The following is a 71571-nucleotide window of genomic DNA, read 5'->3' as shown; positions in this document are numbered from 1 at the left end:
ATATACCCCATCGCCACAGCAGAGCACTCCACAGTGCTCTGTTTTTTCTGGCCGGCGAGGGGAGGGCATTTGGGTGCTCTAGCTCACCTCCTATGCACATGAGGTGTTCGATGAAATGTCTGAGCCACACTAGTTAATCTTTCTCCTCTCGAAACTCGACCTCCGAGCTCCATTTTCCCCGAGATTTGTCTAGGTTTAGCGGTCCGTCACGTCCCGTCCCCGTCTTCACCGCCGTCGATCGCCCGCGCCGATCTCGTCGCCAGCACCACCGTAGTGAGCCTCTTGTTCTTATCTTCTTTCTGAAAGAAAAAAAAATTCTTACTTTAGATAGATACTTGTCTAATTTTGTTACTTTTATTATTCCTTCTTATTACATAGTGCGATGGTTTTGGTATCCGCCCCCGTCGGCCTTCGTCCTGTCTATGATTCGGATGTGGTATATATTATCTTTTTATAACTATTTGGTTCATTTATTGTTTATGACAAATATGCCGACCAACGTGACATAGATTTTATTTATCTAGGAGGTGGTTGAACCGGAAATTCCAACCGACCCTATTGTCGAGAGGTTAAATTTAGTTGAAGAAGAAAACAATTACTTCAAGGAAAAAATAAAAAAATTGAGGAGGAGAAGATGATATTGGAGTTGCATGTTGCGGATGTCGTCGATGATCACAAGATCAAGATGGATGCAATGCGCTTGAAGATTAGAAAGATTAGAAAATATGCCATTCATACCGAGACTTGGTATCATTATGCCGTTGGATCAATTGTTACCTTGGTTGCGATTATGATCGCATTTGTTTTCGCATTGAAATATTTTACATAGTTTCAATATATGGTTTAATTAATTAGATGCTCTGGAGAGCTATATGTTGTTAGATGAGAACTATGTATGTACTTTGGTTTTAATGTGATGATGAACTTCTATTAATTTGGTCACTTAATTATCTATTCATGATGTTCTGTAATGGTTTTTGACACACTTAATTATATATAATGCACGCAGATGAACCGGCAATGGATGTACGGTGACAGACACACCTCCGAGTACACTAAGGGCGTGCATGATTTTCTCGAAGTGGCTGAGGCAAACAAGCAGAATGGTTTTATGTGTTGTCCATGCCCTACATGTGGGAATACGAAGTCTTACTCTGACCGGAAAATCCTTCACACCCACCTCCTTTACAAGGGTTTCATGCCACACTATAATGTTTGGACGAGGCACGGAGAAATAGGGGTTATGATGGAAGACGGCGAAGAAGAAGAGGACGATGACAACTATGTGCCCCCTGAATACGGTGATGCTGCAACGGGGGAAGCTGCTGAAGATCAAGAGGAACCAGACGATGTGCCCAATGATGCTGCAAGGGGGAAGCTGCTGAAGATCAAGAGGAACCAGTGCCCGATGATGATGATCTCCGCCGGGCCATTGTCGATGCAAGGACGCAATGCGAAAGTCAAAAGGAGAAGCTGAAGTTCGATCGCATGTTAGAGGATCACAAAAAAGGGTTGTACCCCAATTGCGAAGATGGCAACACAAAGCTCGGTACCGTACTGGAATTGCTGCAGTGGAAGGCAGAGAATGCTGTGCCTGACAAAGGATTTGAGAAGCTATTGAAAATATTGAAGAAGAAGCTTCCAAAGGATAACGAATTGCCCGACAGTACATACGCAGCAAAGAAGGTCGTATGCCCTCTAGAATTGGAGGTGCAGAAGATACATGCATGCCCTAATGACTGCATCCTCTACCGTGGTGCGTACAAGGATCTGAACGCATGCCCGGTATGCGGCGCATTGCGGTATAAGATCAGACAAGATGACCCTGGTGATGTTGACGGCGAGCCCCCCAGGAAGAGGGTTCCTGCGAAGGTGATGTGGTATGCTCCTATAATACCACGGTTGAAACGTCTGTTCAGAAACGAAGAGCATGCCAAGTTGATGCGATGGCACAGTGAGGACCGTAAGAAAGACGGGAAGTCACTAGTGCAGAACCGGGCTTTAGCGCCAGTTCGTAAGGGCCTTTAGTGCCGGTTCTGCAACCGGCACTAAAGAGTGGAGACTAAAGGCCCCCCCCCCCCTTTAGTACCGGTTCGGCACGAACCGGCACTAACGTGCCACCACGTGGCACGAGCCAGGCCCGGGTGCGTGTAGGACATTATTACCGGTTGGTAACACCAACCGGTACTAAATGTTTGGGTGTGTTTTGGTTTTAATTTTTATTTTTCCTTTAGTTTTGTGTTTTCAATTTAATTTAGTGATTGTTTTACATTATAATGAGTTGCTAAATCTTTAGGTGAAAGTACCACAGATTAGTTTCGACTAGATGCATGTGGATCCTAGCTAGTGATCTAAGTAAGATGGATATGGCATATACTTGATCACTTAGCTAGGATCCATCCAGTTGAAACTAATACGCGGTTTCTTTCATAAATGATATAATAACTCATCATCATCATCATATTAATATAAAAACTCTTGCATCATATCATCACCAACAACAGTATATACTAGCTAGCAAAGATATCATCGAGTTCAACATGGTCATGATATTATAAGCGTCCATAACACCACAAAAGCAAATCACTCTTTGAGATTAAGTTCAGGACGAAGAACACGGACAAGCATGAGAGGACAACAAGTACTAAGAGCATGATAACTAGCTAAATCACTCCTGCTGCTCTCTCTCAGGTAAAATAGCATAGAACATGTATAGCTCTCCTGATTCATCATATTGGAGCATGCAGATGAACCTGTCTCCTAATCGTGGGCTACGCTTCTCATTGCTGCCCCCTAGTACTTCTCTGCGATCGTTAACAATTTTGCTCCAATCTTTCACTATTAAGCATTCATCGCTTTCAGAAATCCTGAATGCACTCATGTGCACTGTAGGATATCTTGGTCGTAAGCTAACAATTGCCATGCGACCTTTAGTCTCGATCCACTGAGGCACAACTGTCATCGGGAGTCCCTGTTGAAGAACATCGTATAGTAATTAATATACTTAGCAATGAAAGTTTAGCTTGAAAAATAATGTATGCAAAAGATGCACTGAGGACTAATAGTAAAAATCTTACCATCTTTCCTAAATACATGTGACCGTAGTTCAATACGATCACTATTGGTCGCATGTTTTGAGTACTAAGATTTTCAAATTCAGGAAAATGATTTCTCTTAACAGCATCAAGATCCTCAAGCCATGAAACATAATGACTTATCTCCTCGCAGTTTAGTTCAGCTCCGGGACAGTAGTAGGTCCTGTCTACCAAGCGCCGGACATGTTTGCTTGAATGGAAATAAGCTGTCAATAGAAATTAGTTCTCAACTATTTTTGAATAAACAATATCAAAGACATAAATATGGTTGAGAAACTCACACAATGGTAGAACTGGAGGCGTCTGCACATCGACCCAGATGTCTCTATTACCTTCAATATCATCTTCCGGACGAATATCAAAGGTGATAACCATATCAGGCTCAAATGCATAAGCCTTGCATAGTGCTTGCCAAGTTTTGCATTCAAAATAGGTGTACGTGTCTGGATTGTATAATTTGACGTTGAAAGTATAACCATGCTCCGTCTTCAGGTAAACTCTCTTTACCTCCATAGTTTCCATAGCACTGAAACCTATCTTATCCAAGACATAAATTCTTGCATGGCAGGGGATGCGCTAGTAGAATAGTGAAAATTTAAAATTATAAGTTGAAGCAAATGAAGCATATATAAGTCATGCTTAATTACGAAAAAAGACTTGTCGTTGTGACTTACTGTATCCACTTCGAAGGTCTCATCCAGCTTGATGCTGAAGCGCCAATCATCAACAAGGAAATTTCTGTCGCACAGGCCACGCTGGTCTTCACAGAATTCGCACTTAATGAAATCTTTTTCGTCGTCGGACGACATTTCCTATGTTCATATAGGTGAAACATTAAACACTTACTAGTTCTATTAATTCAAGTAATTCTATTAGTTCAACTAGTTCTATTAATTCAACTAATTCAACTAAGCATTTAATAAAAATAAACCTGTTCTATTAATTTTCGTACTAAAATAAAGTAGCTAGTTCTATATAGTAATATTTTAATTAGATCATCAAATCTCAGATATCTAAATTTTCTTACTAAAAATAAACTAGTTCTATTAATTCAACTAAGAATTTACTAAAAATAAACTAGTTCTATTAATTTTCTTACTAAAATATATATATAAAGTAGCTATATATAGTAATATTTTAATTAGATCATCAAATCTCATATACCTAAATTTTCTTACTAAAAATAAACTAGTTCTATTAATTCAACAAATTCAACTAAGAATTTACTAAAAATGAACTAGTTATATTATTTTTCTTACTAAAATATATAAAGTAGCTATATATAGTAATATTTTAATTAGATCATCAAATCTCATATACCTAAATTTTCTTACAAAAAATAAACTAGTTCTATTAATTCAACTAGTTCAACTAAGCATTTACTAAAAATAAAATAGTTATATTGATTCAACAGAAAATTTGACATGCATTAATGTAAACAACAGAAAACAGAAAATAAGTAAAAAATGTGTGTGTGTGTGTGTGTCTCTGTGTGTGTATGTGTGTGTGTGTGTGTGTGTGTGTACGAGCGGAGCGGCGGCGTACGGGCGGCGGGGATGGCGCGACGGGCGGCGGGCCGGGGGCGACGGCGCGAGACGGCGACACGTACGGGGCGGCGGGCCGGGGGCGACGGGGACGGCGAAGACAGGCAGCGGGCCGGGGGCGACGGCGCGAGACGGCGACGACGGCGCGGCGGGTCACGCGATGACGGGGCCCGGCTGGGGCGGCGATGACGACGACTGCGACAGGGACGGGCTGGGGCGCGACAGGGGCGGCGACGGGGGCGAAGAACAAACTGAAACGAACTGAATATATTCGTAAGTGGTGCTTATATAGCGGTGGCCATTAGTACCGGTTTGATCCACCAATCGGTACTAAAGGCCTATTTTGGCCAGGCCAAGAGGCGGGAAGAGCAGGCCTTTAGTACCGGTTGGTGGCTCCAACCGGTACTAAAGGGGGTGCGCTGCCACCCGCGGTGTAGAAAGTTTAGTCCCACCTCGTCGGGTGAAGGGCAGCCGCACTGGTTTATAAACCCAGCCGCGGCTGCTACTTTGAACTCCCTTGTAAAGCAGGCTTCTGGGCCTAACTATGGCACGCTGCCCTGTGAGCCTGCTGGCCCTTGTGGGCCTGAATTTCCACGCCCGTGGTCTAGCAGGCCCACTGGGCAGCGCCCCAATAATTTTTTATATAGTTTTTTTCTTTTCTTCTTTATTTATTTTCTTCTATTTATTTCTGAGTTGTTTTTTATATATTTTTTCTTTTCTGCTTTTTTTATTTTCTTCTATTTATTTCTGATTAGTTTTTTATATAGTTTTTTCTTTTCCCAAATCGGTAAATGACTGAAAAATAGCAAATGCTGTCAGAAAGTGTTGAAAATTTTTTATATAGTTTTTTATTTTATTCTTTATTTATTTTATTATATTTATTTTTTAGTAGTTTTTTATATAGTTTTTTCTTTTCTGCTTTTTTTATTTTTTTCTATTTATTTCTGATTAGTTTTTATATAGTTTTTTTTCCCCAAATCGGTAAATGACTGAAAAATAGCAAATGCTGTCAGAAAGTGTTGAAAATTGATGACGTCGCTTTGAATGGTGCGTACGGAACGCAAAAAAGTCTGGAGTTGTAATAAGTTTAAAAAAATGAAGTGCGAGTGTAACAAATGAGTTCTGGTCCGAAACCCTGATACTCCGAAAGAGATTGTCCAGTTTGTACACGAAGTGCATCCAGTTTTTGCCATAACCCTCTCTACTGTTTAGCACATGCTATGTGGGTGAAACGATGATACCATGCCAAGTTTCGACATTTTCTGAGTTCATGTTGTAGTGATTTTCAATTTCACGGTCATTTAGCTCTAAAAACAAATCGGTAAATGACTGAAAAATAGCAAATGCTGTCAGAAAGTGTTGAAAATTGATGACGTCGCTTTGAATGGTGCGTACGGAACGCAAAAAAGTCTTGAGTTGTAATAAGTTTAAAAAATGAAGTGCCAGTGTAACAGATGAGTTCTCGTCCGAAACCCTCATACTCCGAAAGAGATTGTCCAGTTTGTACACGAAGTGCATCCAGTTTTTGCCGTAACCCTCTCTACTCTTTTGCACATGCTATGTGGGTGAAATGATGATACCATGCGAAGTTTCGACATTTTCAGAGTTCATTTTGTAGTGATTTTCAATTTCACGGTCATTTAGCTCTCTAAACAAATCGGTAAATGACTAAAAAATAGCAAATGATGTCAGAAAGTTTTGAAAATTGATGACGTCGCTTTGAATGGTGTGTACGGAACACAAAAAAGTCCGGAGTTGTAATAAGTTTAAAAAATGAAGTGCCCATGTAACAGATGAGTTCTCGTCAGAAACCCTGATACTTCGAAAGAGATTGTCCAGTTTGTACACGAAGTGCGTCCAGTTTTTGCCGTAACCCTCTCTACTCTTTTGCGCATGCTATGTGGGTGAAATGATGATAGCATGCCAAGTTTCGACATTTTCAGAGTTCATTTTATAGTGATTTTCAATTTCACGGTCATTTAGCTCTCTAAACAAATCGGTAAATGACTAAAAAATAGCAAATGATGTCAGAAAGTTTTGAAAATTGATGACGTCGCTTTGAATGGTGCGTACGGAACCCAAAAAAGTTCTGGAGTTGTAATAAGTTAAAAAAATGAAGTGCCAGTGTAACAGATGAGTTCTCGTCCGAAACCCTGATACTCCGAAAGAGATTGTCCAGTTTGTACACGAAGTGCGTCCAGTTTTTGCCGTAACCCTCTCTACTCTTTTGCACATGCTATGTGGCTGAAATGATGATACCATGCCAAGTTTCGGCATTTTCAAAGTTTATTTTGTAGTGATTTGCAATTTCACGGTCATTTAGCTCTCTAAACAAATTGGTAAATGACTGAAAAATAGCAAATTATGTTAGAAAGTTTTGAAAATTGATGACGTCGCTTTGAATGGTGTGTACGGAACGCAAAAAAGTCTAGAGTTGTAATAAGTTTGAAAAAATGAAGTGCCTATGTAACAGATGAGTTCTCGTCAGAAACCCTGATACTTCGAAAGAGATTGTCCAGTTTGTACACGAAGTGCGTCCAGTTTTTGCCGTAACACAAGAGGTCCGGAGTTGTAATAAGTTATTAAAGATAAAAAAGAGGCACAATGCTCGTTAATTAGCTTCAAGCCTTTCGGAATAGTGCAAACTGCACTGCACATAGCTCCGTGCAGTCTACACTATTCCTCAAAGCTTAAAGCTAAGCAACGTGCAGATGAGCATTGCGCCTCTCCTTCATCGTCTCTGCACTCAGGGCTTATAAACCGCTCCTAGTGCCTCTCTCTTCGCGAGGTGGGACTAAAAACAGCTTACTAAGAAACTATAGTACCGGTTCATGGCACGAACCGGTACTAAAGGTGCCCGTGGGGCCCCACCCTGACCACAGCCTGACGCAGCCTCATTAGTACCGGTTCGTGACACAAACCGGTACTAAAGGTTGCTCACGAACCGGTACTAATGATCTCCGCCCGCCTAGCCGTTGGAACCGGCACTAATGGACACATTAGTGCCGGCTCAAAATCAAACCGGCACTAATGTGCTTCACATTTGACCCTTTTTCTACTACTGAGTTGAGAGCACCCGCTGACGGGTCGCAGTGGAGAAAAATCGAGAGAAAGTACTGGGCTGAGTTTGCAGATGACCCAACGTATGGTTTGGTTTAAGCGCGGATGGCATTAATCCTTTCGGGGAGCAGAGCAGCAATCACAGCACCTGGCCCGTGACTCTATGTATGTATAACCTTCCTCCTTGGATGTGCATGAAGCGGAAGTTCATTATGATGCCAGTTCTCATCCAAGGCCCTAAGCAACCCGGCAACGACATTGATGTGTACCTAAGGCCATTAGTTGAAGAACTTTTACAGCTGTGGAATGGAAACGGTGTACGTACGTGGGATGAGCACAAACAGGAGGAATTTAACCTGCACGCGTTGCTGTTTGTAACAATCAACGATTGGCCCACTCTCAGTAACCTTTCAGGACAGACAAACAAGGGATACCACGCATGCACGCACTGTTTAGATGACACTGAAAGTATATACCTGGACAAATGCAGGAAGAATGTGTACCTGGGCCATCGTCGATTTCTTCCGACCAACCATCAATGTCGAAAGAAAGGCAAGCATTTGAAAGGCGAGGCAGATCACCGGAAGAAGCCCGCCATGTGTACCGGTGATCATGTACTTGCTATGGTCAATGATTTACACGTAATCTTTGGCAAGGGTCCCGGCGGACTAGCTGTTCCGAATGACGCTGAGGTACACGCACCCATGTGGAAGAAGAAATTTATATTTTGGGACCTACCCTACTGGAAAGACCTAGAGGTCCGCTCTTCAATCGACGTGATGCACGTGATGAAGAACCTTTGCGTGAACCTGCTAGGCTTCTTGGGCGTGTATGGGAAGACAAAAGATACACCTGAGGCATGGGAGGACCTACAACGTTTGCACGAAAAAGACGGCATGCCTCCGAAGCAGTATCAAGGTCCTGCCAGCTACGCTCTTACGAAAGAAGAGAAAGAAATCTTCTTTGAATGCCTGCTCAGTATGAAGGTCCCGACTGGCTTCTCGTCGAATATAAAGGGAATAATAAATATGCCAGAGAAAAAGTTCCAGAACCTAAAGTCTCATGACTGCCACGTGATTATGACGCAACTGCTTCCGGTTGCATTGAGGGGGCTTCTACCGGAAAACATCCGATTAGCCATTGTGAAGCTATGTGCATTCCTCAATGCAATCTCTCAGAAGGTGATCGATCCAGAAATCATACCAAGGCTAAGGAGTGATGTGGCGCAATGTCTTGTCAGTTTCGAGCTGGTGTTCCCACCATCCTTCTTCAATATCATGACGCACGTCCTAGTTCATCTAGTCGACGAGATTGTCATTCTGGGGTCCGTATTTCTACACAATATGTTCCCCTTTGAGAGGTTCATGGGAGTCCTAAAGAAATATGTCCGTAACCGCGCTAGGCCAGAAGGAAGCATCTCCATGGGCCATCAAACAGAGGATGTCATTGGGTTTTGTGTTGACTTCATTCCTGGCCTTAAGAAGATAGGTCAACCTAAATCGCGGTATGAGGGGAGACCGACTGGAAAAGGCACGCTAGGAGCGGACTCTATAATATGCAGGGACGGGCATTCTTGGTCTCAAGCACACTACACAGTTCTACAGAACTCTACCTTGGTGACCCTGTATGTCGATGAACACAAGAACAGTCTGCGCTCCAAACACCCGGAGCAGTGTGACGACTGGATTACATGTGAACACATCAGGACTTTCAGCAGTTGGTTGGAAACACGTCTCAGAGGTGACACCACTGTTTGTGATGAGTTGTACTCGTTGTCCAGGGGACCATCTTCGACTGTATTGACTTACAAAGGATACGAGATAAATGGGAATACATTTTACACGATCGCCCAAGATCAAAAGAGCACCAACCAAAACAGCGGTGTCCGCTTTGATGCAGCAACCGAGAGGGGAAAGGACACGTATTATGGTTACATAATGGACATATGGGAACTTGACTACGGACATGATTTTAAGGTCCCTTTGTTTAAGTGCAAATGGGTCAATCTGTCAGGAGGCGGGGTACAGGTAGACCCACAGTACGAAATGGCAACAGTGGATCTGAACACTCTTGGGTACACTGACGAACCGTTCGTCCTAGCCAATGATGTGGCACAGGTTATCTATGTGAAGGACATGTCTACCAGACCAAGAAAAAGAAAAGATAAGGAAGCGAATACATCATACGATGAGCCAAAGCGCCACATAGTTCTTACAGGAAAAAGGGACATTGTGGGAGTGGAGGGCAAGACAGACATGTCTGAAGATTATGAAAAGTTTCATGAAATTCCTCCCTTCAAAGTCAAGGCTGACCCAAGCATCCTGATAAACGATGAAGATTATCCATGGTTACAGCGCAATAAGCAAATGACACAAGCGAAGAAAAAGTGAAGACTTTCTCCCGCAACTATTATGATGACAGCATGCCAACTTTGTAACAGACGAGTATGATACCATTGTCCGTTTTGTACACGAAGTGCATCTAGTTTTTGCCGTAACCCTCTCAACTTTCTTGCACATGCTATGTGGATGAAATGATGATACCATGCCAACTTTCAACCTTTTCAGAGTTCATTTGTAATGCTTTTCAATTTTAGGGTCTTATAGCTCAAAATAATTAGTAAATGCATGAAAAAAGTGCATGAAAAATAACAAATAAAATAAATAAGTAATTAGAAACAAAATAATATAAACATTAAAATATATAAGTAGAAACAAAATAAAATAAACTTTAATAAAATTTATAAAACTAAAATTAACAAAGTATTTTCTGTTCAAAACTAAAATCATATAAAATTGATGCAACTAAAATTATCGAAGTATTTTCTGTTCAAAATCATTAAAAGCAAAAAGAATTTTCATAAAAAACTTTTCTGATAGAAACTTTAATAGCAAAAAGAATTATCATAAAGTAAAATAAATAAGTAATTAGAAACAAAATAAAATAAAATAAATAAGTATTTTGTTGTAAGTAGAAACAAAATAAAATAAATAAAGCAAAAAAGAAAACAAAAAAACTGGGAAAAAAATATAAAAAATGCCACCTACTGGGCCACCACGGCCTGAATACGACTAGAAACCCATCAATGGGCCAGGATTAAGGCCCGCATAAGGCCCAGCAGGCCCACAGGCATAGCAGTGCAAGATTAGGACCGTAAGCCTGCAATGAAGAGGAGCTCGAGAGGGTTGGCGCAGCAGCGCTTATAAACCACTCTCGAGCTCTTTCAACTAGCGAGGTGGGACTAAACTTTGGCCGCGACGCGGGCAGCACATGTCCTTTAGTCACGGTTGGTGGCACCAACCGGGACTAAAGGGTGCTTTGGTCCCGGTTGGTGCCACGAACCGGGACCAAAGCTCTTGGTATATAACCAACACTTGTGAAAATTTTCATCTTCATCTCGCAGTTGCCCCTGACGACCCCTCGACGACATCGACGCCGCCAGGGTGCCCCGACGCCGCCCGACGCCCCCGCCGTCGCCGTCTCCCCCGCCCGTCGTCGCCGTCGCCCGCGCCCTCACCGTCGCCGCGCCCTCGCCTGACGTCGTCGCCGCGAGCCGTCCCTGCCCGACGCATGCCGCCCCTGCCCCGCGCCCTCGCCGTCGCCGTCGCTAGCGCCCTCACCGTCACCGCGCCCTCGCCCGACGTCGTCGCCGCGCGCCGTCCCTGCCCCGACGGGCGCCGCCCCTGCCCCGCGCCCTCGCCGTCGTCGCCCTCGCCCTTCGCCGTCGCCCGCGCCCGTCGTCGCCGTCGCCCGCGCCCTCGCCGTCGCCTACTGTAATGATGTTTAAATATATTTTTTAGATATATGTATTTTTTATGTATGTTCATATATGTATGTATGTATTTTTTACATGTTTTTGTATGTATGTATGTATGTATTTTTTTCAACTGTAATGATGTTTTAAAAATACATATATGCAAAAGTTAGATTTTTAGAAAGGAATTTGAATAGGTTTTCAGCAAGGAATTTGAATCTGGTTCAAATTTCATTTGAATGAAATTTGAAAATTTTGAACTATGGATCAGAAGGTTTTTGGTAAAATGGAGTGTGGGTACTGTCATGAAGTTGGAGTAATATTTGTGGTTGTAAAAGAGTTAGGAAAAGTTTTATATATGCAAAACTTACATTTTTAGAAAAGTTTTATGTATCTAGCTAGGAAAGGAAGAAGAAGAAAAAGAAGGAGAGGAAAAACGAAAATAAGAAGAGGAAGAAAGGAGAAGAAGAAGAGGAGAGGAAGAAGGGAAGAAATAAATAAGAAGAGGGAAAAAGAAGAAAAAGAAGAGGAGAAGAAGAAAGGAATAGAGGAGAAGAAGAAAAAATAGATATATCTTTTTTTCTTCTTCTCCTCTTCTTTTTCTTCTTTTTTTCTTCGATCTTCTCCTCTATTCCTTTCTTCTTCTCCTCTTTTTATTTCTTCTTCGTCTTCTTATTTTTTTATCGGGTATGTCGTTGTCGATATAGCCCCTCCCCGATAACATTATTTTCCCATGTATGTATGTCGTCGTTGTCGATATATATAACTCCCTCCCAGATAACTTCGACATGATGGACGGTCGATATTTATACCCCCTCTCGACCGTGATAACTTATACCACGGGAGCACCCCCCGGCCCTCTCACTCGACCAAAACTCTCGAGGACACCCAAACCCTAGAAAAAAACGATGTCGGTCTCCTACCCCCTCCCGCCGCGCCCCTACCCTTGAAGCGTTGTCGAGGCCACCCCAAACCCGGAATAAGCTAGGTCTACGTTTGCACTAATATATCCACCTGCTGTCATGTTTGTGTAATAATTGCCATGTTGTAATATTTGCAGAAACAATGGAGCACGGACGAGACGAGCAAGCAGAAGAGGTGTTGGGGGACATAATCTTAGCCGGAGGTGATATCTTGTCATATCTTAACGACAATGATGGTCTGGAAGAACAGGGTGAAGAAGCAGGCTATGGTGATCGAAGAGTGGAGGAGGAAAGACATGATTATGATGGCTCCGGTGACCCAATGCTGGTGCAAGAAGGAGCCCGTGGTGACGGCTCCGGTGACCGAACAGAGTCCGGCCAGGTAAATATATTAGTTAAGCCTGTGCTGACTAGCTAATTGATGCATTCATTGTTTTGGTATGTACACATATTAATTAACACTCGTCTTTCTTCTTTTTTCTAGCCCTCCGGATCGAGCACAACTTCGGTAAAGAGATGAGGCCCGAAGAGAAAGTTGCGCTCGGATGAAAGGTTTGAGATCACAGCAATCGCGCGCGACGGCCAACCGATTGAACCCATCCGGACAAAGGATGCATTTGCTGCTCAGTGCGGGGTTCTAGTTAGAGACAAGATCCCGATCAGCATCCACCAATGGTATAAGCCTAAGAAGGAAGACCCTGAGGTGTCTTATGTCAATGATATGCAGAAAGATGATCTTTGGACTGAGCTGAAGGCAAATTTCACCCTACTGCCAGAGGAGGATCCGGAGAAGCCAGTTAAAGAGCAATTAATCAAGTCTCATGCTCTTAAGAAGATGGCAGACCTATTCAGGAGGTGGAAGAATGAGCTGAAAATGTTTGTCGACAAAGAAGAGACACCAGAATTCATCGGCCGGTATGAGAAGATCAGAGATCACTGGCCCGTATTTGTGGCCCACAAGACATCGGAAAAGAGTAAGAAGATGTCAGCGACAAACAAGAAGAATGCTGCGAAGAAGAAGCTTCACCATCGCACGGGGTCAGGTGGCTACCGCAAAGCCCGGCCTAAGTGGGCCAAGGCTGAGAATGATCTGCTTGATAAAGGGATCGAACCACAGACAATGAACTGGCCAGACCGTTGCCGGACTTGGTTCTTCGGGGCTGGCGGAAAATTGGACCCTGTATCAGGGAGGTGCGTTTGGACGGACGAGCTTTTGAGAATACCAGTCAAGAGGCTTCAGCAGTATATCGATGCAGCGCAGGAAGGGACGTTCGTTCAACACAGAGAGAACGACGAGCTCACAATGGCCCTCGGGAATCCTGAGCACCCTGGACGGACACGAGGCACGCCAGGATCCGTTCCGTGGAAGGCTGGTTTTCCGGACGCAGGCAGTTACAAAATCCAGGAGAGGAGGAAAAAAGTGGAGCAGACCCAAATTCAGAAGTTGCACGAAAGGGTTCAAGCGCTAGAGGAACGAGACGGCAATCGACATGCCGAAACTACCCCCGAAGCTACCCCGCCATCTCAGCGGAGAAGCAGCGTGGCTTCCACCGAGCTACTTCAGCCGGAGCATGTCTTGACGGCTCCTGCTAGCTACCCCGTGGATGCTATCACGGAGTCTCAACATTCCCACCTTATGACGCAATGGCAGAACTTCAAAGTCAAGGCGGCTGTTGGCTCTGTTTTACCTCCTGAACCCGGCGCAACCTACCACTGCCGGCCGATTCCAGAAGGATATGCTAGGGTGATGGTGGACGAAATAACGGAGGGATTTGAGGACCTCCGGCTTGACCACCCTACCGGTGAAGGGGAGACTCGGCTGGGTTCTGCTCTGAAGACTCCATGCCTATGGCGGAAGGAGCTCATCAACCTTCCGAACTGGACGCCTCCAGCGAGTAAGGGCACTCCGCCTCCTCCTCCAGCGAGTGATCAGGGCACTCAGCCTCCTTCTCTGGCGCGTGGCGGCACTCCGCCTCCTTCTCCGCCTGCGCCGGCGCGCCAGAGCAGCCAGCCTCCTCCTGTTGGGTAACGTAGCAATAATTCAAAATTTTCCTACGTGTCACCAAGATAAATGGGAATACATTTTACACGATCGCCCAAGATCAAAAGAGCACCAACCAAAACAGCGGTGTCCGCTTTGATGCAGCAACCGAGAGGGGAAAGGACACGTATTATGGTTACATAATGGACATATGGGAACTTGACTACGGACATGATTTTAAGGTCCCTTTGTTTAAGTGCAAATGGGTCAATCTGTCAGGAGGCGGGGTACAGGTAGACCCACAGTACGAAATGGCAACAGTGGATCTGAACACTCTTGGGTACACTGACGAACCGTTCGTCCTAGCCAATGATGTGGCACAGGTTATCTATGTGAAGGACATGTCTACCAGACCAAGAAAAAGAAAAGATAAGGAAGCGAATACATCATACGATGAGCCAAAGCGCCACATAGTTCTTACAGGAAAAAGGGACATTGTGGGAGTGGAGGGCAAGACAGACATGTCTGAAGATTATGAAAAGTTTCATGAAATTCCTCCCTTCAAAGTCAAGGCTGACCCAAGCATCCTGATAAACGATGAAGATTATCCATGGTTACAGCGCAATAAGCAAATGACACAAGCGAAGAAAAAGTGAAGACTTTCTCCCGCAACTATTATGATGACAGCATGCCAACTTTGTAACAGACGAGTATGATACCATTGTCCGTTTTGTACACGAAGTGCATCTAGTTTTTGCCGTAACCCTCTCAACTTTCTTGCACATGCTATGTGGATGAAATGATGATACCATGCCAACTTTCAACCTTTTCAGAGTTCATTTGTAATGCTTTTCAATTTTAGGGTCTTATAGCTCAAAATAATTAGTAAATGCATGAAAAAAAGTGCATGAAAAATAACAAATAAAATAAATAAGTAATTAGAAACAAAATAATATAAACATTAAAATATATAAGTAGAAACAAAATAAAATAAACTTTAATAAAATTTATAAAACTAAAATTAACAAAGTATTTTCTGTTCAAAACTAAAATCATATAAAATTGATGCAACTAAAATTATCGAAGTATTTTCTGTTCAAAATCATTAAAAGCAAAAAGAATTTTCATAAAAAACTTTTCTGATAGAAACTTTAATAGCAAAAAGAATTATCATAAAGTAAAATAAATAAGTAATTAGAAACAAAATAAAATAAAATAAATAAGTATTTTGTTGTAAGTAGAAACAAAATAAAATAAATAAAGCAAAAAAGAAAACAAAAAAACTGGGAAAAAAATATAAAAAATGCCACCTACTGGGCCACCACGGCCTGAATACGACTAGAAACCCATCAATGGGCCAGGATTATGGCCCGCATAAGGCCCAGCAGGCCCACAGGCATAGCAGTGCAAGATTAGGACCGTAAGCCTGCAATGAAGAGGAGCTCGAGAGGGTTGGCGCAGCAGCGCTTATAAACCACTCTCGAGCTCTTTCAACTAGCGAGGTGGGACTAAACTTTGGCCGCGACGCGGGCAGCACATGTCCTTTAGTCACGGTTGGTGGCACCAACCGGGACTAAAGGGTGCTTTGGTCCCGGTTGGTGCCACGAACCGGGACCAAAGCTCTTGGTATATAACCAACACTTGTGAAAATTTTCATCTTCATCTCGCAGTTGCCCCTGACGACCCCTCGACGACATCGACGCCGCCAGGGTGCCCCGACGCCGCCCGACGCGCCCGCCGTCGCCGTCTCCCCCGCCCGTCGTCGCCGTCGCCCGCGCCCTCACCGTCGCCGCGCCCTCGCCTGACGTCGTCGCCGCGAGCCGTCCCTGCCCGACGCACGCCGCCCCTGCCCCGCGCCCTCGCCGTCGCCGTCGCTAGCGCCCTCACCGTCACCGCGCCCTCGCCCGACGTCGTCGCCGCGCGCCGTCCCTGCCCCGACGCGCGCCGCCCCTGCCCCGCGCCCTCGCCGTCGTCGCCCTCGCCCTTCGCCGTCGCCCGCGCCCGTCGTCGCCGTCGCCCGCGCCCTCGCCGTCGCCTACTGTAATGATGTTTAAATATATTTTTTAGATATATGTATTTTTTATGTATGTTCATATATGTATGTATGTATTTTTTACATGTTTTTTGTATGTATGTATGTATGTATTTTTTTCAACTGTAATGATGTTTTAAAAATACATATATGCAAAAGTTAGATTTTTAGAAAGGAATTTGAATAGGTTTTCAGCAAGGAATTTGAATCTGGTTCAAATTTCATTTGAATGAAATTTGAAAATTTTGAACTATGGATCAGAAGGTTTTTGGTAAAATGGAGTGTGGGTACTGTCATGAAGTTGGAGTAATATTTGTGGTTGTAAAAGAGTTAGGAAAAGTTTTATATATGCAAAACTTACATTTTTAGAAAAGTTTTATGTATCTAGCTAGGAAAGGAAGAAGAAGAAAAAGAAGGAGAGGAAAAACGAAAATAAGAAGAGGAAGAAAGGAGAAGAAGAAGAGGAGAGGAAGAAGGGAAGAAATAAATAAGAAGAGGGAAAAAGAAGAAAAAGAAGAGGAGAAGAAGAAAGGAATAGAGGAGAAGAAGAAAAAATAGATATATCTTTTTTTCTTCTTCTCCTCTTCTTTTTCTTCTTTTTTTCTTCGATCTTCTCCTCTATTCCTTTCTTCTTCTCCTCTTTTTATTTCTTCTTCGTCTTCTTATTTTTTTATCGGGTATGTCGTTGTCGATATAGCCCCTCCCAGATAACATTATTTTCCCATGTATGTATGTCGTCGTTGTCGATATATATAACTCCCTCCCAGATAACTTCGACATGATGGACGGTCGATATTTATACCCCCTCTCGACCGTGATAACTTATACCACGGGAGCACCCCCCGGCCCTCTCACTCGACCAAAACTCTCGAGGACACCCAAACCCTAGAAAAAAACGATGTCGGTCTCCTACCCCCTCCCGCCGCGCCCCTACCCTTGAAGCGTTGTCGAGGCCACCCCAAACCCGGAATAAGCTAGGTCTACGTTTGCACTAATATATCCACCTGCTGTCATGTTTGTGTAATAATTGCCATGTTGTAATATTTGCAGAAACAATGGAGCACGGACGAGACGAGCAAGCAGAAGAGGTGTTGGGGGACATAATCTTAGCCGGAGGTGATATCTTGTCATATCTTAACGACAATGATGGTCTGGAAGAACAGGGTGAAGAAGCAGGCTATGGTGATCGAAGAGTGGAGGAGGAAAGACATGATTATGATGGCTCCGGTGACCCAATGCTGGTGCAAGAAGGAGCCCGTGGTGACGGCTCCGGTGACCGAACAGAGTCCGGCCAGGTAAATATATTAGTTAAGCCTGTGCTGACTAGCTAATTGATGCATTCATTGTTTTGGTATGTACACATATTAATTAACACTCGTCTTTCTTCTTTTTTCTAGCCCTCCGGATCGAGCACAACTTCGGTAAAGAGATGAGGCCCGAAGAGAAAGTTGCGCTCGGATGAAAGGTTTGAGATCACAGCAATCGCGCGCGACGGCCAACCGATTGAACCCATCCGGACAAAGGATGCATTTGCTGCTCAGTGCGGGGTTCTAGTTAGAGACAAGATCCCGATCAGCATCCACCAATGGTATAAGCCTAAGAAGGAAGACCCTGAGGTGTCTTATGTCAATGATATGCAGAAAGATGATCTTTGGACTGAGCTGAAGGCAAATTTCACCCTACTGCCAGAGGAGGATCCGGAGAAGCCAGTTAAAGAGCAATTAATCAAGTCTCATGCTCTTAAGAAGATGGCAGACCTATTCAGGAGGTGGAAGAATGAGCTGAAAATGTTTGTCGACAAAGAAGAGACACCAGAATTCATCGGCCGGTATGAGAAGATCAGAGATCACTGGCCCGTATTTGTGGCCCACAAGACATCGGAAAAGAGTAAGAAGATGTCAGCGACAAACAAGAAGAATGCTGCGAAGAAGAAGCTTCACCATCGCACGGGGTCAGGTGGCTACCGCAAAGCCCGGCCTAAGTGGGCCAAGGCTGAGAATGATCTGCTTGATAAAGGGATCGAACCACAGACAATGAACTGGCCAGACCGTTGCCGGACTTGGTTCTTCGGGGCTGGCGGAAAATTGGACCCTGTATCAGGGAGGTGCGTTTGGACGGACGAGCTTTTGAGAATACCAGTCAAGAGGCTTCAGCAGTATATCGATGCAGCGCAGGAAGGGACGTTCGTTCAACACAGAGAGAACGACGAGCTCACAATGGCCCTCGGGAATCCTGAGCACCCTGGACGGACACGAGGCACGCCAGGATCCGTTCCGTGGAAGGCTGGTTTTCCGGACGCAGGCAGTTACAAAATCCAGGAGAGGAGGAAAAAAGTGGAGCAGACCCAAATTCAGAAGTTGCACGAAAGGGTTCAAGCGCTAGAGGAACGAGACGGCAATCGACATGCCGAAACTACCCCCGAAGCTACCCCGCCATCTCAGCGGAGAAGCAGCGTGGCTTCCACCGAGCTACTTCAGCCGGAGCATGTCTTGACGGCTCCTGCTAGCTACCCCGTGGATGCTATCACGGAGTCTCAACATTCCCACCTTATGACGCAATGGCAGAACTTCAAAGTCAAGGCGGCTGTTGGCTCTGTTTTACCTCCTGAACCCGGCGCAACCTACCACTGCCGGCCGATTCCAGAAGGATATGCTAGGGTGATGGTGGACGAAATAACGGAGGGATTTGAGGACCTCCGGCTTGACCACCCTACCGGTGAAGGGGAGACTCGGCTGGGTTCTGCTCTGAAGACTCCATGCCTATGGCGGAAGGAGCTCATCAACCTTCCGAACTGGACGCCTCCAGCGAGTAAGGGCACTCCGCCTCCTCCTCCAGCGAGTGATCAGGGCACTCAGCCTCCTTCTCTGGCGCGTGGCGGCACTCCGCCTCCTTCTCCGCCTGCGCCGGCGCGCCAGAGCAGCCAGCCTCCTCCTGTTGGGTAACGTAGCAATAATTCAAAATTTTCCTACGTGTCACCAAGATCAATCTAGGAGATGCTAGAAACGAGAGAGAGGGAGTGCATCTTCATACCCTTGAAGATCGCTAAGCGGAAGCGTTACAAGGACGCGGTTGATGGAGTCGTACTCGTAGCGATTCAAATTGCGGAAGATCCGATCTAGCGCCGAATGGACGGCGCCTCCGCGTTCAACACACGTACAGCCCGGGGACGTCTCCTCCTTCTTGATCCAGCAAGGGGAGAGGAGAAGTTGAGGGAGAACTCCAGCAGCACGACGGCGTGGTGGCAATGGAGCTCGTGGTTCTCCGGCAGGGCTTCGCCAAGCACTACGGAGGAGGAGGAGGAGGTGTATGAGGAGGGAGGGCTGCGTCAGGGAAGAGGTGCGGCTGCCCTCCCACCCCTCCACTATATATAGGGGCAAGGGGAGAGGGGGAGGCGCCCTAGGGTTTCCCCTAGGGGGCGGCGGCCAAGCAGATTGGATCTCCGGAAAATCCTAGGGACACTACTAGGAAAAGGCCTACTAATGGTGCACCTAATTTGGCCATTAATGGCGCATTAGTGGTGCGCCATTAGTAGCACGCCATTAGTATATTTTACTAATGGCGCACCACTGGTGCGCCATTAGTATCTGGTATACTAATGGCGCACCCCAGATGCGCCATTAGTATATACAACAGTGCGCCATTAGTATGCCTCCCAGGGGGCCATCTATACCCAGGTGCTTTGGCATACTAATGGCGCACAACAACTGGATGCGCCATTAGTAACTTCGGCATACTAATGGCGCACTGTTTAGTGATGCGCCATTAGTATCCTCTGGCATACTAATGGCGCACTATGATGTGATGCGCCATTAGTATGAATATTAGGTTTTTTTATTTTTTTATTTTCTGTTTTTTGCACAGGTTACAAAATATATAATTGGACAAAATATAGACAGCACACATCAACAACAGATTCATCGAATACAATAGAAGATTAGTCTCTGAATACAATTCATCATTTTAGTCTCCGAATACAATTCATCGTATTAGTCTCCGAATTTAAAAGACCGAACAAAGATAGAACATTATATTACAAGTCTCGAGACCGCGAGTTTGTCTTCACATTACAAGTCGATATCGATCATCTAAACTACCATCACATAGAAGAGAGCTGCGGTCATCACAATGAGCATCATCACGATGAAACTCGTCTTCATCCGGTTCCTCCAACGCTCCCTCCCCTCTCCCGCTAGATAGCGGGCGTATCTAGATTCGGCCTCGGCCCTAGTGGCGTACCCTTTGTAACTGTTACCGCTGAATCGGGGAACATGTCTCCGACACTCCTCCCAGTCGTCGTAGACTCCGGGAACCTTACCCTTGTACACGACATACCACGGCATCGCTATGCAGTAGCCAAACGAAACGTTAGTACCAATTCACAGACAATACATAAGCAATATATAAGTATGCAACAGAACGATCAGAAGAGAAAAGCAAGACATTAATAGCATCGATTACATCTAAGTTGAAGGACTCTCGAAACCAAAGAGACATACTACAAGTTCATTAAAGTTTAATTACAACATGAGCCAATCGATGTTTCAGAACTAGACACAGCATCACTGCTTTCGACTCGACTCAAGGGACCGGAGCGTGGATGAAGCCGCCGTCTATCGTGGGAGTCATGAAACAACGGGCGTTGTCAGCCTGCATTTATAGGATTGTGTCGATGTCACTGTTGGACGGTTGATTTCTGAGGTAGAACTGCCCCGAGGTACGAAGGACATCTTGATGGATGATTTCCGCAAACTCCGACTGGATGCGAAAGAATTCTTGTCTGATGTCCGCGTCCTGGATTGCCGACACGCTCGCGGCCCAATCTTTGAGTCTACTCGATAGCAGTAGTTGATGATGGTCCCGTACGATCGCCCGCATGTGGTGGCATCCTCGGTGGCACCATCAGTGGTGGCATCAGTGGGGTCATCCTCGGCGGTACCATCAGTGGTCTCAGGATCGGTGGGGAAGGCGGCGTCCTCATACAAGTGAGGTTGTTCCTCCATCTCCTGGGACAGCTTCCAGAATGGCTTGTCGACGCCCGAACCCCCGGCCTCATCGTTGTTGGCCATGTTTCTCTCTAAATAGGAACAAAGTTTGGTCAAAAAGTTGGTTATTGTCAAGGAACAAGATCATGGTCTCATCATTTAGGGTTTGTCGACACCGAGGCATCCTAAAAGCTAAGCTTTTATCATTGAGGGTTTTTCGACGCCGAGGCACCCTAAAAGCCTAAGCTTTCATCATTTCGGTTTTTATCGACACCGAGGCACCCTAAAAGCCATGCATTAGTCACAAGTACGCCGGGGCACTTGATCCTACTTAATTAACTACTAAGATACCCCGGCCCATGCATTAGTCACAAGTACCCCATATGTCCTATTTTTAGCAAAGTCATGCTAAAATTCACGGAAAATTTCAGCATGACCTTTGCTGAAAATAGGACATATGGAGTACCCGAATTTGCCGGAACGGAAGTTAATCGACATTCCGGCAAACTCAAGGGCCTCTCGGGTGGACAAGGCAAAAAAGGCCTCCATCACAACATGGAAAATACATTGGCATGTGAAGAGGTGAAACAATATATGCATCTCCAAGCAGTATCATCTCCAAGCAGTATCATATTTGTAATGACTGAAAATATTTACTTCAGGAAATATTTACTACTGTAGTTTCTGTTACAAACAAAAAAAAGACTGAAGTTTGTCCTAGCTATATTTCAGGATGATTTTTCAGTTGCTCATGCTTTTTACAAATTGTAGCTACTGTTTTTTATACCTAAACAAAATTGCCCTAGCTATATTTGTAGGTCTTGATATATTTTTCTTATGGACTTGGTCAAATTTGAATAAGGACAAAGCTAGAACTTCAATTAATTTGGAATGGAGAGAGTAATCCACAATAGATAAACTGAAGCATACTAAATGAAGACAAGCTCTTGGATGCTACACCTTAGTTTTAGAATAGACAAACAGACACGTTCTAACTTCTAATGGAAAACATGGTTAGATAGATGATTACAAATTGCACATGAAAGAATAGGGGTAAATATTGTTAACAGAAGACAGCAAACAAATATATTGCTCTTTATGAGGTTATGAGGTTACAGAGTACAAACTTAACTTGAGAATGACAGTGTTCAAAATAGTCAATGAAAAATTCATCAGTACTGAACATAATTAACAGAAGTTATTTTGATGGTATATAAGAATATTTATGGAACAAACAACATGAAGATAGCTGCAATCTTAAACAAAAATCAAAGCACACTTGTCTATAAAAAGCTAACAAACTATGTGAAGCTTCCAGCTAATATGTTCAGAGAACGGGAGCATGAGAAAAAATAACAGAAACTATATGATTTAACTGGTTTCAAAACATGAAGTCCTAAAAGCTCTTGTTTTTGACTTTGCATCCACTGATAAAGAAGAATCAGAGTAGTGAGCAAGACTGTAAATGTTCTGAAAATTAAAAGAAAAGAGAGATTGCATGTTCATCTTAGCTGCAGTCCTGATCGTGAGAAGTACATCCTATACGTTTTACCAAGGGAACAGTAGGGATAACAGAAAGTCACTGTTGTCACTGTCCTAGTGAAGAATTTTGTGCTATCTACCTTCTTGGTTTACCCCCTAGTGCTTCGATACATATGCAATTACACAACTGAACAGTAGTATGCTGGTTTTACTTACATGAACAAAATTTATGTTGGGAGCAGGGAGTATCCCTGTTGTACGTGTCAGAAAAAATATGGTTGATTCTAGAGCTAAGTTGATACTCCAAGAGGTGTTCTACGCATGGGAGCTCCATTTAAATCAAACATAGTATGCAGTTCCCAAACAAAATGTACTCAGGAGTCCAAAAGCATTTGTGCTATACAAATAAGCACTGGTCCTTGAGGACAAACCGGTTTGTTTTCCCTGTCCCAGCTTTTTTAATTATCTTCATAGTTAAGGGCAAGACAGCATGTCTAGGAAGGGTAAATAATAGTGGGTAATATTCCTAGTTTCAGTGTCATTAATCTAGTGATCTTTTATCAAAGCAGGGAAACTAAAGGAAGTGTCTAGCATGATGAGATTGTCATATATAGACTGTCAGTTTGCACACCAAGGACCACTCCAAATAGTACTAGCATTGCCATTACGGATTTGAATAGAGCAGATTTAGGGGTACTAGCATTGCTAATTTTAGGCTGCACTGGAACTATCTACAGTCCATGTGTTGAAAATGCAGTGACATTCAGATCACTGTTGTGCGAAAATTCAGTTAACACACTGTCAAAAAAAATCAGTTACAAACATACATTTAGTTTGAATTAATCTCTCATATTCCCTTCACATTGCTAACCATATGGCCAAAATATTGTCCCTAGACATCTCCTGGTCCTACCCAAGATAAACCCTAGTTACAAAAATGCAGTGCGAAAATTCAGTTAACACACTATCAATACATTCAGTTTGAATTATTTCTCATGGCGATCCTCAACGAAATCTTATGACAGAACTACCAACTTTATAAACCCAAGATAAACCCTAGGAAGAATTAGAGAGGGAGAGGTCAAGGAGGGAGGAGCAGAGAGGGAGAGGTGGGAAATGGAGGCGGGGGTGATTTCGATGGGGTACCTGCGGGCGTAGAAGACGGGGGCGTCGTTGGGGACGAAGACGTCGACGCTGTGGATGTTGGTGGTGGTGCGACGAGGTCCGGGAGGCGACGAGGTCCGGGTGGTGGTGGTGCTCCGAGGAGACGAGGAGAGCGGCGCCGAGGAGACGAGGACGACGGGGCGGCGGGGCGGCGGCGTCGGGAGAGGAGAGGGCGGCGTCGCGGCGTCGGGGCGTCGGGGCGGAGACGAGGACGACGGGGTGGCGTCGAGGCGGCGGGGCAGCGGCGTCGGGAGAGGAGAGGGGAAGGGGATCGAGGGCGAGGGAGAGAGAGGGGATAAGTTATCCAACAGGTACATCCATACTAATGGCGCACCTCACCCTGGTGCGCCATAAGTACATCCATACTAATGGCGCACCTCACCCTGGTGCGCCATTAGTATTTTTTTTTATTTCTGCTCGAGCCAACAGGTTATCTTCCACCTTACCTGATCCACACCAAGTTCCCTCTACTAGCTCGACTGGTCAGCAGCCAGTTCTCACACCAGGAGGTCCTGGATTTGATTCCCAGGCTCCACAATTTTTTTATGCATTTAAAATGCTGTTTGATATTTATTTGTGTTTAAATATGTTCAAACTTGTTTAAATCATAACAGTAATATTTTTTATAAGACAGTAATAATTTTTTTTAAAATATCATCAAACAGTAATGCCGGTGGAGCGGGGGAGGGTGCGCGGGGTGCGGGGGGCCGGTGGACCGGGGGTGCTCGGCGGCGAGGGGGACCGGATCTTGCGAGGTGGGATAGCTAGCGATCGAGATGGAGGGGGATCGAGATCGAGTGTCCATGAAATTTAAAAATATTCATGATAGTTCAAAAAGTGCCCATGAAATACAATCGAGAAATGAAGGCTACGATTTAAATACAATCGATCTTAGCTAGCTATCTGTTCACAATCTTCTTGCCCTTCTTTTTCGCAAATGGAGTTCTTCTGTGGAACGGACGTCCTTTAGGTAGGGTGGTCCTGCTTCTTCTTGTGGTGTATGCTGCTACTTCATCGTCGTCGTCATGTTTGATTCTCGGGTCGCCGTACTTGTCGAAGTCTTGCTCATTGGCTACTCCATCCATTCCGATGATCTTCCTTTTGCCTCTCCTCACGACAACACGACTGGGCTTTGACGGGTCGGTAATGAAGAAGCATTGGTCCACTTGGGAAGCCAGTACCCATGGCTCATTTTTCGCGGTGACGTTTGCGCCTGCGGTCTTGGATTTGGCTTCGGGTATAACCATGGTGGTGAAATACCGGTCTTCTTTTAGGACGCTCTTGGCCCATCTGACACAGAACATCGGGACCTTCTCTCCAGCGTAGCTCAGCTCCCAGATCTCCTCGATCCTTCCGTAGTATCTGTCCTTGTCGTTACCGGTGTAGGATTCCATCGTTACCCCGGAGTTCTGATAACCATCGCTCTTCATGTCCTTGGCCTCGGTGTAGAATGTGTAGCCGTTGATATCGTACGCCTCATAGGTCATCAGGTTGTGCTCGGCGCCCTGTGACAAGGCGAATATGAGTTGTTCTTCCGCGGAAGAATCCTCATGTAAAGGGTACGACAGAAGCTTCTGCTTGAACCAACGCGTGAAACATGAGTTGTGCTCTTTGAGTATATCTCCGTCCGTCCTCTGGTGGCCTCGGTCATTGTACGTCTTCTTAATAAAGGTTTTGTGCTCTACCACCCAAGGATCGACCACGTCTATGTGTTGTAGCGCGACTAGGTTTGCTCTTTCAAAGTCGGCGAGTCGACCCTCGAAGTCGACATGCATTTCGCGGCGACCCTCACGGTGACCCCATCCAGCGAGCCTGCCGAGGTGCCTGTTGACGGGCAGACCAACGGGGTTCTCGATGCCTAGATAATTCATGCAGTAGGAGATGCACTCTTCGGTCAGAAAGCCCCTGGCTATGCTTCCCTCTGGACGTGACATGTTGCGAACGTATCCTTTGATGACACCATTCATCCTTTCGAACGGCATCATGCTGTGCAGGAACGTCGGCCCGAGTTGGATGATATCGTCCACGATATGGACCAGCAGATGCACCATAACGTCGAAGAATGCGGGCGGGAAGTACATCTCAAGCTCGCATAGTATCACCACGATCTCTTCCTGTAGCCTTCTGAGTTGCCTCACGCCAACAGACTTCCGAGAGATGACGTCGAAAAAGTTGCATAGGCCAAATAGCTTATCACGGACGTGCGCGTCCATGATCCCACGGATTGCAACTGGAAGTATCTGCGTCATCAGCACGTGACAGTCGTGAGACTTCATCCCGCTGAACTTCAGCTTCGCTAGGTCTAGGTATCTGCTTATCTTCCCCGCGTAACCGTAAGGAAGTTTTACTCCTACGAGGCAGGTGAAAAACTGCTCGATCTCCTCCTGACTTAGAGTGAAGCACGCGGGAGGGTAGTCATTTCCGGTCTTCTTGGCCTTTTTGCCTTTGCGACGACTTTCCGTGTCCTGCTTCGCCTCATCATCATCATCATCATCATCATCATCATATATAGCGTGAAGCTCCTGCCTGATGCCCATTGATTTCAAGTCTGCCCTTGCTTTCGGCCCATCTTTGGTCCTCTCTGGCATGTTGAGCAGGGTACCAAGCAGACTCTCGCACACGTTCTTCGTGATATGCATGACATCAAGGCTGTGAGGCACACGGTGGATCTTCCAGTACGGCAAGTCCCAGAAAACAGACCTCGTTTTCCATACCTTCAGCAGCGGCTCTGGCGCCTTTCGCTTCTTTCCCGGCTCTGGCACCTTTTGCTTCTTTCCCGGCAGTGGGCAGTCTTTCCAATTTTTCAACAGCTCATCTATTTCCTCGCCGCTCCTCGTACGCGGGCGTCCTCGGGGTCCGGTTTCACCATCGAATAGATCCTTGCGTTTTCTCCACGGGTCATCGTCGCGAAGCCACCTTCGATGTCCCATGAACACGGTTTTCGAAGACCCGGGATCTCTATCTAGCTGGCGATACGTTGTGTCATCCATGCACCTGACGCATCCAGAAAATCCGTGGACCACCTGCCCCGCGAGATATCCGTAACCGAGATAGTCGTGCACCGTCGTGAGCAGCGCGGCTCTCATAGGGAAATATTCTTTCTCTGCGGCGTCCCACGTATTGGCTGGCGTTTTCCACAGCGTGTCAAGCTCCTCTTTCAGCAGCCCCAGATACAGATTGATGTTGTTCCCTGGTTGTTTCGGTCCTTCAATTAGCATACTCATGTGAATGTACTTCCTCTTCATGCACAACCAGGGGGGAAGGTTGTACATCCACACAAACACAGGCCAGGTGCTATGTGTGCTTCTCTGGCTGCCAAACGGATTGACTCCATCGGTGCTCGCGCCCAGCACGATGTTCCTTGGATCGTTCCCAAATTCTAGGTCTTCGAAGTTCAACGCTTGCCACTGGCTCGCATCCTTAGGGTGACTCAGCATCTTGTCTTTTTTATCTATCTCCGGATCATTTGCGTCATCTTCTCACTTCTTCTCCTCCCTATCCGCGTGCCAACGCAGGAGCTTTGCTACCTTAGGGTCCGCGAAATACCGCTGCAGACGAGGAGTGATCGGAAAGTACCACACCACTTTTCGAGGAGCTTTCTTCCTCTTCTTGTATCGAGTGACGCCGCACACCGGACATATGGTAGACTCCGCGTGCTCGTCCCGATAAATGATGCAATTGTTCATGCACACATGGTATTTCACGTGCGGTAAATCCAGAGGACACACGATTTTCTTCGCCTCCTCCAAACTGGTCGGGCACTTGTTCCCCTTGGGAAGACGTTCGTGCCAGAATGACATGTTCTCGTCGAAGCATGCGTCGGTCATTTTGTGTTTTACCTTCATCTCCAGAGCCATGAGCGTTACTTTCAGGCGGGTATCCTCGGGCCTGCATCCTTCATACAATGGAGTAACCGTGTCTAACTCAAGTTGATCCATCTTGGCTTTCTCTCGGGCGGCAGCTCTTGCGTTATCCGTCTGCTTGAGAAGCAGCTCTTGAATATGAGGGTCCTGCACCCAGCCCATCGATGGTCCAGCGTCGTCTGCTCCGCCGGCATCATCATCTTCATGATCATGCCCGTCGTCTGCTCCGGCATCTTCCTCATCATCATGTCCTGCATCTTCTACATGATGACTGTGTACAGCATCACCGTCGTGATCATCTCCTGGGGATTCTTCGTCTTCTCGCCTGCCCGAGCCGTGGTGGTTGTCTTGCTGCCCTTCCTCATTTCTTGCCCGGCCCCCATGGACGACTTCGTAGTCATCTTCATCACCTTGCCACCGATAGCCATCCATGAAACCACGCAAGAGCAGGTGGTCCCGCACCTGCCAGGATTCCGGGTCCGCAATAAGGCTCTTCAGCTTGCATCTTCGACACGGACATCTTATCTCCGTCTCGTTCTTTTGAAGCATCTCGGCCTTCGCGGACCTCAAAAACCTATTCACGATGCCTTCGGTCATCATGCGGACCATGGTCGCCTGCGGGGTAGACCAAAACGATATTTTAGAACCAAGAAAAAATTTGGCATGACTTTCCCTAAAAATAGGACCAAAAAGAATGCTTAATGCCAAAATTCTCGCCGAAACGGAAATGAATCAACATTCCGGCAAAATATTGGCAACTATCGCATTTCAAATACCGGTACACCTCCAAACACAAACACATATGCAACACCACAAACATATGCAACACCACGAACATACATAGATCTAGCTAGGCCATAAAAAGTGCATGTGCACATTGTTGTAGGGAGAACAACATAAATATAGCTTCCCCCCTTACTTACCTATCAAAACAAGGTAATTTAACCACTTAAATTGAATGAATCTATGGTGGAAATGAGGTGAAAAAGAGGAGGCACCCGAGACAAGGAGGAGGCGGAGAGAATGAAGTGGGGAGAAAGTGAGTGTGGGTAGGAGAGGCTGTCCAAAATATCTTGTTGCTGCCCACTTACTAATGGCGCACCAACTCTAAATGCGCCATTAGTAATCCAGGTTACTAATGGCGCACCTTCTGGTGGTGCGCCATTAGTATGTTTGGACAGGCGCACTAGTTAAAAAAAATTGATACTAATGGCGCACCCTGGGCCAGGTGCGCCATTACTAGTTACAACTAGTAATGGCGCACTATGTCTGGATGCGCCATTAGTATGTTTGGACAGGCGCACTAGTTAAAAAAAATTGATACTAATGGCGCACTGTGTCTGGATGCGCCATTAGTATGTTTGGACAGGCGCACTAGTTAAAAAAAATTTGATACTAATGGTGCACCCTGGGCCAGGTGCGCCATTACTAGTTACAACTAGTAATGGCGCACTCTGTCTGGATGCGCCATTACTATGTTTGGACAGGCGCACTAGTTAAAAAAATTTGATACTAATGGCGCACCCTGCGCCTGGTGCGCCATTAGTAGTTTCAACTCTAATGGCGTATCAGAAGGTAGTGCGCCATTAGTATATACTAATGGCGCACCGCTTGTCTGGTGCGCCATTAGTGTCAATCCCATCTATAGCCCTTTTTCTAGTAGTGGGAGACTTGCCCCCCAAGCCAAGCAGGTGGAGGCTTGCCTCCCAAGCCAGGTGGAGGCGCCCCACCTCCCAAAGTAACGTGGGAAAGGGTGTGGGGGGCGCACCACCCCTTAGTGGGCTGGTTTGCCCCTTCCCCTTTGGCCCATGAGGCCCTCCAACACTTGCCGGGGCTCCCGAAACACCTTTCAGTCATGCTGGCCATAGCCTGGTACCCCCGGAACACTTCCGGACTCCAATACCCTTCGCCCAATATATCGATCTTCACCGCCAGACCATTCCGGAACTCCTCGTGATGTCCGGGATCTCATCCGGGACTCCGAACAACCTTCGGTAACCACATACTATTTCCCATAACAACTCTAACGTCACCGAACCTTAAGTGTGTAGACCCTACGGGTTCGGGAACCATGCAGACATGACCGAGACACATCTCCGGCCAATAACCAATAGCGGGATCTGGATACCCATATTGGCTCCCACATGTTCCACGATGATCTCATCGGATGAACCACGATGTCGGGGATTCAATCAATCCCGTATACAATTCCCTTTGTCAATCGGTATGTTACTTGCCCGAGATTCAATCGCCGATATCCCAATACCTCGTTCAATCTTGTTACCGGCAAGTCACTTTACTCGTTCCGTAATGCATGATCCCGTGACTAACTACTTAGTCACATTGAGCTCATTATGATGATGCATTACCGAGTGGGCCCAGAGATACCTCTCCGTCATACGGAGTGACAAATCCCAGTGTCGATTCATACCAACCCAACAGACACTTTCGGAGATACCTGTAGTGTACCTTTATAGCCACCCAGTTACGTTGTGACGTTTGGTACACCCAAAGCATTCCTACGGTATCCGGCAGTTGCACAATCTCATGGTCTAAGGAAATGATACTTGACATTAGAAAAGCTCTTAGCAAACAAACTACACGATCTTGTGCTATGCTTAGGATTGGGTCTTGTCCATCACATCATTCTCCTAATGATGTGATCCCGTTATCAATGACATCCAATGTCCATGGTCAGGAAACCATAACCATCTATTGATCAACGAGCTAGTCAACGAGAGGCTTACTAGGGACATGTTGTGGTCTATGTATTCACACATGTATTACGGTTTCCAGTTAATACAATTATAGCATGAACAATAGACAATTATCATGAACAAGGAAATATAATAATAACCATTTTATTATTGCCTCTAGGGCATATTTCCAACAGTCTCCCACTTGCACTAGAGTCAATAATCTAGTTCACATCACTATGTGATTGTAAAGAATCCAATGCCCATGGGGTTTGTTCATATCTCGCTTGTGAGAGAGGTTATTAGTCAACGGGTCTGAACCTTTCAGATCTGTGTGTGCTTTACAAATCTCTATGTCATCTTGTAGATGCAGCTACCACGCGCTACTTGGAGCTATTCCAAATAACTGCTCTACTATACGAATCCGGTTTACTACTCAGAGTCATCCGGATTAGTGTCAAAGTTTGCATCGACGTAACCCTTTACGACGAACTCTTTTACCACCTCCATAATCGAGAAAATTCCTTAGTCCACTAGTTACTAAGGATAAGTTCGACCGCTGTCATGTGATCCATTCCTGGATCACTCTTGTACCCCTTGACTAACTCATGGCAAGGCACACTTCAGGTGCGGTACACAGCATAGCATACTGTAGAGCCTACGTCTAAAGCATAGGGGACGACCTTCGTCCTTTCTCTCTCTTCTACCGCGGTCAGGTCTTGAGTCTTACTCAATACTCACACCTTGTAACACAGCCAAGAACTCCTTCTTTGCTGATCTATTTTGAACTCCTTCAAAATCTTGTCACGGTATGTATTCATTTGAAAGTACTACTAAGCGTTTTTTATCTATCCTTATAGATCTTGATGCTCGATGTTCAAGTAGCTTAATCCAGGTTTTCCATTGAAAAACACTTTTCAAATAACCCTGTATGCTTTCCAGTAATTCTACATCTTTTCTGATCAACAATATGTTAACAATATATACTCATCAAAAATTCTATAGTGCTCCCACTCACTTCTTTGGAAATACAAGTTTCTCATAAACTTTGTAAAAACCCAAAATCTTTGATCATCTCATCAAAGCGTACATTCCAACTCCGAGATGCTTACTCAAGTCCTTAGAAGGATTGCTGGAGCTTTCATACTTGTTAGCATCTTTCAGGATTGACAAAACCTTCTGGTTGTATCACATACAACCTTTCCTCAAGAAAATCATCGAGGAAACAATGTTTTGACATCCTATCTGCAAGATTTCATAAATAATGCAGTAACTGCTAATATAATTCCAACAGACTCTTGGCATCGCTACGAGTGAGAAAGTCTCATCGTAGTCAACTCCTTGAACTTGCCGGAAAACATCTTAACGACAAGTCGAGCTTTCTTAATGGTGACACTTACCATCATTGTCTGTCTTCCTTTTAAAATCCATCTGCACCCAAAAGCCTTACGACCATCAAGTAGTTCTTCCAAAGTCTACACTTTGTTTTTATACATGGATCCTCTCTCGGATTTTATGGCCTCGAGCCATTCGTCGGAATCCGGGCCCATCATCGCTTCTCCATAGCCCGTAGGTTCATTGTTGTCTAGCAACATGACTTCCAAGACAGGATTACGTACCACTCTGAAGTAGCATGCATCCTTGTCGTCCTACGAGGTTTGGTAGTGACTTGATCCGAAGTTTCATGATCACTATCATAAGCTTCCACTTCAATTGGTGTAGGTGCCACAGGAACAACTTCCTGTGCCCTGCTACACACTAGCTGAAGTCATGGTTCAATAACCTCATCAAGTCTCCACCATCCTCCCACTCAATTCTTTCGAGAGAAAATTTTCCTCGAGAAAGGACATGTTTCTAGAAACAATCACTTTGCTTCCGGATCTGAAATAGGAGGTATACCCAACTGTTTTGGGTATTCTATGAAGATGCATTTATCCGCTTTGGGTTCAAGCTTATCAGCCTGAAACTTTTCCACATAAGCGTCGCAGCCCCAAACTTTTAAGAAACGACAGCTTAGGTTTCTCTAAACCATAGTTCATATGGTGTCGTCTCAACGGAATTGCGTGGTGCCCTATTTAAAGTGAATGCGGTTGTCTCTAATGCCTAACCCATAAACGATAGTGTAATTCGATAAGAGACATCATCGTATGCACCATATCCAATAGGGTGCAGTTATGATGTTCGGACACACCATCACACTATGGTGTTCCAGGCGGTATTAGTCGTGAAACAATTTCCATAATTTCTTAATTGTGTGCCAAACTCGTAACTCAGATATTCATCTCTATGATCATATCACAGACATTTTATCCTCTTGTCACGACGATCTTCAACTTCACTCTGAAATTACTTGAACCTTTCAATAATTCAGACTTGTGTTTCATCAAGTAAATATTCTTAGCATCTACTCAAATCATCTGTGAAGTAAGAACATAACGATATCCACTGCGTGCCTCAGCACTCATTGGACTGCACACATCAAATGTATTACTTCCAACAAGTTGCTCTCTTGTTCCATCTTACTGAAAACGAGGCCTTTCAGTCATCTTGCCCATGTGGTATGATTTGCATGTCTCAAGTGATTCAAAATCAAGTGAGTCCAAATGATCCATCTGTATGGACTTTCTTCATGCATATATACTACTAGACATGGTTCGCATGTCTCAATCTTTTCAAAAACGAGTGAGTCCAAAGATCCATCAACATGGAGCTTCTTCATGCGTTTTATACCAATATGACTCAAGTGGCAGTGCCACAAGTATGTGGTACTATCTTATATCTTTTGGCATGAACATGTGTATCACTACGATCGAGATTCAATAAACCATTCATTTTAAGTGCAAGACCATTGAAGGTATTATTCAAATAGACAGAGTAACCATTATTCTCCTTAAATGAATAACCGTATTGCGATAAACATAATCCAATCATGTCTATGCTCAACGCAAACACCAAATAACAATTATTTAGGTTTAACACCAATGTCGATGGTAGAGGGAGCATGCGATGCTTGATCACATCAACCTTGGAAACACTTCCAACACATATCGTCATCTCACCTTTAGCTAGTCTCCGTTTATTCCGTAGCCTTTTATTTCGAGTTACCAACACTTAGCAACCGAACCGGTATCTAATACCCTGGTGCTACTAGGAGTATTAGTAAAGTACACATTAATATAATGTATATCCAATATACTTCTATCGACCTTGCCTGCCTTCTCATCTACCAAGTATCTAGGGTAGTTCTGCTTCAGTGACCGTTCCCCTCATTACAGAAGCACTTAGTCTCGGGTTTGGGTTCAACCTTGGGTTTCTTCACTAGAGCAGCAACTATTTTGCCGTTTCATGAAGTATCCCTTCTTTCCCTTGCCCTTCTTGAAACTAGTGGTTTTACTAACCATCAGCAATTGATGCTCCTACTTGATTTCTACTTTCGCGGTGTCAAACATCGCGAGTTGCGCAAGGATCATCATGTCTATCCCTAATATGTTATAGTTCATCACGAAGCTCTAATAGCTTGGTGGCGGTGACTATGGAGAACCATCACTATCTCATCTGGGAGATTAACTCCCACTCGATTCAAGCGATTGTAGTACTCAGACAATCTGAGCAGATGCTCAACGATTGAGCTTTTCTCCCTTAGTTTGCAGGCTTAAGAAACTTGTTAGAGGTCTCATACCTCTTGACGTGGGCACCAGTCTGAAATCCCAATTTCAGTCTTTGGAACATCTCATATGTTCTGCGACGTTTCAAAAACGTCTTTGGCGCCTCAATTCTAAACCGTTAGCATTACGCACTGAACTATCACGTAGTCATCAAAACGTGTATGTCAGATGTTCGCAACATCCACAGACGACGCTCGAGGTTCACACACCGAGCGGTGCATTAAGGACATAAGCCTTCTGCGTAGCAATGAGGATAATCCTTAGTTTACGGACCCAGTCCGCATAATTTCTACTATCAACTTTCAACGAAATTTTCTCTAGGAACATATCTTAAACAGTAGAACCAAAGCGTAAGCTACGACATAATTTGCAAAGACCTTTTGACTATGTTCATGATAATTAAGTTCATCTTATTATTTAATGAACTCCCACTTAGATAGATATCCCTCTAGTCATCTAAGTGATACATGATCCGAATCGACTAGACCGTGTCCGATCATCACGTGAGACGGACTAGTCATCAACGGTGAACATCTCCATGTTGATCGTATCTACTATACGACTCATGTTCGACCTTTCGGTCTCTTGTGTTCCGAGGCCATGTCTGTACATGCTAGGCTCGTCAAGTCAACCTAAGTGTTTCGCATGTGTAAATCTGGCTTACACCCGTTGTATGCGAACGTTAGAATCTATCACACCCGATCATCACGTGGTGCTTCGAAACAACGAACCTTCGCAACGGTGCACAGTTAGGGGGAACACATCTCTTGAAATTTTAGTGAGGGATCATCTTATTTATGCTACCGTCGTTCTAAGCAAATAAGATGTAAACATGACAAACATCACATGCAAATCATAAAGTGACATGATATGGCCAATATCATCTTGCGCCTTTGATCTCCATCTTCGAGGCGCGGCATGATCACCTTCGTCACCGGCATGACACCATGATCTCCATCATCGTGTCTTCATGAAGTTGTCTCACCAACTATTACTTCTACTACTATGGCTAACAGTTAGCAATAAAGTAAAGTAATTACATGGCGTTTTTCATTGACACGCAGGTCATACAATAAATTAAGACAACTCCTATGGCTCCTGCCGGTTGTCATACTCATCAACATGCAAGTCGTGATTCCTATTACAAGAACATGATCAATCTCATACATCACATATATATAATTCATCACATCCTTTTGGCCATATCACATCACATAGCATACCCTGCAAAAACAAGTTAGACGTCCTCTAATTGTTGTTGCATGTTTTACGTGGCTGCTATGGGTTTCTAGCAAGAACGTTTCTTACCTACGCAAAGGCCACAACGGTGATATGCCAATTGCTATTTACCCTTCATAAGGACCCTCTTCATCGAATCCGATCCGACTAAAGTGGGAGAGACAGACACCCGCTAGCCACCTTATGCATCAAGTGCATGTCAGTCGGTGGAACCTGTCTCACGTAAGAGTACATGTAAGGTCGGCCCGGGCCGCTTCATCCCACAATGCCGCCGAATCAAGATAATACTAGTAACGGCAAGCAAATTGAACAAATCATCGCCCACAACTACTTTGTGTTCTACTCGTGCATAGAATCTACGCATAAACCTAGCTCATGATGCCACTGTTGGGTAACGTAGCAATAATTCAAAATTTTCCTACGTGTCACCAAGATCAATCTAGGAGATGCTAGCAACGAGAGAGAGGGAGTGCATCTTCATACCCTTGAAGATCGCTAAGCGGAAGCGTTACAAGAACACGGTTGATGGAGTCGTACTCGCAGCGATTCAAATCGCGGAAGATCCGATCTAGCGCCGAACGGATGGCGCCTCCGCGTTCAACACACGTACAGCCCGGGGACGTCTCCTCCTTCTTGATCCAGCAAGGGGAGAGGAGAAGTTGAGGGAGAACTCCAGCAGCACAACGGCGTGGTGGCAATGGAGCTCGTGGTTCTCCGGCAGGGCTTCGCCAAGCACTACGGAGGAGGAGGAGGAGGTGTATGAGGAGGGAGGGCTGCGCCAGGGAAGAGGTGCGGCTGCCCTCCCACCCCTCCACTATATATAGGGGCAAGGGGAGAGGGGGAGGCGCCTTCCCCTAGGGGGCGGCGGCCAAGAAGATTGGATCTCCCTAGGGAAAATCCTAGGGAGACTTGCCCCCCAAGCCAAGCAGGTGGAGGCTTGCCTCCCAAGCCAGGTGGAGGCGCCCCACCTCCCCAAGTAACGTGGGAAAGGGTGTGAGGGGCGCACCACCCCTTAGTGGGCTGGTTTGCCCCTTCCCCTTTGGCCCATGAGGCCCTCCAACACTTGCCGGGGCTCCCGAAACACCTTTCAGTCATGCTGGCCATAGCCTGGTACCCCCGGAACACTTCCGGACTCCAATACCCTTCGTCCAATATATCGATCTTCACCGCCGGACCATTCCGGAACTCCTCGTGATGTCCGGATCTCATCCGGGACTCCGAACAACCTTCGGTAACCACATACTATTTCCCATAACAACTCTAGCGTCACCGAACCTTAAGTGTGTAGACCCTACGGGTTCGGGAACCATGCAGACATGACCGAGACACCTCTCCGGCCAATAACCAATAGCGGGATCTGGATACCCATATTGGCTCCCACATGTTCCACGATGATCTCATCGGATGAACCACGATGTCGGGGATTCAATCAATCCCGTATACAATTCCCTTTGTCAATCGGTATGTTACTTGCCCGAGATTCGATCTCCGGTATCCCAATACCACGTTCAATCTCGTTACCGGCAAGTCACTTTACTCGTTCCGTAATGCATGATCCCGTGACTAACTACTTAGTCACATTGAGCTCATTATGATGATGCATTACCGAGTGGGCCCAGAGATACCTCTCCGTCATACGGAGTGACAAATCCTAGTCTCGATTCGTACCAACCCAACAGACACTTTCGGAGATACCTGTAGTGTACCTTTATAGCCACCCAGTTACGTTGTGACGTTTGGTACACCCAAAGCATTCCTACGGTATCCGGGAGTTGCACAATCTCATGGTCTAAGGAAATGATACTTGACATTAGAAAAGCTCTTAGCAAACGAACTACACGATCTTGTGCTATGCTTAGGATTGGGTCTTGTCCATCACATCATCCTCCTAATGATGTGATCCCGTTATCAATGACATCCAATGTCCATGGTCAGGAAACCATAACCATCTATTGATCAACGAGCTAGTCAACTAGAGGCTTACTAGGGACATGTTGTGGTCTATGTATTCACACATGTAATACGGTTTCTAGTTAATACAATTATAGCATGAACAATAGACAATTATCATGAACAAGGAAATATAATAATAACCATTTTATTATTGCCTCTAGGGCATATTTCCAACACCTCCTTCTCCTCCTCGTCAGCAAGGGCGGAAGAGACCCGCCGCCACTCCGGCTGCTCCGGCGCGTCGTAGTCCTTCTCCTCCGCCTCGTAAGCAAGGAAAGAAGACAGCCGCAGCCGCTCCTTCTGCTCTGCCGGCGTCTAGCAGTACAGCCAGAGGCGGGAGGCAATACAGATTCGGTCCTTCTCTGAAGACTCCAGGAAGTTACCATACGAGAGGACTGAGGAGGAAACCACGAAGATCGTGCGAGCCGAAGTGACGAACTTATTTGAAGGGGTGAAAGCAAATAAACATCGACCTCCGGAGGAGAAGGTAGATCCGGTGAAAGCGAAGCGCACTCTGGCTGCCCTGACAAAACCACCAAAGTCTCCGCCGAGAGGCAACTATGAGCGCATTATTGCAAAGACATTTGCCGAAGCGGAGCGGTCGGGAAGTACTGTCAGTGATCAAAGGTTAAAAGAACGACGAGCTGGGAAAAAAATTGCCCAGCTCGGCGAACAAGCGAACCAATCGTGCCCCCCGCTCATGGTGTCTAGCGACATCGTCGCTAATGATCCGAGGATGGTGCCCGGTTATAGCAATCTTGGAGATTACCTGCCCGACGATGTACATTATGATATCTTGGAGGTGGACGAACACAAATACCATTACGGGAAGCCTCTCGTCAAAGATGAAAGATCTCTAACAATGATGATGCGAAGATTACATGATTGGTACATGAAAACCTGTAGAGAGTCTGGGGGGAGGGATACTTTGACGCTGAGAGTTAAACCGGAGCATGACCTCGTTGGAATTGAACTGTTGAATGTTCCATTTGAGGAGTTCTTCCAGTTTTTCAATCAAAAGGCCCTCGATAAATCAACGATCACTTGCTACTGTCTGTAAGTAGTACTACTTCTGTCATTAAGTCTCTCTATATAGGTCAGCTCTTTCATTGCATGTATTTATAATTATCCTCACTATATTATGCAGATTGAAGATCGCCGAATTGAAGAAAAGACAAATCGGTGATATTGGGTTCATTAACACAAATCTCATAGATGCAACTGAGGTTAAATACCATGCCGAAAATACCGAGGCCAACTTGCTACGATCGTTGGTAATAAATGAAAACAAAGATATAATACTCTTTCCTTACAACTTCAAGTGAGTGTTACTGTCTTGTGCATATTCGGTTTCCCTTATTAGTCCAGGTTATAGTAATGTAATTGATGACTTATAGTAATGTAATATTCACAATTTTATTTTATTACCATCATTTGTGTTGAGTTTCATTTATTCATATATATATATATATATATATATATATATATATATATATATATATATATATATATGTATTGACCCCCTTCTTCAAATTAGATGTTTCGGAAGCGGGATGAACTCCTAGCACTAGATCGTATGCGAGCAATTCAAGAGGAATTGGCGGCGTTCTTCCTTGACCACGTGATCGCTGAAGACGGAGAATACCATGTGGACCTTGACTTCGTATATAATTAGGAGATTATATTGTAAGAGATAATTATTGTATATATGTAGCCAGTAGTGTCAGATAGATACACGAGAACTTGTTGTTCGACCAATCTCTCGGAGAAGGAGAGGTGGTCGATATCACTTCTCTCTGTATGCATATGTTCATGACGATCTTCTGTTTCCTTCATTTTCTTACTAGCTAGCGTGTCTAGTCCTCTCTATACGCATATAGTACATAGCGTCGACCAAGCACGAAGATAAGAGAGGACACTTCTCTCTATTAATTAGCTAGCTAACACAATATATGAAACACCTAAATTAACCCCCCAAAACCCCCAACCCCCCCCCCCTTCAAAAAAAAACAAAAACCCCAGCCCCTGAAATGCTGACGCGTGGATGCCTATTGGTCCCGGTTAGTGCCACCAACCAGGACCAAAGGCCCTCCTGCCTGGGCCCGCCGCACCGGCCACATGGAGGCCCATCTGTCCCGGTTCGTGTAAGAACCGGGACTAAAGGGTTAGGGCATTAGTAACGACCCTTTAGTCCCGGTTCAAAAACCGGGACAAAAGGCCCTTACCAACCGGGACAATAGGCCCTTTTTCTACTAGTGCGAGGCGCTCACCCGGCCGATTGATGGATTGCAGTGAGAACGGGAAGGAAATCCTGGGCAATTTGTGGAGGTTCTTGATCTGCGTCGCCGGGAAGGGAAGCCCATTGGACAAGGCTGCCCGTGACGACGCTGGAGCGGGTGAAGCGCCGCCAGCACACGCGCTTGAGGACGTCGGTACGTTTCCAAGGGGAATGGGGAGCGGTTCTTTGGTTATGTCCTCATCGCCTCGTTGGTAAGAAGGGTGAGAGGGCGAGGGGCTATGGCGATGAGATTCGGAGTTAGGGCGGCGGCCGTCTTCATCTCGGAGAAAGGAAGTGGAAGGGGAGGCGGTTGTTAGGTTAACGCGAGGGGCCGGGAAGGTGAAGCGCTGGGATCACGTCCACATGCGTGCCAATTCTTTCCTTTTTCCTTTTAAATTAAGAAGGTAAAATGCGCCATTATCTTTATCTTTATCTTTAATTTAAGAAGGAGGCTCTCATAGTTCTTCATAAGTCAGCCTTCTATATCTTGATCGTCTGCCTTCTAAGTCAGCCTTCTATATCCTGATAGTAAAAAAATGAACTGTTTCTGTATTTTTTTAGAAAACTCCCTATCGTTTCTATTAACGGAAACACCAACGCCCACACGTGTGGCAATAATGCAACTCGCCCACACACCCGGATCACCGTCCAGTTAAGTTTGCACGAATCTTGACACACCGAGGCAGTTTTCACATGCCACGTAGGACAAGGCCGGTGTGTGGGCGTTGGAGGTCGCCCACACGCCCCACAGCACGCGTTTGCCAGCTGGGCTGTGTGGGCGAACTAGTTTCTGCCCACACAACCACCACCTAGTCCACGCATGTGTGGGCGAACTGCTTTTCGCCCACACGACAGTCGTACGTTGTTGGATGGCAACTGCAGTTGCGCATACATGGCAACTAGGTAAACACACATGGCAACTATGATTCGTTTGCTAGACGGCAACCGCAGTTGCATGTACGTGGCAATCAGATAAACATACATGACAACTGTGATTAACCACACGTGGCAACTAGGTAAACACACATGGCAACTATTGTTTGAGCATATGTGGCAAGTAGTTAATCACACACGACAACTATGCTTTGATTACACGCGACAACTACCATAAATTAGACATGGCAACTATAGTTAACCAAAACAGAGAGAGTTGCCATGCTTTTACAATCATATTTGTCATCCCGGATAACTACATCTGCCATCCCGAATTGCAACTAAATCGTCATCCCGCAGGAACCTAATGTAGCTGCGCCGGGACGTGTGGGCATATTTGCTTTGTGCCACATGCGCGGGGTGGGGATGAGTAGTACTTGTTGGGCATGTGGCACGAAGTAGCTGCACCCACACGTGTGGGCAATTCTACTGTTCGCCCACACACAGCCCGTGTGGGCTGCCCCAATGCCTATTATGCCACACGTGTGGTGGATATCGACGTCCTTTTATTAACTAATCCGCAGTTCAATTATAAGTGACAAATGCTTTTAAAAAATCCTATCTTTTAAACTGCAACTCCAATTTTAAATTATCATATATGAAATTTGATTAGAAAAATGCGTAGAATTATGATGTTATTTTACCTATTTAACATTTTTAAATTCTATTTATGGTGTAGTTTAATAAATAGCAATGTGTACAATCTGAATATGATGTTATTTTACCTATTTAATATTTTTAAAATTTTATTTATGGTGTAATTTTAATCAATAGCGCACAATTCATTTTTTTCTGTACTGAGGCCGATCCGTATTGCAAATGAACACCTCATCAAAATTGGATTGAAGACAAAAGAAATCATCAATAACCACACATGCATGCCTCGATAAAACATCGCATGAAAAAAAGAAAGTTGATGTGCATCATGTGCTGAGAGAGAGAGAGAGAGGCAACATAGATGGGATGCCATGTTCAAATAAAGGACATGGATCTATTGGGGTCTTGAGTCATGATTATTGGATGAGGGGCTTCTCGTATTATTTTCCGGTTGCAACGCACGGGCTCTTTTGCTTATTATTAAAGGACGAAGGTTTTCATGGTTCTCCATACTTCACTCCCTTTATATCCGTTAATTCTATGTTAACTATGAGGATTGACGGTTGAGATTTAAAAAGACATCTTTTTTCTGTCCTCTCTCTTCTCGTATATTAGAAAAAGGCAGCCTTCCTTTATCCGTCCTCTTTTGTCAAGCCATGATCCAATTGGTTTTTTACATAAAACGGAATGCTGCCTATCATGTTCTTCACTTGTAGGCAATCCGCACTGGCAAATTCCTAACTCCTCAGTCAGAACAAATTCCTCAGAGAACAGAAGAACTGCGTCTCTGTCACTGAAGAAATTGACTGAACTGTATGAGATTTCCAATAGCTTCACTCGAAAGGATTGGGTAGGTGTAGGATTTGAGATGAGCATCACTTAAAAAGTGTTTCCTTAGTTTTACCTCGGCCCCCTTTAACAGTACGGTGTTTCCTATGACTCAAGAAAGAGAAAATGAAACTACGAAAACAAAAGTCTTAACGCTTCATAATCCTAGCATCAATATCGAAGTCTTCAAGGTCACACAAATTTCCTTATTTTCAAAGTCTTCAAGAAAATCAAAGTCTTCAGCTGAAGACATTCATTTTTAGGGGTCGACTTTCATCGTAAATATCAAACTCCTCATAGACTTATAGAACCTGTGTACACTCACAAACACATTAGTCCCTTAACCTATGAGTCTTCAATACACCAAAATCACTAAGGGGCACTAGATGCATTTACAAAAATAATATCACAGATAAGAACAGAGGCAACAAATGTGTACATTACAAAGGAAATTGTATTCTTCTACTTTAACATCCTGTCAGCGGGTGTTTCCATCTTCCAAGATTTTCGTTGCCACAAATTTACACCGATGAAAACTCCCCAACTCTTCCAGAAAGCGGTTTGAAGATCATATACATCGCTAACCAAACTATCACTCATGAACAAATATGATGTTGAATTCGTCAGGCTTTCCTTACAGAGCAACCCGAAAATTAATTTGAGAGCTGGAACCTTCCTGTCGGTTTCCCATTTCGCCATTCTTGGACAAAGATAATGTGATTAAAATAAGCTCGGCTTTTACAGAATTCGTCCGAGAATTGGTTGAGTGTTTCAAAAAAGGACTTACAAAAAGTGCATAGTAGAATAAAGTGAGTATGGCAGAGCAACAAAGCCGTACCGGAAAGAACATTGTACCTGCAGTTTCCTAAAAATAACATTTTGGACTTTCTGAATCATTCAAAGAGATGAGTTGCCTTTTTTTACGAAGATACTACATGGCTTGTGAATCATGTCACCCAACATCATACTACATTGACAGTTGAACTTAAGGCTCTGTCTGTGCTACTAATAACTTCTCTCTATACCTTCAGAACAATTATATTTGCTAGCTTTGTCATTAGTGGAAACAATGTGTCCTTGCTTTTCCCACTACATGAGTTGTTAAGAAAAAAACAAGAAGAAATAACTTTGCCTCCCATTGAAAAGGAGCTAATATTTTAGCGGTAATTGATTGTTATCCACAATGTATACAAGTAATTGGCATTTTTCCCTGTGGTGATCAACAGAAAATTATGCGCACCTACGGAAGATAGTCTAAATGCACTTCTAATTCTATAGGAAGTTTAATTACATATTTGACTTGCAAACATACATTTTGAGTCGCTTCAGGATTATTGCTCACATCAATGGCGTGTGATGAGTTCCTTCATGCTTTTCTTGCATTCTGGTCATGCTAGTTAACTCCACTTGAGCAAAATACCATTCAGCAGCATCATACTTTCGTAGCTGCTCTATCTCTATATATCTCTATGTGCTTCTAGACCATGTATGGTGTGTATTTGTGCTCCTTTAGTTGGTCCTCATGTCATGAGAGGTTGGGCTAGACAGACTTTTGGTGTGTGTTCTCACTAGTGAGGTGAGATCTTAGAGGAAACTGAAGGGATGTGTGAATAGCTGTTCAGATTACCTACGTGTACTACGCACTCTAGAACATCTCGACTTAAAAATGTGATGTTACTAACATCTTGTTAATCAACTGCTGGCATTCAAGAAGCTCAAGAAAGGCGTCAAGAGGAAAACTCTGAAAACCATGGTCGTCCTTATCACCTGGAGCATTTGGAGAGAGAGAGAGATGGCAGGGCTTTCTGCAACATTTTCACCCACATTCTGACAGTTATTGAGCAGATCAGAGAAGGCGCTGAAGACCTCTGCCTTTGTACTCAGAGCATGTAGCTGTCTTAGGATCGCTGCAGCTTGGCATTACTTTCTTGGTCGTGACTCATGAATGGTCTTGTACTCCTATTCCTCATCTAAGTAACACATGCAGATTTGTTATATGGTTCGAGGGGGAAAACTGCACCATTACAAATATGACCTAGCATCCCTCCAGCGCATGTTTTAGAATGTGTAGAGCAAAGCCGTGATTTCAGGGCTTTTTGAATTTTGCAGGGATGTCATGATTTTAGTTCTCTAAATGCAGCATTCATTGTCCAGTAGGACCTCCTATATATTTTCACAACACGAACAATAGTGTTTGCCTGATTATGTATTTACAGATTAGGAATCATAGATACAGTTTTGGTCAACTAGAAAAGAAATCTCGCTCGCTTGTGATTATGACATGTATTAACTTGTGTTGGCTATTTTACTGCCATGCAAGAGTTACTGCATTAAGCTTAGCATTGACCTGATACGGTCCAGATTGTATCCAATGAAAAGTGGCTTGCTTTGGATTTCGAGGCTTATGAATCAACACTCTATTTAGTTACAATTCTTTTTTTTTGGGTGAATTTAGTTACGATTCTTATATCCTTTGCTTGGGATTATCCCAGGTACACAAGCCTGGCCAACAGCCTTGGCAGTTTATGTTTTCTTCTTTCATTTTCTTGACAAGAGTTTTCTTTTCTACTCATTATTTCACACATTGTGTTGTCAAGACAGAAAAGTTTCTGAAGTAGTTAGTGATCAGAGACGCGATCAGCACGGGACAGGGCATTTTGGTGCCCAGGCTCAGCTACACCCTAAATCCAGATCGTCCGCTGAGCCATTGGGATGCGAGAAAGTCCAGCTGGTGCAGCAGTTTAGGCCCGTGGAAAAGGAAGATACGGTAGCGAATACGCGGTGCACAGTGTCGTATGTGGGCCTTTTCGGTATGGGCGTCCGTCGTCGCGCGTGGGTCCGCGGACGGCTCCGTCACTGGGATGGGCTGTGCCATGGCACAGGTCGTTAGTCGAGGGAGCGTGGAAATCCAGAGCCGTCATCCCGCCGGCTTGGGCCCGTCATTGCAGGGTTGCTCTTGGATCTCGAGGGAACGAGGGCGGCGTCGAGGACGGCCGGCGGCGTGGCAGGATGGAGGAGAAGGGCTTGGAGTTCGTGCTCGATCTGGTGGTCAGGTAAGCTCTTTTTTTCTGCCGCCCCTCTATTGATTCACAGACCTTTTCTTGAACTCCGGCGCCCGCAGGATCCCAATTCGGGAAGAGTTCGCCGATAACCTTGAGCACCCGGATCCGGTGCCGCTAAGGCTGCTGCCCGGGGGGAGGCTGGCGCTCTTGGCCCGTATGATTCAAATGGTGAATTTGGTTGCGCCCTGAGGCGCGGCGGAAAAGAGCCGCGTCGCCAACAAAGTCAGCTCAATCTATCGGAAAGGTTAATCGGGAGGCACCTGGATGATGGACGAAAAGGTGAGCCGTCATGTCCCCGTGGTCTGATTGTATATTGAATTTGAGCGCATTTGTCGACAGATAGTTAAGTTCAAGGGAGCAGGTATTTGGTTTTGACGTGTTTCAGGTAGTTAGATGTCGTAAGGTGTTTAGAATTTCAGATAAGAGAAACGTTGCGTTGAACCAGGCTGCATATCAGGACTGTCGATTAAATGTTTTGAGAAACCAGTTCATAATTTCCAGGGAAAATGCTACTGTCTGCAGCACACCAGTTTTGTGTTAATTGACTGGACGAAGCATTATTGCTGTAGGTTAAGACTAGGGAGTGCACCGCCGGACAGAAATTCGTGCGCTTCATGGATGAGCGCACTGGAGCAATCGATACGGAAGTTTGCTGAGGAACCGACGAGGAGTGTGATTAAACCAGAATTAGGAACACGTTCCGATTCGTTGAACGAGGCATACGACTTCTACAGTCTTTATTCACGGGAAGTTAGATTCAGTAAAAAATCCGACTGAACGCAGAAAGAACCAAGTCGATGCAGGAGAGTGTGTGCGGTTGTTCGCTAGGTTCTGTGGTACGAGATACAATGTCGGTTTCTTTTTTGTGCAATTTTGGTTTGAAAAAACAGCATCATGGAGTGAGCTGATGTGCCATCACTTTTTTTGATTTTTTTTCCTGGGAAAGCCTGAGGCAGAGAATAGCTGATCATGCAGGTGCGAGTGCCGAAAGTTTTGAATGAGTTTTTGCTGAGTCCTGAGAATGTTGGGTGGATCACCGCCTACGACAATTTTGACTAGTATGTATGGGCTAGCATAGAACTCTTACTTGCTGGTAGCTCCCAGAAGCCGAGTTATTGTTTGTTGTTATTACAGATCAAAACAGAGCAGCCGGATTTTGAACCCTTACTTGCCAATCAGCCGGATTTTTCGTATAGGTTTTTTGTGAAAAACTGTTTTACCTGAAGAATATTTCAATTAGTTAGCTGAACTAGGGTAAATTGTTCGTAAATCAGTACCTGCATAGATATTGCATTAGTAGGGAGAACTACTGTACTGAATTAGCACGTTTGCAAATTTTCACGCTATGCCTCGGCAGTGCACCACCAGACAGGGCACCATGTGCTTCTAGGATGCTTAAACTGTTTTTTGGTTGATCATTGCAAAAATTAAATGTTGTTATCCTGCAAGAAATGGTTCAAGCACTTCCATCCACTGCTGGCAGTGGCATCCGGACAGGACTTGATGGATGAGCTCACTCCTGGGGGTGAGTTAACACTGAATTTGTGTGCATTCAACGGATGCCCAGTGAGAAAGAGAAGAAAATGTACCGCGGATGGCTTGACAGATGGAGAGAGATTTTTTATCCTGTTTTTGTGGTATGTATGACTCGCTTGATGATTCCTTCTGTTGTGTGTTGTCTCCACTGCATATGAACCTGAGTCTGATGTGTTTGGATTGAATGCAGGATGAGCTTTGTAAGGAAGACGACGAAATAGACTGGGATTAAACCAGTAAGTGAAGAAGTAATGAACTGCATGCTTCGTTCAGTCTGGTTTCTAACCGAATTTTTCAAACCGATTTTCAGTTCATGTTCCCTGTGATGTTCATGGATTGCTGGTCCTTGTACATTCTCGACACTGAGAAGAAGATTGTAATGGTGCTTGATCCAACAGAGACAGATCCATCAGATGAGATGAAGAGGAAGCATGAGGCGCTGGCAAGGAAGTTCCAGCGTAGGTTTTACAACCTTTTTAATGACAAGTTTGGAGCAGGCTTGGTCGAGACGACTGGATGGTCATTTGTGTACTCGTTGGTTGCACAACACGAGCCATGCACCAGGTTAGTGATCCTACATTGAGCATACATAGATGAAGGCTAAATCCAGTTGGCTGCAGCAACCCTAAAAACCCATGTACTCTGCACGCAGGGAAGACGGTGTGGTGTATGTCGTGCACTACATACTGGAGTTCACTGGCCTTTACCTGAGATCGAATATGAACCAGGTATCAAACTGGGAAAAACTTTTAGTTGTGTACAGAGTCTAAATATGCCCCATTGACTATGCATTGAGCAGTTTTCTGCATTTTTTGTTTCTCACAGGAGCAGATCGAGCACCTCCGCAAGAAGATTGCATGTGAGATAGTGACGATGAAGGGGAATAAGGGATGCATCCCAGAGTTCCTGTACGAGGAGATCCTTGACTAAAGTAATGAAGTATTCGTTCACTCTACGTGCAGCCCGGCAAGATCTTTTGGTTGAATTGTCCCGATTTAGTTGCTGGGGCATTTTGCAGCACAAACACCTGCCACCTTGTAGATGAAAAACTATGGACATGTACTGCATTTTTAGATGGATTCTTAAGCAGTTTAAGTAAATGTAAGCGCTGATATGATATGTGGATGTATGTTCATCTCTCAGAATGTGCAATGCTATTGGTACTAGTGGTTATTTGATCCCGTGATTTACATACCAGAATTGAGTAGCTGTGTCGGAAGCAGACATAATCCATGTATGACTTTGACACTGAAAATCTGTTTGGATGACAGATATGGCTGTCTTTCATTGCAGCAAATGCGGTTAAGGCGTACTAGAGCAGCATGAATCTTGTATTATATCTGGATTGTCGATTTATTTTTTGTTTTTTAGTGTTTTCAGCCTGTAGTTTCATATATATATATAGCAAATCTGGGACAGGTTTATGCCTGAATTTGGAAAGTGTAAATCACTAAGGGGAGTGGTTTTGGAACAAGATTTTGATGACAACTAGTACCTTTTGATGCCAAGTGTGACACCGTACGATGCAGTTAGAGGACCGCTAAGGAATTTACTATAGATCCGTTGCATGAATGCTGAACCTAGCTGAATATGATCAAAGCAACGTGCAGACATTCAAGACGGACAGAACTTCTGTTTGGAGATACATGAGACATCATACAGAAGGATGATGTACTTGTAGAATCGACGCCCGACTAGTCTCTGGTCCCGCCGCAACGTTCGTCTCGAGCTCGTCACCACAAATGGACAAGAGATGAGAGGGAGGAGGAAGTCAGCTAGAACGGACATGGCGGCGGGACTAGAAAGGGAATGGAGCGGTGGCGATGGGCAAAATCTGTTCTAGGGTTGCCCCACCAACCCTGCTGGGTTTACAATAATGATGGTCTGGAAGGGTGTCCGTTAACGATTTCCGTCGACGGAGACGGCTCAGCCCGCGGCACAGGAGAATGGCTGGTCCGTGCGTTCACTAGGCTGGTCCGCATCTACGGTACGCTCTGCCATCGCATTCAATGCTGCTCAGAGCTTGCCTGTTTTTCTCAACGTACGATGGAAATACCGGCAGAAAATACCACGCCTGGCACAGATCTACATGCAAACCAACGTTGCTGATTTCGGGAGCATCTGAGCCCAAGCTCAGAAACGAATTTTCGATCAGCACGTGCAAAGTTCTCAATTGAAAAGCAAAGTGCAATTTCCAGAAAGACATACAAACAACAATAGAAAGATCAAGACAAGCCATCCTTGATACAATCTACAAGTGTGCGTGGTAGTCACAGAATGCTACATACAAAAGAAAATAACTGAACTAATTTGAGTCAGAACCGCAAAGGAACAACAAAGGAGCACACAGAACACCTCTCACAGACCCATCAACTTGAAGAATAACATCAGCCGATTGATGATCATCAAATAATAATACAGAAAAGAACAGGCGACAAATGTGTACTTAATTACAAAGGAAACTGGGTTCTCCTACTTTAACGTCCGTGCCCGTGGTTGTTTTCATCTTCCATGACGTTGTCGCTAATTTACACTGATGAAAACTCTCCAGCTCTTCCATAAAGTGGTTTGCAAGATCATATACATCGCTAACCAAACTATCACTCAAGAACAAATATGATATTGAGTTCGTCAGGCTTTGCTTACAGAGCAAACAGAAAATTAGTTTGAGAGCTGGAACCTTCCTGTCGGTTTCCTCTTTCGACACCACTGGACAAAGATTGTGATGATCAAAATAAGCTCAACTTTTACAGAATTTGGTGAGCTAAGTACTTCCGAGGAAGTGACTTACAAAAAGTGCATAGTAGAAGAGTGTGAGGATGGGAAGAGCAAAAAATCCATACTGAAAAACATTGTACCTGAATATTCAGATGTTCAATAGCAGTATGTATACATAACTCTGAGATTCTAGTGTCTACAACGATATAGATTGAGCTATTGAATCATCAACTGCAGGTTGATAGTTCTACGGACTTCATGCTAGTTCAAGACTTACTTGTAAAGATACTTAATTCCGCAAAGAGACTGCAGCGTGTGGCCAAAGATCTCCTGAGCTGCAGTTGCTTGTGCGTAGTGCGCAAAAGCTGTCGTGCTTAACTGAATCACATTGCATAATACACAAGCGTGGAAATTCAATAGAGAGGACTTCTTAAAAAATAATCAATTCACATTCAATTCATGCAGAGGCCATTATTCATCTAATGTAAAAAAAAAAACATAGGCCCTCACCAAATCCTTCAGGGTGTGCACTTCCAAGTGTTGCACTATTACTTGACTAATAACAGAAACTCCAGTCCTAATTCTTTAGATCTGTCACATGTCTCCACTACCTTAATTCTTGTAAAGTTACAGCCTTCAAACATGTCATGGGAACTTACAATAAGACATGGACTTCTAAAAGAAGACCTTGGCAACATACCTGATGGAGCAGAGTAGGATCAGTCCTACATTAAACAGGAAAGAATTCATCAACACTCCTTCCCATCTGAAACAAGTTAAATGGTTGTTAGTAATGCCAGAAAAGGACACTGCAAAGAAAAGAGTGTCATGGAACGAGTCAAGTACTGCATTGGGTAAATGCTGATGAAAACTAATTTCAGGCAAAGCAGCATTTCCCCAGAAATCGCCGTGGTGAGGAGATAGAAGCAGGAGAACACAAAAGCAGCAGTCCGAAGCAGCGACTAAAGGCTAGATCATGGTTTTCACTCTGAAAATCAAGTCTGAGCGTGTTGATCATTTCTGTGGCCATTCCCTGCTCAACGAGAAAAAGTGTGTTCTTATAAGCTATTTTCACTTTACATTCGTCCACTTGTAATCTCCGTGACAAGGTATACAGCTTCTATTTATTTTTGCATTAAACACCAAATGATGCTCGCAATAATCACTCAACAGTGAACAAAATGAATTGTTTATTTATGTTGGTAGTGTTGCTATTTATTCAGAATGCTCGGGCAGTTCCGAAGCTGCAATGTTCGCAATACAATCCTGAAGGATATGAAACCATTCGGGCAACCTTCCTTAACTAAAATATGTGCTGCGCCATTAACCAAACGCCGCACCCACTGAACCCTAAATACCTAATGAGTTTTAAGCATCTCCTTCACCTCTTCAACGAGCAGCCCTATCGTAGATAATCGCTCAATAGTTAGCAAAGGACTTGACGGATGAGAAACAATGATTTCCACGAGGGGCACAATGATTTCCGGGAAGTGCCAATTTTGCTTTCAAAGTTGTGACGGATCTTCACAATTTTTTACAGTTCAGACGCATTCAGAGTCTCACAGATGCACTTTCGAGTACCCAGTCACAATGTCACATAACCATGTATAATTCAGACTTTCAGAGTAGCAAAGTATTCATTCATCACAGCTCATATCACATATTTAAGGGCATTGCAGTCAGAGACTCGCACACAAATTCAATTTTTGTTTCAAACAAGCAAAGCATGTATAGCTCATTCTTTACCAAAGACAAGGCTGCAACACAACTGAAAAGCAGAGTATTTCAAACAGCCCAACTGAAAAGCAGAGGACAATTGCACAGTACATAAATTCAATTTTTGTTTCAAACAATTGAAGCATTTGTAGTTCATTCGGTTCACTGAGGCCACAGTACCACAGAAAAGCAGAGCATTTCAACAGCAAAAGGACTCCGATGGTGTGCAGAGACCTTGGCGAACCGAAATAAATGTCAGGCTAACATTTGGTGTTACAGGTTTTGCAGAAGAAAACAGGAAAAAAATTGAGAGCATCCTGCTGTCTGTTATTGAGATGGAACAAAGTGGGATTCTAATAAACGTAATCAATCAACACAGATGGAATCGACCAGCTTGTCAGTTTCCTCGCTGAGTTCCACGTTTTCGATCTTCAGACGGTGTCGCATCCCAGGGAACTTCTTCCCAGCCGCCGCGTACGTCCGTACCAGCGGCTCAAACACCACCGTCCCCAGATCTTTCTGCACCTTCTTTAGCACCTCGACAAAACTCTCAGCGCCGTCCACGTCTTTCTTCTTCTCAAAGTAGCCCATCAAGGTCTTGGTCACGTCATGTGGTGGCACCCAAATCCTGCCGCTGCTGTGTCCCTTCTTGATTGCACGGTCGGCGCACCAATGGGCATTCTTCAGATCCCCCACCTTTAGATAGTGGTCCATGAAAATCTCCCACGTCTTCGCGTTAAGCCTTCCTCCGCGCATCTTGGCACGCTTCTTGAGAGCGATGGCCTTGTCAAGCATACCCTCTGTAACATATGCTTTCATCAGAGCATTTGCAACCCGGATGTCGTATTTAGGACGTTTCAGGTCAAGCTCCTCTGTTCCCTTGTCCTCTGTTTCCTTAACATCAGAATCATTATTAGATGCCTCGGTTGAAGCTTCTTCTTCCAACTTAGAAGTTTCAGTTGTCACAGCATCAGTTGCTTTAGTCTTAGGTGGACGGATGTACCGAGCTTCCCACTCTTTGAAGCAGGCCTCAGCAGCAGGCAGATCCTTCAAGTTTGCAAGAACCTGAATCATGTTAAGATAGCTCATGTTTGCCTTCCTAGGATTATTCCTCTTCAGTGACCGCCAAACACGATGAACTTCCACTAAATTTTGTGTTCGCCCATACAGTGTAATGAGGAACTGGTAGGCTTCAAGATCATTGCCAGTGTTGCGCTTCTCTAGCTCCTTAAGAGCGGCTTCTGCCTTCTCAGACTGTCCAGCATCAACGTATATGGAAGCCAGGTTACTGTATGTAGTCCAATCAGGAGCAACACGGCCATCCCTTGTCATCTCTTCAATCACCCTCTCGACCCCTAATATGTCCTGACGAGCTGCAAGTGACCTCATCCAGACATTATAAGTATAGACATCTGGTAGAACATCATCAGCCTTCATGTCCTGGATGATGCTGGGCACCATTTCAGGTTGGTTGACCTTAGTGTATAGTGTCATTAAGCTGTTGTAGGACATGGCAGTGAAAGCAAAGTTGAGCTCCTTCATTTTCTCCATAAGGGACTCAGCCTTCTCAGTCATTAACTCCTTGCAGTAACAGTTGAGAAGAGCGCCATATGTGAGATGTGTTTTAGAAGTTTCTGGGAGGTCCATGAAGTACTTCTCAGCAGCAGCGATGCCTCTCGATTTGGCAACAAGATCCAAGCGGATTGCTTGATCACCGACTGTAGGATTCATGCCTCTTCTAGTCATAACTTCAGTAAGCTGCAGAAATAAACAATAGAAGGGGTTAAGGACCACCACAAGCAGATATGCAACATTCAAAATCATATAATAATCACCAAGTGGGATATACTACTCCCTCCGATCCATATTAATTGATGCCCACTTAGTACAACTTTAGTATGAAGCTGTACTAAGTGAGCGTCAATTAATATGGATCGGAGGGAGTATATGCATTTTCTGTACTGATTCACTTGGCACACCATCATAATAAATCAGGGCATAAATCTCAAAAAGAGAAAACTGTTTTAAGCAAAGTTATTCACAAGAACTTGAGCAGTGAAAAGAAATATAGGTGACTTTACTAGCGCTGCTCCAGGTAAACTAAGAATGAAAACACAATGAACGCCCATCAGTGTAAACTCTTTAATGTTCACATAGTAGTAACATGAATAAGAGGGAGCTAATACTACAACAGCACTTACATACACATTTACAGGCTACTACTAGATTGAGGGGCATTCAGATGAGAGGTTGCCACAGAACTAGAATCTACAACTTGGTAGGCAACTATCTAGCTAGTATGAAGCATTGGGAAAAACCATGAAGCGGAAGTACTACAGTCAGATGTCAAGCAGTCATGGTAGTATTTAAAATGTTATGGCAAGCATCTAACAGACCACAATGGAACACACATAGTATTTTTTTCCATTGAGTGGACAATTACGGACCAGTTCTATAATTTTTGTTATGTTATGTAGCAGTGTAGATTGAGTGGACAATTACAGCTCCAGGTAAACTGGCACAATTTAACAAAACAGAGAATTTCACAGTCCATAATGTCACATATATGGTTTAACCTGAAAGAAAAAAAAAGCAAGCCAAAGAATAGATAAGTCGTTTAAAACCATGCAGCTGAAACATTATCTACACTGTCTCATACCAAAATTCAAACAAATGTAGTGCTGCTAGAAAAGTCAGATGCCCAGTTAGACAGTTATCTAACTGAGAGGGTCCACTCTAGGTGCAAATAATGCAAGGAAAGATGATAGAAAGGTTCACACTGAGTATGGAAAAGCACATTTAAAAGCATTAGATCAGGAAAAGAGATTATTTACAAAGCAAACATGGCGACAAACATCCGAAAAAATTGGTCAAAGTGTGCTCAGTGCCAATAAGTATGGGAACATTTAAAAACATAACAACTAACCTGTGAAAAGATACTAAGCAAACTCTGACAAAGATTACTATGATACTCCCTCCGTAAAGAAATATAAGAGCGTTTAGATCACTAAATGATCTAAACGCTCTTATATTTCTTTACAGAGGGAGTACTAAATATAAATACAAGCACAGCAACTTGCGATGATGTCACCTTGATTATTGACAAACAACAGTCAACAGGTAACAGAGCATATGAGGCCATGCTTATTCAGAATGAGGCATCCAATAGAAGAAGAAAAAAGGAATGTGACAGTGCCAAGACAAAACCATAAGACCAGGAACCTAACTGTGTGAAGAGGAATAGGCAGAGAGAAGCTAAAGGTAATTCATAAAACCGGAGACGAAGCGTCATCAATGCAGTGAAGCATGCAGATGAACAGGTCAGCTGTAACACCCGAAATGACAGGCTTTCAGCAGAAATGGAGTCAATCTATGGACAATCGACTATCTGAACCAACCAAAGTGTGCGAGCCAACAGTTGCCGTATCCCAGCAGCCTTCACCGCATTCACCAAACCAGAACAGGGCATGACTTGAACAGACCTGTCCTGTTAGCATACACAACACTGGACAGAGGGGAAGCATAAATGGAGGACACCTAGAGGGGCATTTCTTTTCGTTTCAATGTTTCAGACACTTATCATTGTTTCACTCGGCAATTCGACAGCGTCAATACCCCCACAACGATCTCGATATCCAGAGAGCAAACAAACAACACAGATAACAATCAAATTAAGCATTGCGGTGGACGAAAGAACCGACGATTTTGAGGCCTGCGAAGCAAATTTGCAACACAAATCTCGATCTTTGGATGACAGGTAACCCATGGCACACTGCCACACCAGTAAGCAGCACCTCACATCGTCTATTCCCCGCCGTGACCATACTACCGCCGTCAGATCTAGTCTACTGCGACAGCGGAGGGCATCACGGAGCAGAGCACGAATCGAGACTACGGACGAGATCAGGAGGGGAGGGGGGCGGACCTTGAGGGCGGGGCGGTAGAGCTCCTGGCGCCGGAGGCGGCGGACGCAGACGGCGACCTCCCACTTGAAGGCGCGCTTGCGGCTGCCGAGGAAGCCGTCCACCTCCTCGCGCACCGCCTGCGGCGTCGACCCCCGCCGGAACAGCCGCCGGTAGAGCGCCTCCTCCACGTACTTCTTCGGCGACCTCCGCGCCAGGTCCTTCGCCCTCGTCGCCGTCGCCATCGCCGCCGCCGCCTCTCCTCGCCGCTCGCCGGGGGTTTTGAGGGTTTTGGCGGCGCCAGGCGGCCCTCCCCTCCCACCACTAGCCACCACTCCGGGCTCGTTGGGCCTGGGCTTCCCTAGCCCGTCACAGCTCCGGGCTCGTTGGGCCTCGCTGCGGGCTCGTTGGGCCGGGAGTGGGCTTCGGGTGGTAAGAAGAAGGCGTTGGCTTCTCTCGGCGATGACCCAGGGGCAAAAGGGGAATTTTGGGAGAAAGAAAAGAGCAGCGGGGGGAGAGGCGAGGAGAGGTCGCCGGCGACCGGAGGCGGTGGGCGGGGATGAGCCGGAAGGAGGCGGCGGTGGAGGCGGGGGGAGGGGAGGGGTCGTCGTCGCGGGCGGAGGGGGGCGGGGAGCTGGCGGAGGCGCTGGCGCTGGCGCGACGGCGGCTGTACCGGGAGGTGACGCTGGCGCTGCGGGCCGGGCTGCGCGACGCCGGGGCCGACTTCTCCTTCCTCCGCGCGCGGGGGCTCCGCGGCCTGCTCGGCTTCCTCCGCGCCACCGCCGCCGCGCCCGACGACTCGCGGCTGCTCCTCTTCCGCCACTCCCAGTCCATCCCCGATCTCCAAGGTAATTTCTTTCAGCCAGCCACGGTCGATCTCCACGCCCATTTCGGTGATGTGATCCACCCAGCGCGACAACACGCTGGATATTGGATTTCATGGTTTCTTCTGGCTGCCTGATGATGGAGCCAATGCAGCGTGATAACCAGTGGGTGTTTGGATGGAATCAATGGAGAAATGCTAATTATGTTATGGCTGTCTAGTAGTAACAATGGCTAAAATTCAGTGACCATTAGGAGCATTGGGGAACCTCTGTTAGTTATTTTGTCGGCGTGCTGTTTTGTGGGAGCAGTTTGTCGGAATATGATGTTCAGGATTAGGTGATAAATGTCCCGACCAGCTCCGTCATCTGTCATTCGTGTTATTCAGCCTGATCGGCGCGTGCTATATTAGGCTTAGCTTGTTATAAATGGAAAAATAATCTTGCTGATATGGATGCATGACTGCTAGTGCGGTTTTATACACCACAACCCTCATAGTGTTGCAGCTCTCAGCCTCAGCTTGGAATACCATAAATGAACTGCGAATTTTGGTACAAACTGGACTGGGCTCCCTTGTTTGTGAATCAATTAGTCCCGTGTTGGATTTCTTGGAGTCGAACGATCATTAGGGTCTAATGTAGCTTGCCATGAGATTCCAAAGAAAACTACAGAGTCTTTTTTCCCCTTACTTAGTTCTTCTAGTGTGTACAGTGTCATCACTCCGTGTTATTAAGATACGCATTTATTTGACTGAAATGTATGTGTGCACCTGAGTAAGGAGCGATGCTGACACGTTTATGTTCTGTGACAGTTATTCCAGTTCTCTTTCAGAATTCATTGCATCAACCAAAGGATCCTGCTGTGACATTGGATCATATATTTGGAGTCGAACCAGCGAAGATCACGAGCCCCTCAACAGATTCCGAAATTGCTCTAGCTCTTCGAGTTTTGGAAGGTTGTTGCCTTTTGTATAGCAGATGCACTGCTCTGGCCCACAAGTACAAGGCTGTGCAGGTATCCGCTGCTCATTTGTTTTGTTAGCACTATTTGTTCTTGGGTCTTCTTAATGCAATTAGTGACTTCAATTGGTGTAGGTACTGCTGAATATATTAGCCAGCCGAGGTCCAACTGAGCAAGGGGTGTGCTTAGATGCTCTGATATCGTTGATGTTGGATTCACCTTCGAATCAGATTGTATGCTTTACCTCTTTGCTGAATCTGTTACAGTTGTCTTAAATTTTGTACTATAGAAGAAAGAAGTTCCAAATATAAGCTAGCAGATAGCTCTGGCATGGTTGGAATGCCTAAATCTTTGATGGTTTGTCTTTCAAGATATGTTTTGTTATGTCTGATTATTAAATTTCATCCCAGAACATGATTAATAGTTGGTGTGAGAAGTCGCGGTGGTTAAATAAATTATTGGGCTTGATTGTTTCTGGTCGCTGCGGTTATTTTTGTTCTTCAGCTGGTCTGTACCTTATATAACTGCTTCCTTCTACAGGACTTTGAGGAATACAGTGGACTTGAAAAGGTTGCTGAGCTTTTGAAGGATGTTCAAGTGGAAGAACACATAAGGCAAGTATAAATCCTTTAGTGTTCTTATTTTAACTCTGAATGCATGCCCAACAATTTGAACCGAAGTTATTGTCCCAGTCCCATGTAAACTGTATCTACAAGATATGTCATTCATCTGATTGATCTGCCTACATCTCATCCGTAAATTGAGGAATTCTGAACAAGCAAGATGTCTAGGTGTCCAAGTCTGGCTTAGTTACAGAAATGTCCACTACAAAGCTATCGTTGAAAAGTATCAGTTGCTGACCTCTACGTGTTCACAATTGTTATATTTTTGGGTGGCTAAGCGTGTACACAGTGAAAGTTTGAGCTGATCCAGTTCATTATTGTTATATTTTTGGGCAGCTTAATATTATGCCTTCCTAGTTTTGAATTTCCATTACAAAGCTCTGTCCACTCCAGCTCCTCCCTACTAGAAATGGTATCAACTGCATATTTGTTTCTCCAGTTTGTTTAGTTGTTGCCCATTGGCTAATTTTTTTTTCATTTGGCACTTCAATGCAGGTTGAAATGCGGGGAATTCCTACTGTTGCTCATCGGCCATGTTTATGTGAAGGAAAACACTCCCATACATGAACAGATGAGAAACCTTCTCGGGGAGCAGTGCGCGTCGCTCATATGGGCAGCGAGCCGGTTTGGATCCACCCTCGACGCGGATCAGAGGCAGATGGCCCTGCAAATACAAGCGAGGAGAGTCGTTGAATCCTTGGAGCCCTACTAGGACAACCACACCAATGTGTTCCTGGCAATGACTGCCATGTCGACGGTCTCAGTTGCATGCTTCATTCTTTCCCAGAGAAAAGGGTGTATGTAGCCTTGCATCCTCCATTTTGCCGCTCATCACAAAGCCTTTTGTCTTTCTTTTTCTGTGCAAAGCGATTCTTGAGTTTGCTGTTTGTGTAAGTTTGTCTGAGAATAAATTGTTTCATCTTTGGTTGTGAAGATGGTCCTATTTAGTTTTGTCTGAAGACCATTTAATATATAGAGGAAATGAATTTAGGTTGAAACGGTTGAAACTGCCTTTCTGGTTCCATTTGAAGACCATGGGATGAAGGGAAAGATCTGATACATGAAGCTTTCATATTTCGCAAAAAAGATCGCTGTGCCATTATCAATTTGGCCAGCATCGTCTACAGCCAAGAATAAAAACATCGTATGTTGCCTTAGCCTGATTGATTCAATGGAATATAAAAAGAGGATTTTTATGATTCTTAGAACTAAGCCTATTTTATTCTGGCATTATGAGGATTTTTATAATTCTTAGAATGATGCATGCGTGGGTTGTTTGAATATCATGACTGCAATCCATACAAAAATTCTAAATCAGATTGGATCCAAGATGACATATCATTGTAATCCTATGGTTTTTCTTGTTCTAGTGAATCAGATCAAAGAGGTGCTAGCTTGCATCACTTCCGTGGATCTATAACCAGTGTCTATAACACCTTTGAAATGCAGAGCACCAATGTGTCATTTCTTTCCTTCAACATTTTTGAGTAAAAAGCGCATCGGAGGTCCTTATTCTTTTTCAGAAGTGCCAACTAGAATGTGGCGGGTGGTGGTTGGCTAGGGATTGAGTGGCGGAGAGGGGGGACTGGATTGGGTATAAAGGGGGTGGGGGCATGCTCTCAGGCCGATGTGACGGGCAATTTTGGCAGACCCATTTGGCCCCCATATATGGACTGGATTTGGGGGATACCGGAAAATCCGGACATGTGGGCTAGGTTTCAAGGAGCCCGTTGGGTGGTTGTTTTTGTGTCCGAACATGTCCAAATTGTCCAAGTGGACACGTGGGGGCAAAATGGCTATGCTCTTGGAGATCTCGTTAACACGGCAAACTCTATACATGTTCATGTCAATATCACTGAAAAACACGTCAATTTTTGCTCCCCTCACAACGTGCACTTTCTGAGTTTTGCTTGGCAAAGTAAGGGAAGACCGGAAGGATAGGGAGGAGAGGGGTGGTAATCTTTCAACGCATCTTCATGACAACTTCAAATGAGGATTCGTGGCAACTTTTTGTAAATTCGCATGGTTTTTTCTCTTCATATCGTGATGAATTACACAAGGTATGGAAAGTTTCATGTTCTCCCTTGGCAATTCCTAGCCGACCGCATTGTTTTCGTTACAAGTAGTTTGATAGGGACGGGGTAGGACAGACATAACCTAAGCCTAACCGGCGATGTTGGTGGAGACTGCGAATGGGTGGAGGTGGACTTCCTGATCTGACCGGGGGAGGGGGGAGGCATTTTTTTGGCTTGTGGAGGAAGAGCGCGTGGGAGGAGGTTTGGTAGTGATGGTTTTTGCACTCGTGTTCGCAGCTAAAAGAATCATGACACGTCACAACTCACGGTTGTGTGATGTCGCGCACTAAAGGTCGTCACATAAAAGGGGCGTTCAACATGGACGATTTCATTGCCTCACTTACACTATAGCGGATGTACATCTCATTGCGCCATGCCCACACAAGGCCCAAAATCATGTTGTATTCGCATCCAAAATATACGGAGAAATTGCTCCTAGGCACATCATACCTTTATCTCATGTACTTGTCTAAAGAGGAATTTCTTAAAAAATCTTAGTCTTAAAATTCCTTGTCAACAATCTGGAAAATGTCTCTTCCAATTCGTTGTACATGCTTTTCTAGAAACTGTTTGCTTAAGATGATGTTGATGAATAAATTCTCACCATTGAGGGTATCGAGTTGAATATATTGATTAGGACTGGTCACCGAATAAGCTCAGCACCTAGTTCAGTACATCAACCCAGGTGTCATAACCACGAGCAAACCTGGCCACCAAGAAAAGTTTGTCGTTCAATGTTGTAATATTCGGATTTTCTTCCAATTCGTATTTATTTGCAGCTTCTCTGCCAGTCTTATGTCAACACGGGAGACGAGTATTTTATTATTATTCCTTAAAACTTGAAGTCAGACATCATTTCTTGTAATAACTCAGTTGGCTATAATGTGTGGTTGTTAACTATAAGGTTTGATGCCTCTTTATAGTGTTTTATTGATTTGATGTTGATTATCATTTATTTATAAATAAATCCAAATATTTTATCTGAATAGTTGAGGTGCCTAAATTTTTGAAAGAGCCTCGAATACATATTTCAGATATAATATTTTATGTTATGTTTAAGCAAAGTTCCCTAAAACGGGTAATTGACATAGTCTGTAATTTGATCTTAGAGATAAAAAATATTTTTCATTTAACTTACTAGAATAATTTGGCATGGAAATGTGTGGGATTCTTACATATTACCCTTTTTATATATTGTTGTGTACTGCCTTAAGTAGGTGACTTTTCTTTGTTATTTATTTTATCAACAACTATTCTGCCAGATTCTCATAGCATCAACCAACTTCATTTATACTTGTTCACCCTTGGATATGTGTGGTGAGCATTGTTTTTCGGAGATAGGCTTATGAGTTTCATCATGTATTATTCACTTGCCCATTGGTCGCTTCGTAGGGCAACACACGACGCCTACACACTGTATGAAGAAACTTCTAGTGCATGACATTGCAATCTGGCCCCATGGATGTTGGTGTGTGCTTGTTGCTGGGTCACTAATCTCGAGTTGTTGTTTTTTTTAACACCTCTCCATATATTAATTAATTAAAATATCATGACAATCGTTCATAACAGCAGACGCCACGCGGGGCGGGAAATTATTAAAAAGAAAACCATCAGATCTATTATCAAAACTAAATTTAGCAATCTCATGTGCTACTGAATTGGTCCTTCTATTTATTTTTGACAACTTGAAGTTTCCCATAAGCCTGATGATGCCAAGCACTTCCTTCTTGAGGTCAATGAGCGAGGATCTGTCACAACTTTCATTTGCAAGGAAAGAAGCCACAAACGCACAATCAGTTTCCAAAATAATAGGCATGTTAAGAGAAACACCGATAGAAAGCCCAGCAAGGCATGCTCAAAGCTCCGCTTCATCCACACCAGAGCATAACCCAATGAAGTCGCAAGATGAGACAATGATATCACCGGTACAACTCCTGGCCACCACCCCAACGCTCGTGGCACTTAAACTCTCCACAAAGCTTGCATCAACATTGATCTTGATGTGGCCAGAAGGAGGCGGCTGCCACACCTCTTTGGATCTCACAATAGTATTACTTGCATCAAAACCAGCCACCGCCTCCTTTCCTTTGTAATTGGTGACTACCTCATTTGTAGGCCGACACAACGAAAAGGAAGACCAACAACTTTCCAGAAACATAGCGGATCTTGTAACGGTTTCTTTTCCTTTCCAAAAATCAAATCATTCGTCCTCGAGTGCCGGGCTCACCAGAAAAGAAATAAGATGTGCTCCCTTTCTGAACAACTTAGTTGGTCTAATGAAATAAGTAACCAGTCCATCCTTGAATAATTCAAAGCCTCTTCCCCTGGAAAATCCCAAACTTTCCTTAACACCAACCAAAGTGCACGAGCCTTGGGGCAAGAAACAAGAGTGTGGAAAGTGCTCTCATCCTCAACCTCGTAGATAGAGCAAGTACGCATGGTAGCTTGATGATGTAAAATTATATTAACCTGAACCACCAGGCTATCAGATGTTGCACGCCATCGGAAAATTCTAATCTTTTGTAGGATGTTGGCCTTCCAAATGATATCCCACAACCTCCTTTCTCCGTTAATAGCAGTACTTGATTGCCCAACATTCTCTTTCTGATCCTTAAGCTTTAACGCCAGATTGTACGCACTCTTCATTAAGAATAGTCCATTCTTTTCAAAATGCCAATGAATGAAATCACCATCCCCTGAGGATTGAATCCGCAACTTCAAGATCTCTTCCGCGTCATGAGGATAAAAAAGATGTCTAATGATATTTTCATCCCAATCCCTAGACTCGCTCTTGAATAAATCTGAAACCAATTTTAGTCTTGATATGTTCTTCTTGCTAGAAATTTTGAGGCCAGAAATCCTTGGAAGCGAATTGTCCCTCCAACTATTGATATTCCCTCCATCAACCACCCTCCAAATGACACCATTTTAAGGAGTTCCAGACCATGCATAATACCTTGCCACGTCACTGAGGTTGACTGAGGAAAAATTGTGTCAAGAAGATGCCCTTGAGGATACTATTTTGCCTTCATTGCCTTAGCACATAACGAGTCTGGGTTAACCAGTAAAAGCCAAGCTTGGTTTGCCAGAAGAGCTTGATTAAATAACCTCAGGTCACGGAAGCCCATTCCACCCTCACCCTTTGGTCATGTTAATTTATCCCAAGCCAACCAATGGCTTTTCCTCCTATCCTCCTCATCGCCCCACCAAAAATTCCTTATAACCTGCGATAAATCCTAACAAAGAGTAGCATGGAATTTGAAAATACCCATGGCATACACTGAAAGAGTCTGAATTACTGACTTGATAAGATCTTCTTTCACCCCGCTTGAAGCATATTTATCAATCCAGTCAGAAAGTCGTTTCAACACCCTTTCCTTAGTAGACTGGAATCTACCAGCTTTCATTCTTCCTTGAGGAACTGGAAGGCCAAGATATTTATCCTCAAATCCCTCTGCAATAATCTTTAAGATGGCCATTGTAGACACTTGGTTTTCCATACTGCATGACTTCCCAAACATAATCAAACATTTATCTGGACTGAGTAACTGACTAGTCCCCCTCTTGTACATATTCAGAAATTCTTGATGGTCATAGCTTGATCAATGGATCCTTTGAAAAACAATAGACTATCATCGGCAAATAATAAATGAGAAATACCTGGAGCATGTTTGTTCAGCCTAAAATCCTTGAGGGTACCATTCACGAGAGTGAGTTGGTTGTTGGTAAGTTTGCACAGAAGTTTGTTTTGATCTAGTATGAGCATCCATGAGAGCATTTCTACACATTTCCCTAAAACTAAGGGTAACATTTTGAATGGTCGTGGAGTTATCAATATACCCCACTTGAATCCAAGAACTGACATTGTACATAATGTGCATGTTGTCGACGTAGCATATTCTTTACACGACATGGACCTGAGTTCTTGGTTTTGTACCATTCTTGCCAACTCAATCTTAGGAGTTAGATAGCTAGGGACTTTGTATGCTACGCTCATATGTACCAAACAAGTGACATGTATTATTTTCCCGAGCAGAAGAAGATGGGGTGCTTTATATTGTCAATTGCCTTTGTGCATGGTATGCCAGGTGACATGATCTTGTGTCAGTCCTTATCAACGACCATTTTGTAGCGGCATTATCTGAACATTGCTACTCTCCTGCCATTATGTGTGGAGAAGTAGTGAAGATTGTTTTCTCAGTACATCATTTTTCAGTTGCCCCCACTATCCATTATGGTGGATGTTGGGCTTATGATAGGACATTGATATACGTTGCTACGATTATTGAAGAATTCTGCTTTCATATTAATTTAACTAGATACTCCAAAAGGTAAGCCGAATATGACACGAGAATCGATCCGATTTGATACTTGATACGTCCATTTTGCATCATGTTTTCCTATTATTATTTATAATTTTTTATGCATAATAATGCTTTTGAGAGTAATTCTAATGCCTTTTCTCTCATAATATGCAAGGTTTACACAAAGAAGAAGAATACCGACAGCTGGAATTCTGGACTTGAAAAAGCTACGTCAGAGTTACCTATGCTGCACTTCTTCAAATGAGCTAAAAATTTATGGAGAATTATTTTGCAATATATAAAAAATACTGGAGCAAATAACTAACAGAGGAGGCCCACCAGGTGGGCACAACCCACCTGGGCGCGCCAGCCCCCCCAGGCACGTCGTGGTGGGTTGTGCCCTCCTCGGCCCTCCTCCGGTGCCCATCTTCTAGTATATAGGTCATTTTGACCTAGAAAAAATCAGGAGGGGACTTTCGGGACGAGGCGCCGCCTTCTCGAGGCGAAACTTGGGCAGGAGCACTTTTGCCCTCCGACGGAGCGATTCCGCCGAGAGAACTTCCCTCCCAGAGGGGAAAATCATCGACATCATCATTACCAACAACTCTCCCATCTTTGGGAGGGCCATCTCCATCAACATATTCAACAACACCATCTCCTCTCAAACTATAGTTCATCTCTTGTGTTCAATCTTTGTACCAGAACCTTAGATTGGTACTTGTGGGTGACTAGTAGTGTTGATTACATCTTGTAGTTGATTACTATATGGATTATTCGGTGGAAGATTATATGTTCATATCCATTATGCTATTTAATACCCCTTTGATCTTGAGCATGATTATTATTTGTGAGTAGTTACTTTTGTTCTTGAGGTCACAGGAGAAGTCATGTTGCAAGTAATCATGTGAACTTGATATGTGTTCGATATTTTGATGATATGTATGTTGTGATTCCCTTAGTGGTGTCATGTGAACGTCGACTACATGGCACTTAACCATATTTGCACCTAAGGGAATGCATTGTGGAGTAGTTATTAGATGATGGGTTGCTAGAGTGACAGAAGCTTAAACCCTAGTTTATGCGCTACTTCGTAAGGGACTGATTTGGATCCAAAAGTTTAATGCTATGGTTAGATTTTATCTTAATACTTTTCTCGTAGTTGCGGATGCTTGCGAGGTGGTTAATCATAAGTAGAAGGTTTGTTCAAGTAAGAACAACACCTAAGCATCAGTCCACCCACATGTCAAATTATCCAAGTAGCAAACACGAATCAAACCAACATGATGAAAGTGATATGATGAAATTTCCGTGTACACTCAAGAACGCTTTGCTTATCATAAGAGACCGTTTTGGCCTGTCATTTGTCACAAAAGGATTGGGCTACCCTGTTGCATATTATTTACCGTACCGTTACTTGCTTGTTACAAATTATCTTGCTATCAAACTACTTGTTACCGACTATTTCAGTGCTTGCAGAAAATACCTTGCCGAAAACCACTTGTCATTTTGTTCTGCTCCTCGTTGAGTTCGACACTCTTACTTATCGAAAGGACTATGATTGATCCCCTATACTTGTGGGTCATCAAGGCTCTTTTCTGGAGCCATTGCCGGGGAGTGAAACACTCTTGGTAAGTGGAAATTGGTAAGGAAAAATTATTACTACATGCTGAAATTTATTATGGAGAATCATCCTTTGAGGGGTTTGTTCGAGGTATCTTCACCTCGACCGGAACCACAATTAGCTACCCCTCAACCTACTGCACCTACTGAAAATTATTGGTTATGAAATTCCTTCGGGTATGATAGAACAACTGCTAGCTAATCCTTATGCAGGAGATGGAACCGAGCATCCTGATATGCACTTGATATATGTGGATGAAATTTGTGGATTATTTAAGCTTGCATGTTTATCCGGAGATGAAGCTAAGAAGAAGGTTTTCCCTTTATCTTTGAAGGGAAAATCATTGACATGGTATAGGCTATGCGATGATATTGGATCTTGGAACTGGAATCGATTGAAATTGAAATTTCACCCAAAGAATATATCATATGCATCTAGTTCATCGTGATCGAAATTATATATATAATTCTTGGCCTCGTGAAGGAGAAGTATCGCTCTAGCTTGGGGGAGGCTTAAGTCAATGTTATATTGATACGTCCATTTTGCATCATGCTTTTTTATGTTGATATTTATTGCATTATGGGCTGTTATTACATGTTTTGGTACAACACTTATGCCTTATCTCTCTTATTTTACAAGGTTTACACAAAAAGGGAGAATTGCCGGCAACTGGAATTCTCCAGACACATTGGGGCAAAATGTCTGCTTACGATTCGTCATACATATTTGCTACAAATAGTTTGCTTGAGGTGGTGTTGACGAACAAATTCACACTGTTCAAGGTATCGAGCTGAATATATTAATTATGACTGCCTCAACACCGAGGTCAAAACATCAACACAGATATAATAACCATGAGCAGATCTGACCACAAAAAGAAACCAGTTATTCAATGACATAGTATCCAGACTTTCTTACAGTATTCCATCATCGTTTCTTAAAACTCGAAGGCGAAAATTATTTTTTGAAATAACTCAGTTGGCTATAGAGTGTGACTATCAACTACTATATTTGAGGCATTCTCCTCGTGTTTTATTTATTTAATGTTGTCTCTCATTTAATTATAAATAAATCCAAATATTTTATCTGAATAATTGAGGTCCCTAAATTTTCAAAATAGTCTCAAATACATATTTTAAATATTTTTTTATGTTATGTTTAAGTGAAGTTTTCCTAAAACGGGTAATTGTCATAGTCTTTGATTTGATCTTAGAGATACAAAACAATTTTTAATGACATTTTCCACTCAACTTACTACAATAATTTGGCATGGAAAGATGTGGGTTTGTTTCATATTACCCTTTTTAATGTATTTTTACATAATGCCTTAGCATGTAGTAGGTGACTTTTCTTTGTAATTTAGTTTATCAACAACTATTCTGCTACCAGATTCTCATAGCATCAACCAACTTTATTTATATGTGTTCACCCCCTGTATACGTGTGGTGAGCATTGTTTTCCAAAGACATGCTTATGACCTATATCATGTGTTTTTCATCCTTTGATCGCTTTGTAGGACAACACACGACACCTATAACTGTATGAAGATACTTCTAGTGCATGGCATTGCAATCTGGCCCGACAAGTATTGGTGTGTTCATGTTGCTAGGTCACTAATCTCGAGTTGGTTATTGGTATACAGTTTGCACAGAAGTTTGCTTTGATCTAGAACGAGCATCCATGAGAGCATTTGTACCCATTCCCTAAAACTAAGGATAACATTTTGAATGGCCGGAGATTTATCCATATACCCCACTCCGATCCAAGAACTGAGATTGTACATGTTGTGTATGTAGCATACTCATATTCTTTACACAGTACGACCCTGAGGTCTTGGTTTTGTACCATTCTTGCCAACTCAATATTAGGAGCTAGATAGGGATCTAAGATCTTGTATGTTGCACTCAGATGTACCAAACAAGTGACATGTACTATTTTCCAATCAGAACAAGGTGGGGTGCTATATATCGTAAATTGCCTTTTGTGCATGGAATGCCCGATGACTTGATCTTGTGTCAGTACTCTTTATTGACGACCTTTTTGTAGCAGCATTATCTAAATATTCTTACTCTCCTGTCATGATGTGTGTACACGGGGCACCGAGATATTCAGAAGAGGAAGCACGGGGCTAAGGTGGATGGGGAGGTAGAGTACAAAGTTGCGGCGAAAGGGAGGAGGCGGGGCAGAGGAAGCGGAGCCTTGGGGGAGGAAAGGAGGGGCGGTGGCACCTTAGCAAAGGGAGGAAAGGACATGAACGGGAGGAGGGATGGTGACGACTGGGAGAAGCGGGCGAGGAAGGAGCAAAGTTGTGTGTGGAATCCAATCGAAAACCAACCCCGGATCCCTACACACGACCCAGCATGGACCCGGTTAATATCCGAAATCGGCAACCTCAACCGACTCTGGAACATCAACTCTAGGGAGCTTCAGTGAGTTAAATGAAGGTTTCTTTTGAAAATGCACATCTAGGGCCCCAGTAAGTTGTTCAACACATGTGAAGGCTCCGAAACACGACTAGGTGGCTTACTATTTCTCCTCGAGTCACCGCCAACGGATGAGCCTAGAACCATGTCACGCCCAATATGTGATCCTATCCGAGAGGAACTCGAAGGTCCCATCAATGATAGAGCCGCATATTGAAGACGCTTTGCAAGGTGGATATCATTACGTCGTACCATGTACAATACACTTGAGGATACATACAAAGACATACAATCGACACATGAATACATCAAACATCATACAGAAGAGCGGCATCCAACTACGGATGAAAACAAATGGAAAAGAAGAACGACATCCACCCTGCTAGCCCAGGCTGCCGACCAGGAACCTATCCCTCGATCGAAGAAGAAGAAGTAGAAGAAGAAGAAATCCAAAACAAGCAAGCATCGCTCTCACGTGATGTCATTGCATTACCTGTACCTGCATCTGTTATTGTAGTACTGTGAGCCACGAGGACTCAGCAATTCCATTTCCATGGGTATCAAGACTAGCAAAGCTTAATGGGTATGGAAGGGTTAAGTGGTGAGGTTGCAGCAAGCACTAAGCATTGTATGGTGGCTAACTTACGAGTACAAAAGTAAGAAGAGTAGACTATGCATAACGGTCGCAAACTAGTAATGATCAGTAAGTGATCCTGAACTACTTACGGTCAAACATAACCCCATTGTGTTCTCTTCCCGAACTCCCTCGAAAAGACCGTCTCTACAACCGAATATCATAAATTATTGGGCTTGATTGTTTCTGGTCACTGTGGTTATTTTTGTTCTTCAGCTGGTCTGTACCTTATATAACTGCTTCCTTCTACATGACTTTGAGAAATACAGTGGACTTGAAAAGGTTGCTGGCTTTTGAAGGATATTTAAGTGGAAGAACAAATAAGGCAAGTATAAATCCTTAACTGTTCTTATTTTAACTCTGAATGCATGCCCAACAATTTGAACGGAAGTTATTGTCCCAGTCCCATGTAAACTGTAGATACAAGATATGTCATTCATCCGATTGATTTGCCTACATATCATCCGTAAATTGAAGAATTATGAACAAGCAAGATGCCTAGGTGTCCAAGTTTGGCTTAGTTACAAAAATGTCCAGTGCAAAGCTATCGTTGAAAAGTATCAGTTGATGACCTCTATGTGTTCACTATTGTTAAATTTTTGGGTGGCTAAGTGTGTACACAATGAAAGGCAGAGTTGATCCAGTTCATTATTGTTATATTTTTGGGTAGCTTAATATTATGCCTTCCTAGTTTTGAATTTCCATTACAAAGCTCTGTCCACTCCAGCTCCTCCCTACTAGAAATGGTATCAACTGCATATTTGTTTCTCCAGTTTGTTTAGTTGTTGCCCAATTGGCTATTTTTTTTCATTGGCACTTCAATGCAGGTTGAAATGCGGGGAATGCCTACTGTTGCTCATCGTCCATGTTTATGTGAAGGAAAACACTCCCATACATGAACAGATGAGGAATCTACTCGGGGAGCACTGTGCGGTACTCATATGGGCAGCGAGCCGCTTTGGATCCACCCTCGACGCGGAGCAGAGGCAGATGGCCCTGCAAATACAGGGGATGAGAGTCGTTGAATCCCTGGAGCCCTACTAGGACAACCACACCAGTGTGTTCCTGGCGATGAATGACATGTCGCCGGTGTCAGTTGCATGCTTCATTCTTTCCCAGAGAAAAGGGTGTATGTAGCCTTGCATCCTCCATTTTGCCGCTCAGCGCAAAGCCTTTTGTCTTTCTCTTTTTGTGCAAAGCGATTCTTAAGTTTGCTGCTTGTGTAGGTTTATCTAACAATAAATTGTTTTTGTCTTTGTAAAGATGGTCCTATTTAGGTTTGTTTGATAACATGTAGAGGAAGTGAGTTTGGGTTTAAACAGTTGAAACTGCCTGTTTGGTTCCATTTGAAGACCATGGGATGAAGGGAAACATTTGATACATGAAGCGTTCAAATTTCTCAAAAAAAAATTGATGTGCCATTATCAGTTCGGCCAGCGTCGTCTACAGCCACGAATAAAAACGTTGTATGTTGCCTTTAGCCTATTTGATTCAATGGAATATAAAATGAGGATTTTTATTATTCTTAGAGCTAAGCCTATTTTTTCTGGCATTATGAGGATTTTTATAATTCTTAGAACGATACATGTGTGGATTGTTTGACTATCATGACTGCGATCCATGCAAAAATTCTAAATCAGACTGGATCCAAGATGATGACATGCCATTACAATCCTACGTCTTTATTTGTTCTGGTGAGTCGAATCAAAGAGCTAGCTTGCATTAGTTTCATGGCTCTATAACTCTTTCAAAATGCAAAGTACCAATGTGTCATTTTTTCCTTCGACATTTTTGAGTAAAAAGTGCATCAGAGGTCCGTATTCTTTTTCAGAAGTGCCAATTAGTTATAACTAGAATTTGGCACGTGGTGGTCGGCTAGAGATTAGGTGGTAGAGAGGGGGAGAGTGGGTTGGCTATAAAAGGGGTGGAGGCATGCTGTTGGGCCGACGTGACGGACCCCCCCCCCCCCCCCACACACACACACAGGCTGGATTTGGGGGAGTCTGGAAAATCCAAATATATGGGCTAAGTTTGGGGTAGCCTGTTGGGTGGTTGTTTTTGTGTCCTAAGATGTCCAGACTGTCCGAGCAGACACATGGGCAAAATGGCTACGCCCTTGCAGATGTCGTTAACACGACAAACTCTTTACACTTTCATGTCATCACTCAAAACGCGTCAATCCCCCCCCCCCCCCAGAACGTGCACTTCTAAGTTTTGCTCGGTGAAGTAAGGAAAGGTCGGGAGGGCAGGGGTGGTAATCTTCAACATATCTTCATGACAACTTCAAATGAGGATTCGTGGCACCTTTTTGTAACTTGCGTGGTTTTTCTCTTCATATCATGGTGAATTACACAAGGTATGGAAAAAATTCATGTTCTCCCTTGGCAATTCCTAGCTGTCCACATTGTTTTTATTATAATTAGTCGGATAGAGATGGGGCGGGGCAGGACAGAGATAAGCTAGGCCTAACATGCAATGTTGGTGGAGCTTGGGGAGGGGTGGGTGTCGGCTTCCTGATCTTTGGGTGGTGGTGGAGGGGGTGGTTCTTTGCTTAAATCAAGAAGATGAGGAAGAGGTGGGGAATGCTTTTTTTGCTTGTGAAGAAAGAACGCATGGGGAGGTTTGGTAGCGAGGGTTTGGGAATTCGTGCTCGCGGCAGAAATAATTGTGGTGCGTCACGACTCGCGGTTGTGCGATTTCGCGCACTCGTGATCGCCACATAGAAGGGACCCTAACGAGATGGTTTTGGTCGCACACTTATACTGTAGAGAGTGTATGTCTCGTTGCGCCATGGGCACACGAGGCGCACAATAATATTGTATTCGCATCAAAAATATGTGGTTGTCCAATGGTACAATATTCGGACTTCCTTATAATTTCTAATCATTTATAGCTTCGTCGTTAGTCATTTGTCGACACAGGGGACACGTATTCTATCGTCATTTCTTAAAACTCAAAGACGAAAATCTTTTTTTCAAATAACTCATTTGGCAAGAGTGTATGGCTATTAACTACAAGGTTTGAGCCCTACTTACAACGTTTTATTTATTTGATGTTGCCTCTCCTTTAATTATAAATAAATCCAAATATTTTATCTGAACAGTTG

The 71571-nt window shown here is 44.1% G+C and overlaps 4 protein-coding genes across 5 annotated transcripts; 2 read left to right on the top strand and 2 right to left on the bottom strand.

Annotated features, from left to right (window-relative positions):
* The first annotated feature begins 44850 nt into the window (after positions 1–44850).
* LOC123166414 (uncharacterized) lies at positions 44851–47848 on the top strand. 2 transcript variants are annotated; one of them, XR_006483503.1, is made up of 7 exons: positions 44851–45122; positions 45191–45410; positions 45701–46768; positions 46858–46903; positions 46978–47231; positions 47320–47395; positions 47493–47848. XR_006483503.1 is itself a non-coding variant. In XM_044584221.1 (6 exons), the coding sequence occupies exons 4-6, from the start codon at positions 46981–46983 to the stop codon at positions 47595–47597; spliced, it is 432 nt and encodes a 143-aa protein (XP_044440156.1). In that variant the 5' UTR covers positions 44852–45122; positions 45191–46768; positions 46858–46903; positions 46978–46980; the 3' UTR covers positions 47598–47848. The 2 variants fall into 2 exon arrangements, 1 of the variants encoding a protein (XP_044440156.1); XM_044584221.1 differs by having other exon boundaries at positions 44852–45122; positions 45191–46768.
* A 1480-nt stretch (positions 47849–49328) lies between these two features.
* Positions 49329–51299, bottom strand: LOC123170688 (LIMR family protein Os06g0128200-like). The gene is made up of 6 exons (XM_044588492.1): positions 51282–51299; positions 50232–50347; positions 50086–50151; positions 49663–49773; positions 49459–49525; positions 49329–49376 (listed from the first exon to the last, which is right to left on the bottom strand). Exons 1-6 carry the CDS (start codon positions 51297–51299, stop codon positions 49329–49331), a joined length of 426 nt encoding a protein of 141 aa, XP_044444427.1.
* LOC123164151 (pentatricopeptide repeat-containing protein At1g60770) lies at positions 51202–55308 on the bottom strand. The gene is made up of 2 exons (XM_044581572.1): positions 55027–55308; positions 51202–52859 (listed from the first exon to the last, which is right to left on the bottom strand). The coding sequence occupies exons 1-2, from the start codon at positions 55246–55248 to the stop codon at positions 51468–51470; spliced, it is 1614 nt and encodes a 537-aa protein (XP_044437507.1). The 5' UTR covers positions 55249–55308; the 3' UTR covers positions 51202–51467.
* Positions 55309–55484: 176 nt separating this feature from the next.
* LOC123164153 (uncharacterized) lies at positions 55485–58406 on the top strand. The gene is made up of 5 exons (XM_044581573.1): positions 55485–55851; positions 56637–56839; positions 56920–57018; positions 57326–57399; positions 57904–58406. The coding sequence occupies exons 1-5, from the start codon at positions 55563–55565 to the stop codon at positions 58118–58120; spliced, it is 882 nt and encodes a 293-aa protein (XP_044437508.1). The 5' UTR covers positions 55485–55562; the 3' UTR covers positions 58121–58406.
* Positions 58407–71571: the final 13165 nt, after the last annotated feature.

This window comes from Triticum aestivum, chromosome 7D, assembly GCF_018294505.1.
Source record: "Triticum aestivum cultivar Chinese Spring chromosome 7D, IWGSC CS RefSeq v2.1, whole genome shotgun sequence".
Classification (NCBI taxonomy): Eukaryota; Viridiplantae; Streptophyta; class Magnoliopsida; order Poales; family Poaceae; genus Triticum; species Triticum aestivum.
This window is presented reverse-complemented; position numbering and strand designations above follow the sequence as displayed.

What these genes read in the sequence shown, in the direction of transcription:
- LOC123166414 (XM_044584221.1), top strand. Translation starts at nt 46,981, where the DNA reads ATGTTCCCTGTGATGTTCATGGATTGCTGGTCCTTGTACATTCTCGAC. An exon ending in CAACACGAGCCATGCACCAG is followed by an intron (nt 47,232 to 47,319) that starts GTTAGTGATCCT and finishes CTCTGCACGCAG; the next exon opens with GGAAGACGGTGTGGTGTATG. An exon ending in TGAGATCGAATATGAACCAG is followed by an intron (nt 47,396 to 47,492) that starts GTATCAAACTGG and finishes TGTTTCTCACAG; the next exon opens with GAGCAGATCGAGCACCTCCG.
- LOC123170688 (XM_044588492.1), bottom strand. An exon ending in ATCAGCATTTACCCAATGCA is followed by an intron (nt 50,152 to 50,231) that starts GTACTTGACTCG and finishes AACTTGTTTCAG; the next exon opens with ATGGGAAGGAGTGTTGATGA. An exon ending in ATCCTACTCTGCTCCATCAG is followed by an intron (nt 49,774 to 50,085) that starts GTATGTTGCCAA and finishes TGTATTATGCAA; the next exon opens with TGTGATTCAGTTAAGCACGA.
- LOC123164151 (XM_044581572.1), bottom strand. Translation starts at nt 55,248, where the DNA reads ATGGCGACGGCGACGAGGGCGAAGGACCTGGCGCGGAGGTCGCCGAAG. An exon ending in TCTACCGCCCCGCCCTCAAG is followed by an intron (nt 52,860 to 55,026) that starts GTCCGCCCCCCT and finishes TTATTTCTGCAG; the next exon opens with CTTACTGAAGTTATGACTAG.
- LOC123164153 (XM_044581573.1), top strand. Translation starts at nt 55,563, where the DNA reads ATGAGCCGGAAGGAGGCGGCGGTGGAGGCGGGGGGAGGGGAGGGGTCG. An exon ending in ACAAGTACAAGGCTGTGCAG is followed by an intron (nt 56,840 to 56,919) that starts GTATCCGCTGCT and finishes CAATTGGTGTAG; the next exon opens with GTACTGCTGAATATATTAGC. An exon ending in ATTCACCTTCGAATCAGATT is followed by an intron (nt 57,019 to 57,325) that starts GTATGCTTTACC and finishes TTCCTTCTACAG; the next exon opens with GACTTTGAGGAATACAGTGG.